The sequence below is a fragment of the Danio rerio genome, chromosome 23 (assembly GCF_052040795.2).
Source record: "Danio rerio strain M-AB ecotype USA chromosome 23, GRCz13ab, whole genome shotgun sequence".
Classification (NCBI taxonomy): domain Eukaryota; kingdom Metazoa; phylum Chordata; class Actinopteri; order Cypriniformes; family Danionidae; genus Danio; species Danio rerio.
Genome location: NC_141043.1, coordinates 7,739,202 through 7,811,290, shown reverse-complemented (window position 1 = coordinate 7,811,290; position 72,089 = coordinate 7,739,202). Strand labels below are relative to the sequence as shown.

The 72,089-nt window shown below is 36.9% G+C and overlaps 2 protein-coding genes across 7 annotated transcripts in view; one reads left to right on the top strand and one right to left on the bottom strand.

The window, feature by feature from the left end:
* plagl2 (pleiomorphic adenoma gene-like 2) overlaps nucleotides 1-32,491 on the top strand; it is a 91,288-nt gene extending 58,797 nt beyond the window's left edge. Inside the window, exons 1-4 of one of the 3 annotated variants that reach the window (XM_087305032.1) lie at nucleotides 22,436-23,505; nucleotides 24,075-25,493; nucleotides 25,590-26,007; nucleotides 26,622-30,568. In XM_087305032.1, coding sequence (XP_087161158.1) covers nucleotides 25,706-26,007; nucleotides 26,622-28,086 — 1,767 coding nt within the window. In that variant the 5' untranslated portion in view covers nucleotides 22,436-23,505; nucleotides 24,075-25,493; nucleotides 25,590-25,705 and the 3' untranslated portion in view covers nucleotides 28,087-30,568. 3 annotated transcript variants of the gene reach the window in all.
* Nucleotides 32,492-39,838: 7,347 nt separating this feature from the next.
* tm9sf4 (transmembrane 9 superfamily protein member 4) lies at nucleotides 39,839-71,757 on the bottom strand. 4 transcript variants are annotated; one of them, XR_015522724.1, is made up of 19 exons: nucleotides 71,701-71,757; nucleotides 68,606-68,713; nucleotides 66,239-66,338; nucleotides 65,953-66,121; nucleotides 63,670-63,814; nucleotides 63,308-63,431; nucleotides 58,199-58,317; nucleotides 58,003-58,114; nucleotides 55,549-55,619; nucleotides 55,325-55,457; nucleotides 53,572-53,653; nucleotides 53,404-53,479; nucleotides 53,230-53,313; nucleotides 49,229-49,404; nucleotides 46,279-46,342; nucleotides 45,861-45,980; nucleotides 43,429-43,518; nucleotides 40,741-41,804; nucleotides 39,839-40,675 (listed from the first exon to the last, which is right to left on the bottom strand). XR_015522724.1 is itself a non-coding variant. In NM_200510.2 (18 exon segments), coding segments are annotated over 18 exon segments (1,956 nt in total). In that variant the 5' UTR covers nucleotide 71,734; the 3' UTR covers nucleotides 41,259-41,654.
* Nucleotides 71,758-72,089: the final 332 nt, after the last annotated feature.

Genomic DNA, 72,089 nt, shown 5'->3' with positions numbered 1-72,089 from the left:
TCAAGATCTACCTGAGCTTAAACTCCCCTCTCGCCTTGCAAACAGGAGGGAGCCCTTGGCTCGAGGATCTTATGAGCTCAGGGCTCTCTCCCAGGACAGCATGCCAAACAAGCTTTATAATCAATCATCAGCTAAGTGTGAACTCTTGTACTTTTTATTCTTTACTTTAATAAGTCATAACAGTAAATTCTGTGAAGAAAACTCGCAACTGTAACAACAATTTCTAAATGCATCAACGTCACAATTGCGAGAAACAAATGCAGAAAAGTGAACATTTTAAATGCAAGTCATGAAGTGACCATTATTCTAAACGTTTATTACTCACAAATCTAAGAGGAGAAATTCAATAATGACAGTCAGCACTGTGAGAAAATTCCAGTCACCTTTTTGTTTTTGTATCATTCTCTGTGTAAAAAAAAAGACGCTTCCACACGTCTGTATCTCATCCCGTCTCCAGTTGTGTTTTCAGCCCTCAGAAGGGGAATCCCTGAGGAAATCAGAAAGGCATCTGGCAGTGATGTTTGAAACTCCGCACATGCCTTTTTCCTGTTGCACAGCGCTTGCAGCTTCTGATAGCCAGAATCAGAGCCAAAGCAAAACACCCCTTCAATTTAACATCAGCATGTTTGCTCTGTCATTGTGCGGCCGCAAATTAGATTAGGGAGGGAACCCGCTTTAATTGGCCTTTGTTTGTGAGGCCTGTTCATTTTCTTTTCCCTCCTTTTCTCCAGCTTGCTTAAGTGGGCTCCGTGTGTTGGCCAGATGTCTTCATGTTACGAGTATATTGAGGTTTTAGGGGTTTTTTTATCATTGTGAAAAATTGGTGAATGAGAAAACTAAGATTTACTGTTTACTCTATGCCGTTTATTCACTGACCGGTTTGTGATTATAAAACAACCAAACGGAAGCGTTTATTGCTGACTCTTGCTGATCTTTTTGAATGTGTTTGTCCTGAATAACAACGTGGATAGTTTTAGTTGTGCTAAAGTGTGCAATAATGATAAACCTAGCTTATTTATTGTGCATCACTGCTCATCACCAATTATTAATTCGGTGTGACCCACTTTTTGGTTAACCTGCTAGTGTTCTGCTGTTCTAACTGAAGGGTTGCTGTACATTTTGATGAATAATGTCAGCAAGACACTGCAGGTGAATAGGGGAAAAACATGAACTGAAGTGTACCACCAAACTTGCCCAATTCACTGTAGAAGATATCTGAAAATTAGCAGCTTTCAGTTTTTTTGATGCTTTTGAATAGCATTATGGGACTTTGGTCTTTCCTCTAACAGCTTTTGAGTTTGAAAAGTTTGCAAGCGGTGACTTTTGAATTGATATATTGTCTGTGGTGGTGTTATAAGTTACTGTTATTTTACAGACTTATTTCTTTATATATTTCTTCTTATACAATATATTGCACTATACAATACTATATATTTTATACAATAAACTGCAGAGTTTATTACGGTTTATAACAGTTAGGGGGCTAATAACTCTGACTTCAACTGTGTGTGTATATACAGTTGAAGTCAGAATTATTAGCCCCCCTTTGAATTTTTTTTGCTTTTTCAATGATTTCCCAAATGATGTTTAAAAGGGCAAGGAAACTTTCACAGTATGTCTGATAATATTTTTTCTTCTGGAGAAAGCCTTATTTGTTTTCTTTCATAATACAAGCAGTTATTAGTTTTTCAAACACTATTTTAAGGACAAAATAATTAGCCCCTTTAAGCTATATTTTTTTCGATAGTCTATAGAACAAACCATAATTATACAATAACTTGCCTAATTACCCAAGCCTGCCTAGTTAACCTAATTAACATAGTTAAGCCTTTAAATGTCACTTTATATATATATATATATATATATATATATATATATATATATATATATATATATATATATATATATATATATATATATATATATATATATATGTGTGTGTGTGTGTGTGTGTGTGTATACATACTTTAGAGTCAAAAGTTTTTGCAGATAATGTTTATTTCATCACTCATGGATTCAGAAAATTCTGTGAACAGCCAGAAAAAAAACATAAATGTTATACATAATCAGACAAATTATGTCTGAATAAATCCTTAATAAAGGAATAAAGCTAAAGAATGTAGACATGAATAAGCCAACAGTTTGGTGTATTCAAAGGCTGCTGAAGTGAAGTTTTTTGACTCGGTTCAATATGCTAAAAATACAGTTAAAGACAAAATTATTAGGTCTTCTGTAAAATTTAGTGAAAAACTTTTCCACAGTATTTCCTGCATTATTTCTCTAGATTTATACAGGTCTTGTTCCTTTTAGTTTGCCTGGAGTAAAACAAATATTTAAAAAATAAATAAGTAAAATTTGACATTATTATTAGTTCCTAAAATATTTAAACTTTTCTGATTAATTACAGAACAAACAACTGTTATCCGTGCCTAATTAACCTAAGTTCCTACTCAATTCATTTACCCTCTATAAGCCATTAAATTGCACTTTAAGCTGGCAAAATGGCTAGTAAAAAATATGTACTGTCATATTGCCAAAGACAAAATAATTCAGTCATTAGAAATTAAAACTAACATGTAAAAACAAATCAGTTAAACAGCACTTGGGAATTATTTGAAAAATAATAACAAATGATTTACTGCAGGACTAATAATTCAGTCTTTAACTGTATTGTAATTGAAATCTACAGACACAAACTGGTAACATGTAGCATCCATTTAATTATGCTTTATTCATAATCTATCATCACTTTGAGTGTTGTGTTATTGGGACATTTTTGGGATGAACTGTTAATTGGCATGCTGTTCACCTCAAGAGAGCTTTAAGCTGCATGATTATTTTTGTGTAAAAGTACACGTGTCTACTTTACCCACAGGAATGGCACATGAAGAGCCAAAGCAAAAAAAGCTGTGCCATGTGTTATTGTTGGCATCATAGATGGAGCTATTGTGGCATATTTTAGTGTTTTCAAGTTAGTCCTGAGATGTGGCAGATTTCTGCAACCAATCATCATTGTGTCTGTTTGTTAACTTTCTTGGGTTTATGATGTCATTTCCTATGTAATTTTACTAATACTCAAGCTATTGTAATTGAGCAGTTTGTCTCAGGGATTGTGATTTACTAAGTAGTTTAAAAAATGTGTACTTTTATTTTCCTTTTAGTACATTTTTAGTGCAGTATTGGTACTTTTACTCCACTACTTTCCTTCCAACCTGCAGTCACTACTTTATTTTTTCTTGCCAAGATGGCGGTTGTTTACTGTATGATGACCTTACATGGCCTTAAACTACAGAATGTTACGTTTATACACACATGCACAAATTACTTGTAAAAGCATCCACCTTTCCCAGCATAATACTCATTACTCACTACATTGAGTACTTTTAAAAGAGCTAGTTTTACTCATACTTTGAGTAATATTTACACCAGATACTTTTACTTGTGCTACATTTTTGGCCAAGTAATGGTACTTTTACTAGAGTATGATTTTTCAGTACTCTTTCCACCACTGCCTGTCATTTTCAGATTTGACTGAACTCAAGAAGTTGAAGTTAGTTTGGCAGACATGTTCACTGACAGCTGTTTAGAAGTAGCTTTGTGTGGTTTTGTTTTATTTTTATCTTTTATTTTTCTATGTGTTTTGCACACAAAGTACACTAACATTTAATTAATACCTTCATTTAGCAAAGATGCATTTATTTGCTGTGAAAATCATGAAAAATATATATTTTTTCATGATTTTCACGGCAAATAGATAATATATAGATATATATTATAGATAAATGGATAGATATATATAGATAGATATAAATAAATAAATGAATATATATATATATATATATATATATATATATATATATATATATATATATATATATATATATATATATAGAATGATTTTTGAAGGATCACGTGATGCTGAAGGCTATAAACATAGCAGCTTTGGTAAGACGATTTGGTCACACTTTATTTCAAGGTACAATTCTCATTATTAACCAAATATTAAGTGTGACTTTTGCCTCATTAAACTCCAAATATGCTGCTTATTAATAGTTATGAATGTAGGAAGTAGGTTTTGGGTATTGGTTAAGATTAGGGAAGTAGAATAAGATCATGCACAATATGTACTTCATAAGTACTAATAAACTTATAAAGTTCAGGTAATAAGCCACTTGTTAACAATGCGAATTGGTACTTAAACTAAAAAGATACTGAAGGTCTTTTAAAGGTGCAGTATGTAAATTTGACACCCAGTGGTTGAACTAGGTATTGCACTCCTGGATCAAAACAAACGAAAGCGCACAATTGAACAGTCTTTACAGTTGAAGGCATTATCTACACACAATATGATTACCAATTTGAAAAATAATACAAATTGTAAAATACTTTTCATGAAAATACTTAAATAACAGACAAATCTAAGCAGGCTGCGTTCCAGACCAGTTCAGCTTGATGACGGATAATGTCTCCGACACCGGCTGCAGTCCCATTTAGCAACTTGATAGCAACCGTCTTTTTAAAGAAGTGTAACCGATTAAAAAGAAGAGTGTGATGTTACTGATGTGTTTTATGTTGTAGAATAAAACGTGAAAGTATCTTGAGTTTGTGTTAGCCACAGATTTTATTTAAGTGATTTAACCGAAAAAAACATATTGGGCTCTATTTTGACGGTCCATGCGCAGAGCGCAAAACGCAGGGCGCAAACGCTTTCAGGGCGTGTCAGAACGTATTTTTGCTAATTTAAGGACGGGAAAATCGGCTTTGCGTCGTGGCGCATGGTCTAAAAGGGTTGAGTTTATTTTCTTAATGAGTTATAGGTGTGTTTTGAGAATAAACCAATTAGAGTCTCATCTCCCATTCCCTTTAAGAGCCAGCTGCGTCGTGCCATAAGCATATTTGCTATTTACAGGACGTAAAGTAAGTCTAAGTGGAAAAAATGAGCATTTCACAAGCAAACATTTAACAGTTAACAGTTTTTTTTTAACAGAAAACTGTTAAACAGAGCATCTACTGCGTGAGAATGAGAGATAATGGATCTACTTCCACATTCGCTCTTGGATAGGGAAACCTTTACGCACAGACATCAATTAGCCTATAAATAATTAATTGCGTTTGTTAAGGGCAAAGATTTGTTTCAAAACTATTTCTAAATTCAGTTCTAATTTCCAGCAAACGAATAAATGAACAATAATAACCAAGTGTGCTCAAAAACCAAGTTATATCCTAAAACACATGCTGTGCCCCATATGGTCTAAAACCTGACAGGTGGGCAAATCTAAGGTTGTTTTTAATAAAACAAATACAAATATGGATATAATAAATAATACTGCTAATAATAATAACATTATACAAAAGCAAATTGTCATTAATAAACTGAAAAAGCCTCCCGAGATGAAGAAGACATAAAAGCAGTGGTTTTTCATATTTATGTAGGCTAGAAAATAATATGTTTTGTAATATTTTAATCCTTTATATTTATATCCTATATCTATTCTTATTATATACTATATATATCCTTAATATTTATATTTTTTTCATATGTAAAGATATTTGCCTATTGCTCTCTTGTGCGCATTAAGCAGTGTGTAAGCGAGGCACAACTCTGTGCCGGAATTTAGACCGGGTTTGTTCTGGTCTAATGAAAAATCTATTTTAGTTTCTCTAAATCGCAACGCGGTAGCAATGCGCCTCAGAACGCCTTCCTTTTTAGACCAGAACGCACAAATGAGCGCTAATGCATTTGCTATTTAAACAGCGTTGCGCAAAACGACTCTTGCGCCAAGCTGAAACTTGCAAAAGACTATTGCGCCGCGCCTTGCGCCACATTGCGGGCCCATTGACTTTGAGACGAGGGAACTGGAATTGCTAAAATGCTAACTCACTGCCAGGTTTTTGCATACAAATTGACGTCATAGTTCCTGCCCTCTATTTAAAGTGAATGTATATTTGTAAAAAAGCTCATAAACACAAAAGCGTCATGCACACGGTACTCTAATAAATCGTTACACAGACTGATTGTAAGTTTTATCGTTATTATTATTTTAATAAGTCTAGATATTACATTTTTTGCGGGTAGAATTTTTACCGCCAATTGAAGTTGTGCAAATTCTAATCAATCGTGTTGTTTCCTCACCTAAAACTCTTTCAGTATATGATTACAAAACCCTTATGCTCATATGACCTACTTCTATTGTGCCTTTATTGTATGTTATTTTTTTTTTCTCATTTTTGTTGCTACTCCTCCTCATGCCTCTTGTGACGTTCTTCAAAAGAATCTCACATACACTTTACCACTTCCCTTTGCCATTGTGAAGAGCAAAAAAAGCACCAATCAGGTCTGTTATAATGAGCTGAGCACGAGGCAGATGAGGTGAACTGGCCTGCTGTAACGGTCAACCGCAGCGGGGCTAAGTTTAGCTGTGTTTCCCTGCGTTTGTGGATGTGTTTCATGTGGAGACGCTGCAGATTGTGGCCACATCCCGTGCTGGAGGCCTGGCCCAGTGCAGTGCAGGGTCTGTTGAGGGTTTGGCTGAGCTCTGGCTCTGTGTCAGTGGGGTATGAAGGGAGGGCAGCTTTCCGCTCTTTGCGACCCCGTGAACATTTCTGTATAATCCAAACGGACACAGCTAGAGGAAGTGAAACCTGCCGCCACAGTAAACACTATGAATGCTGCACAAGCACACAAGGCTGAAGTGCACTTGAAAGTAGCCTTATTATATTATATTACAACTTTAAATCAGAAAAAGTTGGGAAAGTGTGGAAATTCAAATAAAAAAGTAGGGCTTTCCTAAATTGCTTTGACTTATTTCATTGCAGACAATATGAACACGTTCATGTTTTGTCTGGTCAACTTCGTTTCTTTTGTAAATGCACATATTTTCCTGTCATTCAGACCGTCAACACATTCCACAAAAAGTTGGGACAGGAACAACTTAGTGCTAGTAATCAGGTAAACTGATTGAATAATGATGAAATTTGAAACAGGTGATGTCAACAGGTGATTGTAATTTAGTACAAAAGTACCATCCAAGAAAGGTCTAGTCCTTTAGGAGCAAAGATGGGCTGAGGATCGCCAGTTTGCCAACAAATACGGGGGGGGAAAATATTCAAATTTTTAAAAACACTCCCGTAGAGCAGAAGGGCAAAAGCTCGCTTGATCTGGATTTTCAGTATGAGTACGGACCGCGAAAGCGGGGCCTTACAATCCTTCCGGCTTGGGCGAGGCAGTGGCGAAGTAGGTAGTGCTGTTGCCTCACAGCAAGAAGTTGGTGTTTCTGTGTAGAGTTTGCATGTTCTCCCTGCTTTTGCGTGGGTTTCCTCCGGGTGCTCCGGTTTCCCCCACAGTCCAAAGACATGTGGTACAGGTGAATTGGGTAGGCTAAATTGTCCGTCAAGTGTGTGTGTGTGTGAATGTGTGTGTGGATGTTTCCCAGAGATGGGTTGCGGCTGGAAGGGCATCCGCTGCGGAAAAACTTGTTTTCTGATAAGTTTTGGATAAGTTGGCGGTTCATTCCGCTGTGGCGACCCTGGATTAAAAAAGGGACTAAGCCGACAAGAAAATAAATGAATGAATGTTTAAAAACGAAGTTCCTTAAAGAAAGATAGGAAGACATTTGGATATTTCACCTACAACAGTGCATAGCATAATTAAAAGATGCTAAGAATCTGCAGGAATTTCAATGCGTAAAGGACAAGGGCACAAGCTTAAGCTGAACAACCGTGATCTCCGATCCCTCAGACGGCACTGCATCAAGAATCACTCAGAACTACTCTAGCAAAACTTTGTCAAGTACTACAGCACGTAGTTACATCCACAAATGCTAGTTAAAACTGTACTGTACCAAAATGAAGCCCTATGTTAACAGAAGCGCTGTCAACTTCTCTGGGCTCGGAGGCATACGGGATGCACACAGTATTTCAGGTATTTTTTGAAAGAAATGGACACCATGTGTTCCAGACCAAAGATGTAGATCATCCAGACTGTTACTAGCAATAAGTACAGTACAAAACCAGGGTCTGTCATTACAAAGTTATGGCCGCAGAGGAAGAGAACGAAGGTACTTGACTGGCCTGTCTGCAGTCCCGACCTGTCTCCAATAGAGAATGTGTGGTACATTTTAAAGCAAAAAATGCAACAAAAAGACCTCGTATTGTTGCTCAACTTAAGACTTGTTTTGCAGGAAGAATAGGACAAATGTACACATTTTCATCACTTCATTAGTTGGTGTCTACATTCCTTAAACTTCTTTTAAGTTTTGTGAAAAGGGATGGTAACATTACAAAAGTGGTAAATGCTTTACTATTCCAACTTTTTTGAAATGTGTTGCAAGAATCAAAATTGGAATATGTGTCTTTAAAAAAAAATCATGAGGAACACATTAAATTTAAGTAAATTTAGAAATCACTACTTTAGAAGATTTATAAATCCTTTTTTTGTGTTTTCCATACTGTCCCAACATTTAGGGTTGATTTGGAGTTGTATATTATCATCATTTATTTGTTTTCTTGTCGGCTTAGTCCCTTTATTAATCCGGGGTCACCACAGCTGAATGAACCGCCAACTTATCCAGCAAGTTTTTACACAGCGGATGCCCTTCCAGCCGCAACCCATCTCTAGGAAACTAATAATTTTGTCCTTAAAAATTATGTTTAAAATTTTTTAAAATTGCTTTTATTCTAGCCAAAATAAAACAAATAAGACTTTCTCCAGAAGAAAAAAAAATATTATCAAACATACTGTGAAAATTTCTTTGCTCTGTTAAACATAATTTGGGAAATATTTAAAAAAGAGGGAAAAAAATTAAAGGGGGGCTAATAATTCTGACTTCAACTGGATGTAAATGGCACATATAAAGCAGGGATGTCAAACTCAATTCCTGGAGGACCGCAGCTCTGCACAGTTTAGTTCCAATCCTGCTCCAACACACTTACCTGCAGGTTTCAAACAAGCCTGAAGGACTCAATTAGTTTGATCAGGTGTGTTTAATTAGGGTTGGAACTAAACTGTGCAGGGCTGCGGCCCTCAAGGAATTGAGTTTGACATCCCTGATACAGGGCCTGTGTTTCCTTTACAAATATTATTGAGAATATGACATATCCTATTCTAAAACATTAAATCACTTACAAAAGCTAACACATATTCTAGTATCATATATAAATTATATAAGTAAATTAATAATGAGGCTATTTATTAATAAATGAAATGTAATATTTATAATTTATTATTAAATGAAAAAACTCTAATAAGAAGAATATTAATAATGATGATGATGATTATTATTAATATTATTATTATTAATATTAAGTAGGATATTGATATTTTAAATTTTTTTTAAAGTCTACTTTTACAATTTAACACATGCAAACCACTGCAGGAACGTTCCAACCAACAGGCCCATCTCATATACAGTACAGATACTATAAATTAAAACCATTAACGTGTACCGTTTTTTGTTTTCACAAGATTTGAGACGTAACATAAATTCCGCTTTTAAATAAGGTCACCTATAGCTTTTGTCATGAGCCATGGCTGTGTTCAAAATGTCATCAATGTTTTGAAAGTGCACTGCAAATGGAGCGCAATTGTAAACATGAAGATCGCTGAACTGCAAAAATACTTTGAAAGCAAAATACACCTAAGAGAGATGACTTTAATGCTTTTTTCATTCCATGTTTAAATGTTAGAATGTTCTAAATGAATAGGGCATAGGGGGATAGCTAGGAATAGCACACAGCCAGGAACTATGTTTCCAACTACAGCTCCAGAGGTGTAGTTGCAAGTATACAAGTTTGCAACGCAGTTTGTGAATGTGCGTTGGAACGACGGAGTTGGTAAACGTCAAATCAGCTATCAAATCAAACTATGTTTGTAACGACAGAACTTGCGACCTTATTCCATGGGCGTTAAAGAGATAGTACACCCAATATTATGTTATTTATGTAATCATTTACTCATACTCCACTTGATCATTCATTCATTCATTTTCTTTTTGGCTTAGTCCCTTTATTAATCTGGGGTCATCACAGCAGAATGAACCGCCAATTTATCCAGCATATGTTTTTCACAGTTGATGCCCTTCCAGCTGCAACTCATCACTGGGAAACATCCATACACACTCATTCACACTCATACACTATGGACAATTTAGCTAACCCAATTCACCTTTACCACATGTCTTTGTACTATGGGGGAAACCGGAGCACCTCGTAGAAACCAACGCGAACACAGGGAGAACATGCAAATTCACACAGAAACAGCAACTGAACCAACTGACCCTTCTTGCTGTGAGGCAATCCTGCCACCCTCTGTGGCACCGTGCTGCCCCCTCCACTTGTTCAAAATAATCATAGTTCTTTCTTTTTTTTTTTTTAACACAAAACAAAATGCAAACCAGCCGCCACTGGAATCAAACAAACAGGAATAATAATAGGAACAAACAAACCCTATGAAAGTTAATGCTTTCTGACATTCTTCAAAATATCTTCTTTTGTGCTCAACCGAAAGAAATCAACTCAAACAGGTTTGGAGCAAGTGGAGGATGAGTAAATGATGACAGAATGTGTTTTTGTTTTGGGGTGAACTATCACTTTGAAGAAAGAGCACTTTTAAAGTGAATTACACTCGTGTTGATTTGTAACTACATCTCCGAAATGACTCGTACAAAGTGCACATTGTGTTTTCTTTTACCGGGCCGCAGGTTAAAAGTTGTCTTTGTTTGTGTTTAAGCCCCTGAACGTGAAGATAACACACACACACACACACAGGTCTGATATCTAGCATCTCCTGTTGCAGTTGCTCCCCCTTCCTCTGCCTGTCATCCCTTGTCAATGTGGTCAGTAAAGCATGACTAGCCATCCTCCCCTCTGGAGTCTGCTTGACTATCACTGACCGAGAGCTCCTCCTCCCTCCGTCTCTTTCTCTTTTTTTTTCTCTCTCTCTCCTTCCTCTTTCCTTCCTCTCTAAAATTCTTTTCTCTCAGTCGCTCTCAGTGCCATCTGTTGCTTTGCTTAACTAGCACACGCTCTTGTAATCTCACTCGTCTCTCTCTCTCTCTCTCTCTCTCTCTCTCACTTGAGCGCCTGTTGTCACTTTAGCTCAGTACGGTGAACTCACAGGCTATTTTTGGTAACTGAACTTTTTTTTTCGGAACACGTTGAGAGTTGTGTGCCTCTGCGTTAATAAACCCCTCGCAGACCCTCAGTGGGTTCACAAAGCTGTGTGTTTATTATGAAAAGCCAATAAATGCATTGATTCTTCTGCTGCATGTGTGGTGAAGGTTAAATTAAAGCTCAAATAAGTATGTTTGATGTCATGAGTAAAGCTATATGTGCTGTTTTAAAAACAAAGCTTTTCGTTTTATTTTTGTAAAACATGATATGCCAATAAAAACGTTGATTAATGTACTTTATGTTCGAGTAGTAAGTTATGAAGCATGAGCAAGTGAAATTGGCATGTCAGATTGAGCATTTTGACTTGATTCCGAGTGTTGATTTTGCACGCTGATGATGAGTTCAGGACAGGTGATGTTGTTTATGTGCGCAGGTCAAATCCAATGATCTTTCTTGTTTGTAAGCCCCACCCACCTGGTGGAAGTTCAGCAGAGGTGCACCCGCTGACCTTTTGATGAGCTCTGTGATTGGCTGGATTTGTATTTTTTGCAAACATTTGCATTTTTAGCAGTGGTTTCTTGATGTTGTAGGCAGCCTTAATTTCTGCTGTAATCATCTTGGTGTGTGATGTAGTTCAGAAAAGCATTTTATTTAATCTTTTATTATTATTTATTATATGATTTAAAAAAAATAATTATTTGAAGGTTTTTATATTATATTTGGAGGTAATCTCCTCTATTTTTATCAGCAATACAAGGAACGGGTGAAGTCAGAATTATTAGCCCCCTTTGAATTGTTTTATCTTTTTAAAATATTTTCCAAGTTATGTTTGACAGAGCAAGGAAATTTTCACAGTATGTCTGATAATATTTTTTCTTCTGGAGAAAGTCCTATTTGTGTTATTTCAGCTCGAAGAAAAGCAGTTTTTAATTTTTTAAAAGCCATTTTAAGGTCGAAATTATTAGCCCCTTTAAGCTATATTTTTTTTCCGACAGTCTACAGAACAAATCATCGTTATACAATAACTTGCCTAATTACCTAATGTTAACCTGCCTAGTTAACCTAATTAACCCAGTTAAGCCTTTAAATGTCACTTTAAGCTGTATAGAAGTGTCTTGTAAAATATCTTGTAAAATATTATTTACTGTCATCATAGCAAAGATAAAATAAATCCGTGATTAGAAATTAGTTATTAAAAATATTATGTTTAGAAATGTGTTGAATTATTATTTTTTTCGCTCCATTAAACAGAAGTTGGGGAAAAAAATAAACAGGGGTAAATAATTCTGACTTCAACTGTATATTGCTGGAGTATGTGTTAAAAAAAAAAAAGTAGTTTAAATGAATGCTATGATTCTGCAACAAGTGGTTTTCTTAGCCTAAAGTTCTAAAGTCAAAATATAGATAGAATGGTTATCATGCAAACAGATAAGCCAGTTATCATTGTATGTTCATTTATTAAATGTTTAAAAGTTGTTTCGTGGATGTGATTGAAAAAGAATCTTTTCATGATGTTATTTATTTTTATTATTGTGTTTAGTGAAATGAGTGTTTGGAAAGTTTAAATTTCAGTGGAATGAACACAGAAAAGCATTTAAAGCATTTGTTTAACATTTAAAATAAGTTCATTCATTTTCATTTTGGCTTAGTCCCTTTATTAATCTTGATTTGCCACAGTGGAATGAACCACCAACTTATCCAGCATATGTTTTACGCAGCGGATGCCCTTCCAGCTGCAACCCATCACTGGGAAACATCCATACACACTCATTCACACTCATAAACTACGGACAATTTAGCTTACCTAATTACTCTGTACCACATGTTTTTGGACTTGTGGGGGAAACCAGAGCACCAGGAGGAAACTGAACATGGGGAGAACATGCAAACTCAGCCAGGGCTTGAACCAAGAACCTTTTTGCTGTAAGGCGATTGTGCTACCCACTACGCTACTGTGCTGCTCCATTTAAAGTTTATTTTTTTCATATTTTTTTAGTATACAAGTGTATTTTTTTCTTAGCTAGAAATCATGAATGTCATGACACATTTTTAACATGAGGATTACAAATAGATGTCCACTAAAAAGTTAATATTTACTTAATTTATTTACTAATGCAATCCTAAATCTAAAGTTATTCAAGCCACTTTGAGAATTAAAAATGAACTGCTGGATTTTGAATATATACTGGTAACATAAATCTGCGGTCAATTTTTTTTTGCTCATAAGGCCTGTAAGAAATGAGTAGAGAGTACATATCTGTCTATAATTGATTATGGTGATCATCTTTATATGCATGCAGTCGCTACTCTACTTAGAAAACTATATTCTGTTTATCATGCAGCAATACACTTCCACACAGGCGCAGACTCAAGGACGCATCATTGTATTTTGTATGATTCCTTAGACTGGTTATCTTTATATCAAAGGAGAAAACTACATCTGTACTTATTTATTTTACAGGCACTCTTAGGTAAATTACCAACCCATCTTTCTAATTTTTTAACATTTCTCATAAATAACCAACACACTAGATCTGGTTCCTGTATTCATCTAACAGTCACAGGGGTATTGTCAGAACTTGGCAAACATGCTTTTTACTTTTATGCTCCTAGGGCTTGGAATGACCAGCAAAGTCAGCTCAATCTTGACACACTTCCGACTCGGAGTACTTTTAAACATCGCTGCGTGTGTTGTGAAGGACAGATCTATTGATTCCCGAAATTATGATCAGCAATGCAACGATTGGCTGACGACACTACAGCGTAATGACATCATCTAATTAACATTCAATTTTTCATGTGAGCAAAATGACATAAAATAAGCAGTCAACGGTTTGTTAAATATGACACTTAAATAACTTTCTACATTTGTTATAAGCTCCAGGCTTTACACTTTCATAAGTCAGGAGTATTCATCAAGTAATTCAATGCATATCAATGTAAATTCAGTTCTACATCTAGAGATTTTCTTTATTATAGTAGCCTAGGCCTACTCAAGTTTTTTTAACCGCCATTAGGAATAAACTGTATAAATACATTTTGCATGAAAAAAGCATTTTTATATTGGTAAAGGCGTCTGCAACTTTTACGAAGCATCAAATCACTGCTAGTATTAGCCGTCAAAACACTGCTAAAATTATCCTTTAAAAAAAAAAAGTTGAATATTGTGCATGTATGCGTTCGTAACTAAGAAGTTCATATCAATAAATGTTCTCTTTGAACCACCATATATATGTATGTATATATATATATATATATATATATATATATATATATATATATATATATATATATATATATATATATATATATATATATATACATATATATACATATATATATATATATATATATATATATATATATATATATATATATATATATATATATATATATATAAAATTATATTTACCATTTACCATATTTTCCAAGTGTATATAACTGCTGTAAGAAAACATCAGCATTTGGTACATACTTTCAGTATTATCTTTGCTTGAACTGACCCAATCTAATCCAGTTTAAATGATTGAGCCTGCTCCCGACCAGGTTTGAGCTACCGGAACTGTTGCTATGACAACAACTCTTAGATGAGTTTTGAAGTGCTAAACGATCCTGGATCATGTCAAATCGTCAATATCCAAGCTAACTGAGTAATCCACCTACGAAGAACAGACCCCAGGTCTCACTGGAAGAAGAGACAGTACTGTCTCAATGTGACCTCTTGGCTAAATAAAGGAAATAATAATTATAATATTTATGATTATGATTATTTATGTAGCTCTGTCGTCCTACGAGACATGATATTTTGTTCCACTGTATGTCCACACATGAATGAAGCCCAACTTGACTTTACTTGAGTTCATTTAGCAACTTGTGTTTCTTGAGTTGTTATGAGCTCCCTATAGTCTCGAAGGCGATTTACTACTGATCATAGAACTGTAATCCCCTCTAACAAGTTCTGCTTTTGCACCTTTAGTTTTCATACTCTTTATTGCTTTTAAAAGTTTGAATAGTCAGGCACCTATTTACATCTCTGAGCTTCTTCACTGGCACACTTCATTGAGGCCAATCAGGTCCGAAAACACGTTTCAGCTAGTTGTGTCCCCAAAACACGGTTGCAATCAAGAGGTGACAGGGCTTTTTCTGCTGCAGCCCCCCGACTGTGGAATGGTCTGCCTTTACATATCAGGTCATGTTCTTCACTTGGTGCTTTTAAGTCTCATCTAAAAAATCACCTTCTGTCTCTTGCCTTTGATTGTAATTAATTAATTTTAATCTGTTTTATATATTGTGACTAATTTTTATATATAGGTATAGATTTTGTATGCTGGTCTTTTTGTAAAGCACTTTGGTCAACATCTGGGGCCTCATGTACTAAGACTTGCGTGGAAATCATACTAAAACATTGCGTACGCACAAAGCTGTAAATGTGCATACGCAGAAAAAAATTCAGATGTATGAAACACTGCGTACGCCGAATCTCACGCATAATCTTTTGTACATCCAAATGAACGTGAAACATGAGCGCAACATGCACGAGCACAAAACCCCTCCCTGCCTCCTCCCCCGTATGAATATGCAAATGACTCTACTTTGGCAAAACCCAACGAAAAAGGAATGGCAAAAGCAAGCAAGAAGAGAAACTTTGAACAGAATGTGAATTGAAGGTGCTGCTTTCGGAGGTAGACCGGAGGAAAACGGTGTTATTTACAAGTTTGTCTTCCGGAATTAACAACAAAAGAAAAAAATAGAGTGGGGAGAGTTTAGCTGATACGGTTAACACAGTTAGGTCTGAACATCGCACTGTGTGGATTAAAAAAAGAAATAGTGTGATTTATATCTGTAAAATGTTGTAGTGTCCTTAACAGTCTTAGTGGCGCATCTCGATAAACGCATGTTAACATGTTTTGACACTTTTAAGCATGAACTCGGTTCGAATCCAGCGTCGGATGAATTCATTCTTCTTTTTTTCCCCGCTACATATCAGATTTTGCCTACTATTTATCACGAGAAAGACAAGTAGGAATCATTAATAAGTCTGTGCATCATATTTTATTTGCACATTTATTGAATGGAAATGTTTCTGATTCACGCATGCAAACTCATCTTCATATGGTGCCTTTATAGCAATGTGCGTGTAGTAGATCACTCCCATTACATTGGAAAAAGAGGCGACCGCTGCAAATTGCGCTTTAATGTTTGGCTGGTCAACTGCATGGTATGGAAATCTTATATACCTGCTAAATGAACATGTCTCATACAGCTGCCATTACACGGCTCAAAGACACTTTGTAGAGTGCCATTTAACACAACTGCCTCTAGGAGTCGCCAATGGAATTAAAACAGGCACGCACAAAAAATGTGTGTACGCCAGCCATAAAGCTGGCGTGGAGCTGCGCACATTCTCACATTCAGTTCATCATTAGTAAATCCAAACGTGAGCGATTCTGAGCGTGAAACCTGGCGCACGCAAAGTTTTTGTGCGTACGCAGCGTTGATACATGAGGCCCCTGTTGTTTTTAAATGTGCTCTATAAATAAAGCAAACAAACAAACTATACGTTTAAGGTTCAAAAATGTAACCAACTTTTTAATAAACCAACATCAGAGGGCTGTACATGTATCCTTGATTTTGCCAATTCTGCAAATCAGCTGTAGTTTCATAGATTTGGGTTCTTCTATTGTGGTGATGGAAGTTTGCAAGTGCTTGTGTTGTTCGTAGATGGTACAATCCTTGATTAGACTGACAAGATAGATGACTCAACGGTGGACTAACGTAAAAAAAACTCACCAAAAACAAACCCCAAACAAAGGTGATCCTAGCCATACACTGTGATTGATCAAAACTCTGTCCCACTGCTTATATCTGACAGTGCATGTGACCTTGAATTAGCAGTTCTTTCCCTCTCTGCGTTTGGACAGAAGGGGTTAAACCTGCACACAGGAGGCAGCATTGGTGTACACGGTGACCTCTGACCCCCAGGCCAGAGGAATGTGAAAACCCTTTAATCTCAAAACAAAACCTCAGACACACTCACGCAGCCAATATGGATGGCCAGTTTCCCCCCTCTGCGGCAGCATTCAGCGTGGCCTACTGAGAGGACGGTCATATATAAACTCACCCACCCCCACTAACCCATGTGTCAAACGCTCATGAAAGACCGAAATACCTGGATACAATCGAAACCGAAACGTAACTGTTGTGCAGTGATGTTTGGAACGGATTGGGTTCAGCATCAGAAAGACACTAGTCAGCGCGTTTAATGTGTGTATTTGCTGATATGATGTGACGGATGGGATGTATATGTGTGTGCATGTGGAATGTTTGCGGCGGAGAAGCTGCACAATGGCGCAGGGCTCCCCGTAGCATCTGAATGGAGTTGTGTTGCTCCCTGCTGTGTGACCACTGCAGCAGCGCCACACAGCTGTCACTTCCTCTTCTACACATGCATATAGATAAACATGCTGCTTTTAAAGTCCTGTTGTTTACGTGCTGTTTTTTTCTGGAATGCAACAGATTTTCAGTAAAAGAAGATATTCAGCGAGGGGGAAATGTTATTTGAGGTTTGACTGGATGAAAAGTGAGCTCCTGTTTAAGTATTTTTTGGCAACATTTTACAATAGCAGTACACGAGTAGGGCGACGCAGTGGGTAGTGCTGTCACCTCACAGCAAGAAGGTTGCTAGTTCGAACCTTGGCTGGGTCAGTTGGCGTTTCTGTGTGGAGTTTGCATGTTCTCCCTGCGTTCGCGTGGTCCAAAGTCCAAAGACATGCGGTAAAAGTGAATTGGGTAAGCTAAATTGTCGGTATTGTATGAGTGTGTTTCCCAGAAATGGGTTGCAGCTGGAAGGGCATCCGCTGTGTAAAACATGTGCTGGATAAGTTGGCGGTTCATTCCGCTGTGGCGACCCTGGATTAATAAAGGGATTCAGCCGAAAAGAAAATGAATGAATAATCCTAGCAGGCACACAACATCATAAGACGTTAATATTAGGTTAGATTTAGGTCATGACGTCAGGTGACCAAAACTCAATGTCTAGCCAGCGTCTAAGGACAACGTTATTTTGACGTCCAATAATGACATCAAATTACGTTGATATTTGGTTGATTTTACTGTAGGTTGTGTTGGAAGGTGACCAAAACCCAATGTCTGATAGATGTCATAGTTGTAACGTCCACACCACGTCACGTTGTAACATGAATAGATGTAGATATTAGGTTGATTTTAGCTTGGAAATCAGACACTGACGTCGGCCCGACATTGAGTTTTGACGTCAACCCGATTTTTATTTCCAAACTAAATCCAACGTCCCCAAGACGTTGGGGTATGTTGGCGTACATTTATGTGTATGTTATATACAATAATAATGCTAAATAAATACCAAAGTTTTCCATTTCAATGTATTTAAAGAATGCAGTTTATTCCTGTGATGGCAAAACTAAACTAAAAAGATTTAGCATCATTAATCCAATCTTTAGTGTCACATGATGCTTCAGAAATCCTTATAACGGAAATCATGATCTTTAAGAAATCATTACCACTATCATAATTAAAATTTACTGATATGGTGCCTAATCAGGCACGGATTGGCTAATCGGGAGGACCGGGTGAATTCCCGATGGGCCAGTCTGTTTTTCTGGTGTGAGGGCCGGTGTCCCTAGCTGCTGGCACTCTCAGCAGTCACACTTTTTTCAATTATTTGACCATCGCCTCACTCTTTTTATTCGCTCTATTTATTTAATATCTCGTAGCCCCAAGAGCAAAATGCAGCCTGCAGGTTAATGATGATGTATCATTCGACCCCAAACAGCAGCAACTTAGTGAATATAAGAATTAAAATAATTAATATTAATAAATATTACACCTGCTCAATGAAAATCAGATGATTCACTACATTAATAAATCTGACATAACTTCCTCAGAAATCTAACATGGGAGAAAATTAAGTAATACGTTACTGTGCAGGTATCAGTATGACAGCGCCATTGTGGTCCAGTGGTCAGCACGTTGCGTTATGACGTTGCCGACCTGAGTTCTAACCTCATATATATATATATATATATATATATATATATATATATATATATATATATATATATATATATATATATATATATATATATATATATATATATATATATTTTTTTTTTTTTTTTTAAACACTATACTGTTAGTGTTACTTATGTAGGTGTAAATATTATTATTATTATTTTTTGTGACCACCGTTGAATATAGGAATTTCGCACAGAATATATATTGAGAAAAGGAAAGGACATTATGATGTTTTAAAGAATAGTGTTGGAGATTTAGCTATCCTTTAATGTTCCTATATATTTATGAAAAACATTTGAAGTTCTAAAGCAGCTGTTTCCTTGAAAAAGACAGGGTAGTGTCGTTAGAAACTGAATTGGAAATTACCTTATTTTAATATAGTCAGTTGTTAACTGAGGTGAGCCGGTCTAAGGCTTGAACTCCAGGGCTGAAAAGAAGTCCCACTCCGGCCCTGTGCCTAATGGACCCCATTCACAAGACTGTTATGACACGTTTAACAGTCATCATAATCTTAAATGCTTGAAAGTTTTGAATATTTTTAAAGTATGAACATTTATGAATGTATTATATCATCTTTGCATCAAATTACAAAAAACGAATATGCTATGTGTTTGTACTGCAGCATCTATGGGGCTAAGAGGAAATTTGACATTATTCTGTCCTCTGGCTGTCTCACACATTTTTTTTTTCTTTTTCTGAAAGTCTTGATAACACCATCAAGGAGTTTTTCTTTTATTATTTCAGCAAATAGGATTGTTAAAGATGCATTTGTTGTACTCTCTCATTCACTGCGCTCTAAGTTTACCCAACCATGACGTCTTCCGCTACTGAGAAACCCGGAAATGTAAAAAGAATTCATAAACATTTATTTATTTTACTATTATCAATGCTGAAAACATTTGTGTAGCTTTTATTTTACATTATTTTACAACCATGCTTCATTCTTTGTAAAAAGTTTAAAAGACCAGCAATGATCTACATAGAAATATTAAAAAAAAACAGTTTGTTTTCACTGGCAGCTTATGATCACTTTGATCAATTTAATACATCCATTCTGAATATACTTTTAGATTTTTTGTTACTATTATCATTCATGCTGACCTCAACTAATGAAATATTCAATATTTGATTGTTTATATATGAAAGTTGCTTAATGGAAGTAACTTATACAGTTGAAGTCAGAATTATTAGGCCCACCATTAATAAGACCGGTTGTTTATTTTTCCCCAATTTCAGTTTAACTGGGAGAAGATTTTTTCAACACATTTCTAAACACAATAGTTTTAATAACTCATTTCTAATAACTGATTTATTTTATCCTTGTCATGATAACAGTAAATAATATTTTACTAGATATTTTTAAGACACTTCTATAAAGCTTAAAGTGACATTTAAAGGTTTAACTAGGTTAATTAAGTTAACTAGGCAGGTTAGGGTAATTAGGCAAGTTATTGTATAATAGTAGATTGTTCTGTAGATTATCAAGACAACTAATAGCTTAAGGGGGCTAATAATTTTGTCCCTAAAATGGCTTTTAAAAAATTAAAAACTGCTTTTATTCTACCTGAAACAAAACAAATAAGACTTTTTCTAGAAGAAAAAATATTATCAGACATACTGTGAAAATACCTTGGTCTGTTAAACATCATTTGAAAAAATACTTAAAAAAGAAGAAAAAAAATTGAAGGGGGCTAATAATTCTGACTTCAACTGTATGTGTTTGTAAATGTTTAGATTGACACCGTCCTGTTGTTTTCACATTAGCAACAGTGTGGTCAACAACGGACAGGTGGATTTTGAACTCTGACCATAATGGTCAATGACTGGAGGTTTACACTTAAGAGAAACTTTAAAAACAACCATGAAACTAATATCAATGAACAATATACAAACTGATAATTTAAAGCAAAGTAATGCATCCATCAGAAAGGTGATTACTGAAATATATGTAATAATATAATTGTGTGTACTGTACTGTACCATCTAATGCTATTTAAGGGCAAATTTATTAGCCATCACTAAGGGTTGCTTTATGTCTGTGTTTGCTTTAGGATTACAGGAGCCTTACATTGTTTCATAAAACTGGAGTACATGTACACACATGCGTGACAGAACATGCACGGACACACAAAGCTTACTTTGTGCACCTCGATGGTTGATGTTGTATAGAAGACATGAAAGCATATTAAGTGTTATGTACATTACTGCCCTCTAGCTAGTTACTGTGAGATTGTGTTGGTTTGGTAAATGAAATAATAATCTAGCCTAAATAAAATTAAAGTTTAATATTCACAGTTTCAGAGAAGCCTATATTTAACTGTTATTATTAAAGACACATTTGAATAAACAGGGCAGGCTTTAATTACAACAAACTCTGCTGGAAAGCAGAGAGCAGTGTCGCCTGCACCCCTACGGCTGTACATTGTGCGTAACCAACCATGAGAGGACGCGAGTTAATGCCGCTTATTTATTTATTTATTTATTTATTTATTTATTTATTTATTTATTTATTTATTTATTTATTTTATTATTTTTTTAATACTGCAAATTGACTATCAAACAGTATACACTACGATATATTGACAAAGCAAGAAAAAATGAGAATAAATAAAGGGATGTGTTTGTGTGTTTTAAAGTGTGTATGTACTTGCATGGTGGGAGATTTATACTTACTTGATTAAACTAATTACATTGTAATTTACCGGCGCAACGAATGGTTTTGTCACTAAAAGTGACAAGCAGTTTAATATAGGCTTCTCTGAAACTGAATATTTCACTTAATTTGATTTAAGTTAGATTATATATTTAGGTTAGTTTATTTTTATTTTTAACAAAACAGTTTGTGTTTTGGCGCTGAAGCTTAGTCTGTAGCGGACGGGTTCTGCAGCACTTTGCCTCAGATGTTATTCTTGTTTATTTTGTAGATAACTGACCAACAAATATATATTAAAAGTAGCCTACACTGAAAAAAGAGCTGCATGCAGAACTGTTGTAAACAATTTATTTGTGTTGAATTTAAACAAACAAATGAAATTGAATAATGTTCAACTGAATTTGTTTGTTTAAATTCAACACAATTAAATTGTTTACAACTACTTAACGTAAACAAATTGAGTAAATCCAAGGAATCATCTTTGAATAATTTTTTTTCAGTGTAATTATGAATTTTTTTATATTGTATTATTATATTAATTATGGATTATTGTAATCAATAATTTCAATTATTAAAATAAAATTATGTGCTGTCATTTTCTCTGTCTCACTCGCGACAATGATTAAATGTAGCCTTTGACAGCATCAGTGTTTTTTGAGATTGAAATAAAAATAAGGGACGATGATGGGGCGAGGGGGTGCTCGATGTGCATAACTTTGATTAAAATCCTGCTGATGCCCCTGGAAGAGTGAACTCAGAATCTAGGTGTTGCCATATTTGTGCCAGTCTGTCAGATGAAATTGCTTAAAACACTTTAATATTTTAGAGAAAGTAGTTAAAGTTTGCATAGCCAATGACTGGTCATATCCATCCGTGACCAACCCATCTGTTAATATGCAGCCTGATTTTTGATTACCTGACCAGCTCATTAACAGCAGCACCCTCTAAAATAACTGCTAAATTATGTGCTCCTATTGGGCCGTGTCACCCACGTGGTGGAACTCATCGTAAAGGACGAGAAAAGATTAAACATGCTAGACTTTCTGCGATGGTGTCATGAGGCGTCGCAGGCATGGGATTGGTTGTCGTGAACTATGCCACATTACTTGAGAAGAAACGATTGAATCTTGTGTCTCGACGTCTATTTGCCGTTTTCGAATCTCTATGACACCCTACGTCAAGAAAATCGTGCCTAAATCGTGTAATCTGACCGGGGCTTAATTGGGGTTGAAACTAAAATATGCAGGACACTGGTCCTGCTGGACCAAGTTTGGGCGCCCCTAATTTAAAGCATCTGAGGACAAGAAATTGTAGCATTGGTAACTTTACAAAAACAAAATTTATTGGATTATTAATACAACGAAGACAATTCAGTGCTATTTGGTTTATTCAATATCTATACCCGAGTATTGTTAGTCTCTCTATAAAACCCTAAAACATTGTTTATTTCATTTTCTTTGCTTCATTGTATTTATCTAGACCTGTAATTTGTTTGATTTTTACACATGATTCACTCCACTACAGAATTATATTAATGATAATACTAGAATCCGAGACTTCCCAAACTACAGCCTGCGACCCCCAAAATAACAATGCCAGTGACTCGCGACCCACAACATCCTGTGAGGTTGTTATAAATACAGAAACCTTGCATGCAATGGCGCACACACACCAATAGACCCAAGTCTATTGTCATGTCATGTCATGTGTATTTATATAGCGCATTTATTGTGTATGGCCATACACCCAAAGCGCTTCACAATCATGAGGGTGGGTCTCTCCACACCACTACTAGTGTGCAGCATCCATTTGGATGATGCGACGGCAGCCACAGGACAACAGCGCCAGTGCGCTCACCACACACCAGCTATTGGTGGAGAGACAGTGATAGAGCCAATTTGGTGGATGGGGATGATTGGGAGGCCATGATCGTAAGGGCCGATAGAAGGACTTTGACCAGGACACCAGGGTTACACCCCTGCTCTTTCACGAGAAGTGCCATGAGATTTTTAATGACCACAGAGAGTCAGGACCTCGGTTTAACGTCTCATCCGAAAGACGGCGCCCACTGACAGTGTAGTGTCCCCTTCACTTTTACTGGGGCATTAGGTCTCACGCAGGCCATTGGTTGAGCACCCCCTGCTGGCCTCACTAACACCACTTCCAACAGCAACCTAGTGTTCCCTAGTGGTCTCCCATCCAGGTACTGACCAGGCTCAGCCCTGCTTAGCTTCAGTGAGTAACCGGTCTTGGGCTGCAGGGTGATATGGCTGTGGCAATGCTGTAAATGTGCAAGAAAGTTTAACCTGGTGATATAAAATCAATCTGCTGCATCTGACACTATTGCTTTGTCTTTTATATAATGTAATTACCCTAGCGGTTGCAATACAATAGTACTAGTAACAACCGTATGAGCTACTATAGTAACTAAATAGTAAATGGTAACTATAAACTTTTTCCTCTTCAGTAGGTTATGGATAAAATATGGTAATATTTATGGTTTAACAAAAATAAATAGATTTTTGGAAATCACTAGGCAACCCCCCTTCATTGTCCTGCAACCCCTCGGGGGGTCACGACCAGGGCCGGTGCGTCCATAGAGGCGACTTAGGCGGCAGAATAGAGAGGGCGGCAGAATAGAGAGGGCGGCATCCCCAAAACTACCCTCGCCACCCACGCCTTCATCCGCGTCTAGGGTGGCAGAACAGAGAGAGCGCCCACAGTTATATCCGGGTCTTGGGCGGCAGAATAAAGAGGGCGTCGTCCCCTAAACTACCCTTGCCACCCGCGCCTCAGGCGGCTTCCCCTAAACTACCCTCGCCACCCGCGCCTCAGTTATATCCGCGTCTAGGGCGGCAGAATAGAAAGAGCATCGTCCCTGAAACTACCCTCACCACCCGCGCCCTCAGTTATATCCGCGCCTGGGGCAGCATAATAGAGAGAGCGGCGTCCGCGACACTACCCTCACCACCCGCGCCTTCAGTTATAACCACATCTAGTGTGGCAGAATAGAGAATCCCCCCGTTTTAATTTTAGGTTTGAGGGCGGCGTGACCGTCCTTTGTCTAGAGCGGCAGTTCAGCTTGCTCCGGCCCTGGTCCCGACCACCACTTTGAGAATCACTGCTATAATCTATATTAATGTGTTCTTTACAGATATAGCTAATAAAGTCATCTGGAGAAATTGTATTCATATCACAATAAACATAATTGCAGGAAAAAAAATCGCAATGTCAAACTTTTCCAGTGTCATGCAGCTCTAGATTAAAGCTAACATTACAATATTTGATTTAGTAATATGATAGTAGTATAAATTGTTTAATGTTTACAAGGCGTTTAAATGTATTTAACTAATTTTAAAAATTTTACAAACTAGCATTCACCTATTTTAATAAATGCATTGTGTATTGTTGCTTGTTTTTGTCCATTAGTACATGTAATTAGCCTTAAACTCATTGTAAAGTGTAACCACTTAAAAAAAAAAGAAATTCGGAGTAAAACATTTGAAGACACACACTAATCGATGACATTTCTTTCATTTATATGAAAGGGTGAAGATGATGATGAGCACTATTGTCGCCTACTCAACCCCAGTCATGGCAGGTGGGACTGGATGAGAGTGTGGAGGTGAATAAAGAAGCCAGAAAAAGCACTTACATTTCTTTTGGGAGCACATTAAGGGTAAGCACTGTTCCCTTGTGTAAGAATGAATATACAGAGAACTGTGTAAAACAAAGGAAATGCCTGCTTCATCTTTTTTTTTTTTCCTTTTCACAGATATCAAACAGTTTAAGAGCCTGAATTCCCTAAACACCGCCGCGATATTGAACCAGAGCCTGGAAGGCAGGGCAGCCACGGCCGAGTTTCAATGGCAACGGCACCCTAGGGCTGCCATGGCAGCAGCTGCCGCCGATGCCCCACACCACATTGCCACACTGACGCTGGAGGACGAGGATCGACGAGGTGCCACCAAAGTGTTTGGAGGTCCCGCTGCTGGGAGGACGGAAAGAGAGACCGAGAACGAGAGGGAGAGGGAGAGGGAAGGCAGTGGGAGCGAGTGTTTGGTGTGCGGTGCCCTCTTCAGCTCACAGGACAAGCTTCGGCTCCACGCAATCTGTCACGCAGGAGAGAAACCTTTCCACTGTTCCCAGCCCCATTGCCCTAAGGCTTTCAGTTCCAAATACAAGCTTTTTAGGTAGGTTCTGTTTACATTTGAGTGCTCCAGTGTACTTCCAGCAGACTCAAGGACCAAACAATTGTGATGCATTTGAGTGCAAGCTTAATTAAGTAAATAAGTATAGTGCTGGGATATCCAATTCTGCCCCTGGACGGCCACTGTACTGGAGGGTTCTGCTAAATTAAACACATCTGAATCTAATCGAAGTCTTCAGAGTTCCTAGAAACCGCCAGGTACATGCATTAAAGCTAATCTCATAATTGGCCCTTCAGAATCAAGAATAAACAAAGAGCAGGGAAGTCAGACTGGAAGTCACTGGAAAGCCGGCATTTTGCTGAGTTTGGTTATAACCATAATTAAACACAGCTAAATTGGCTAATTAGGAACTGTAAAATTACTAAAAACTTCTAGGGAGGTGTGTTGGAACTGGTTGGAATATAAACAGCTGTGCTGAAAGGTGGGCTTCAAGTAGCAGCGGTAGACACACCTGGTTTAGGGAGTCCACCAGCAATCTGACACAACCTTGATTAAAAAATGTGCATGTTTGAAACAAAGTTTCATTTAGTTGCAGAAATTTCCAGTGCCTTTGTCCATCAGTCCTTAGCTAAACACTATCTGTTTCTCCTTTGTAGGCATATGGCCACACACTCCCCACAGAAGACTCATCAGTGTTCGTTTTGTGAAAAGATGTTTCACCGCAAAGATCACCTAAAAAACCACCTGCAGACTCACGACCCCAACAAAGAGGCCTTTAAGTGCGAAGAGTGTGGCAAACACTATAACACAAAGCTGGGCTACAAGCGCCACATGGCCATGCACTCAGCCACCGCTGGTGATCTTACCTGTAAGGTGTGCTTGCAAAGCTACGAGAGCACGCCAGCACTCTTGGAGCACCTCAAGAGCCACTCGGGCAAGTCTTCAGGTGGTGCCAAGGAGAAGAAACATCCTTGTGATCACTGTGATCGTCGGTTTTACACACGGAAGGATGTCCGCCGACACATGGTGGTACACACGGGTCGCAAAGACTTCCTGTGCCAGTACTGTGCCCAGCGTTTTGGGCGGAAGGACCATCTGACACGACATGTCAAGAAGAGCCACTCGCAAGAGCTGCTGAAAATCAAGACAGAACCTCCAGATATGTTGGGTATACTTGGGTCTGGTTCTCCACCGTGTGCTGTGAAAGAAGAAATAAGCCCTATGATGTGTAGCATGGGACCTACCAAGGACTCAATGATGGCAAAGCCTTTCCACGGTGCCACCCCTTTTCCCATGGGTATGTACAACCCTCATCATCTCCAGGCCATGTCCAATCCAGGTGTGGGTCACCATCATTCATTGGTCCCAGGGTCGTTACCTACTGCCATGGGGATGGGCTGCCATATGGAACCTCCATCATCACTGCACCACCATCACCCACACCATCATCACCATCACCACCCTCACCATCACCACCAGTCCCCACCTACACACCAGCAACAGCCTTCCCTGCAGAACCAGCAACAACAGCACCCTCAGCCACCGCCCAAGTACCAGCTCGGATCTACCTCATACCTGCTTGAGAAGCCCCTGAAGGTGGAGATGGAGAGTTTCCTGATGGATCTACAGAGTGGACTCCCAGTACCTCCGCCATCCTCTGCCGATCCCCACTCAGCAGCTTCCCCCATCAAGGAGGGTTTGGAACCTTCGACAGGACTGTCGGATGACCTTTGCGGGGACCCCCTCATGTCCAAGAGCCCCGCTGTCATTGCTGAGTCTTTGTGTGCTGCTAACATGGACTTTTCTCATCTGCTGAGCTTTATTCCACTCAATCTACAGCCCTACAGTGCCCCCATGAGTTCGGGAGGACTGGTAATGGGTTACTCCACCTCCTCCACAGTTTCTTCTTCCTCATCATCGTCAGCATCTTCGCATGCTGTCGAACCACACGCTGCCACAGCCACCGCCGCAGTGCCTCTTACCTCTTTGCAACCTCAACCTCAGGAGCAACCAGGCTCCGGTGGGGGTCTCGGTCTTGGGCCTCTGCACCCACTCCCACCAGTGTTCAGCTCTAGCCTCAGTACGACCACTTTGCCTCGCTTTCACCAGGCCTTTCAATGAGGGGGCTCAGTGTTAGTGCTCCCCCTAGGGGTGTGGAGATAGAAAACTTGAACACATAGAAGCCTTAACAAAAGCGCACAACAGCTTTTTTTTTATTGAGCCTGGAGGAAAATAAGCATATGAGCTTTTATTTAGGCTGTCTGAAATTTAGCTATGATTTTTTTGAATACCCTTTTGAACCTCTCCCATCATCCCCTCTCCTACATTTTCGTAGTTAGACAGCAGCATCAGTAGGCCTTAAGGCATGGTACTGCATACTTTATAAAGTAATACTATTAGTAGAAAAAAAAAGATTGATTTAGAGAAGATAATCTGTCTTTGAGACTCTGAAAGACTAGTTTGAAGTGATATATGGTTTTTATTTTCTTTTCCAAATGTGAGACCTGACTTTGCTATATTGTCTCTATTCTACTAAGCTTAAAGTCAGGTGATAGTTGTTCGCCCTAAAACTAAAACCGTCTTCATGGCCAGGAGTGGACAAATTTGTCAAGGAATGGAGAGAAATTGCTAATTTCAAAATGAGTTTTTCAATAGATTCGACTTGATTTAATCAAGAGATTATAAAAATTCACATCCCAGTTTTTTTTTTTTTTGTTGATGATGATACAAATTCACACACGTTGGAAAGTTCAGTAACCTTTTTTTAATGTGAGAGCAGCAGAGAGACTGAAAATGGAAAGGCAAAGAGGGTAAAAACTGCACAGTTTGTTCACTTGGTACAATGTGACCACTGACAGAACTAAAGCAAAATTTAACGTTAAATTCTTACAGGTTTACAATTTTTCTCAAAAGAAGCACTTTGTTTACAGCAAAAGGCACTTGACCTATGTGGGTTGCCAAGGTGGCCCACTGAAATCCCCCTTTCACTCCTCTACCTTCTACCTTTCTGAAAAGAGACTGCCATTACACACAAACAACCTCCAGATAACTCAGAGTCTCAGCGTGGTTTTCCTCTTTCCAGCACTAATTTTAAGTCTCCGTGGCAACAATATCTCACTTCCAGATCCTGCCCACCAGATAATAATCTATAAATATATATAAATATGTATTTTAAGAAGAAAAAGGTATTTTAGGCAGGTTTTATTTTAGAGAGACATACATTGTAATGATAACCCTGGTATATGTGAATGGAAAAAAAAAAAGACAAAACAAAAACAAGAATATTTTTTTGCAGTGTACGAAGTACCACATCAAAAATATATATTATAATTGCTTCTTTTTCAGTAAAATTTGTAATTTAGATAGTTGTATTACAATTGCTGATGGATTTTTGAAAAGCAGATACATAATAATGTATCTTGCATCATATTGAACAAAATGGATGAAGTATTAGCTTTTCCCTATAGCTTTTCCTGTTTATTGTTTCTCCATGTGAGTCATGAATAAGGTGGGATTTTACCTGCGTATAATAGACTAATAGTGGCATAATCCAGTAGAACGGACTAGTCTTTAATCTTTAGCGCATGTACTAGAGGCCCATAATGTGATCCAGGTTTCAGTTTGTTTTGTTTTGTTAATTCTCAGTATTCGACGGATGCTGTCTGTTGGTGTGTTTGGCTGTACAATTTTCCAACCTCCGTGATCATTTTGCACCGTCACACTGAAACGACTGAAACCACAATTCCAGTTGCTGTAGGTTCGGTTTTTATATTACAAGAATCTAAAGGGGTTTTGTCGTCTAAGTTGCCATTTCCCAGCAAGTGGACTGCACACATTCTTACCAAATAATCATTCATTACCAATGGCCATGTGAGGAAGAGTTCTGTGTAAAGAAACAGAAGATGGACGTACAAGTCATGTCTGATAAAAACAGATGTATTTCTCTCTCTCTCTCTTTCTTTCTTCACCTCATCCCTATTCTGTGTCCACATCTGCATCAATAGTGAATGTGAACAGGAAAGACAATAGAATGGTAAAAGGCCACACCACAAAACTAAGACAAAACAATATAATGCTGCTCTTGGTGCTGTGGTTGCCAGCAACCATAGACCACTCTGGAAACATATATTTTTTTTAAAACTGCAAATAATCTTTAGCAGAAAACATGCACATTAGTACACGTGAACTGTTTTCTCTGTTCTTCAGCTGCTTCAGTTCGAATGAACATTTTATGAAAAGGGTCTGAAAAGAGACACAAAGAAGTCACCAGCCTGGTCTTTGACATTCAAAGCATGGGACATTTGATTGGGATATTGCCTAGTCGTTTTTGTCATTATATTATTTTCTGTTTGTTGAAACAGGACCTCAAAACAACACAACGCATCACCTCATTTATTTGTTTTTCATACCAAAAACCTGGGGAGAAGAAACTTGTTTTTGCGCAATGGCGAACTAAAGAGCGTTGCTAATACTGTACGAAGAATTTCCTTCAAATGAGAGTTTCATCAGAAAGCCAAATATAGTATGTTCACATGCCTCATTCATTCATTTTCATTCGCTTTTTTCGGGGCCGGGTCTTAGGAGAGGACTTCAGACTTCCCTCTCCCCAGACACTTCCTCCAGCTCCTCCGGGGGGATCCCGAGGAGTTCCCAGGCCAGCCAAGAGGCATAGTCCCTCAAGCGAGTCCTGGGTCTTCCCCCGAGGCCCCCTCCAGGTGAGACATGCCTGGAACTCCTCCCTAGGCAGACATCCAGGAGTCATCTGAAACAGATGGTCAAGCCACCTCAGTTGACTTCTCTCAATGTGGAGGAGTAGTAGCTCTACTCCAAGCACCTCCTAGGTGACAGAGCTCATCACCCTATCTGGAAGGGTGTGCACCCAGCCACCCTGCGAAGGGAACCCATTTTGGCCGCTAGTATCCGAGATCTTGTCTTTTCGGTCATGACCCAAAACTCATGACCATAGGTGAGAGTAGGAACGTAGATTGACCAATACATCGAGAGCTTTGCCTTTCAGCTCAGCTACTTCTTTACCACAACGGACTGGTGCATGGACCGCATTACTGCTTCCTCTGCACCAATCCGCTTGTCAATCTCCTCATAATAATAACAATAAAGATATTATTTTTAGAAAATGTAAAAATTCAAAGCATGAAACATTGATTGAGTAGTGTACAGACGAAATTATATAAAATAAAAAAAGATTGAAATGAAACATTTGGCTTAAAGTACTATTTTGTTATATTTAAAAATCTATTTATTTTGAAGAAATATGAGGAGATGCATATGTAACCTAATAAAATAAAGGCTTTTGGCAATATTTAAGTTTGTCCTCCCCAGGTTTTCTGTGAGCTGATCTGAATCCTAGCACTTTTAAACCTTTAAAAAGAGTATTTTTCAGCCTTGTATGTTTGTATGTTTTTAATTTTGTATTTGATTTTGTATGTGCCATTAGTTTGATGTGTAGAGTTTATTCATCTTCGTGTAATTGCTGTTTTCCTCCTTTTTCCAAAAGAGTAACAGTATTTTAGATAGACGTTCACTAATACTCACCCTTCCCCCCCAAACTTTGTCTTGTCATACATTTGAGGAAGTCATTTAATTGTGAAATAGATCTTATTAGAGTAACACCTTCTCAGTGTCTGAAACCATCATTGCCGCAAACAAAAGAACATTTCCAGCTCCATCTATAGACTGAGGTGTTTTCAATCGACATAACACGCTGGCAGGTTCGACTGGTGTGAAATTTCTCTCAGCTTTCTGCCCCTCCAAAAAAAGCACTTTTGGTTTAAATGAAGTTTTATGTAATAACTGCCTGGATAGGTGGAGCTCAGCATCTTCAGTTTATTATTTCGCCGCAGAATAATTAACCAAGTTAAGTGGATCCTTTCCTCGTTTGTAACAATGCACTTGTATTTCTCCCCCCTGAGATACTAGTTGGTTCCTATAACAGAACAAAATGTTAAGGGAAATTGTAAGGTAACCAAACTAGGGTAAAAGAAACAATCTGACTTTTAAGAAAAGAAAAAAAAAAGACGATGCTCTTTCGGCTTCTAGTGAGAAAATGGGTACGTCCCATGAGGACAAAATCCACTTGTAGTTTGATATATTTTAGCTTAATGTAAGTCTTGCATTCCAAGCTTTTTATGTAACTCGTTTAGCAATATAGTCCTTTATTTTTAGTACTTGCTTATTACCACAACTTCTGAAAAAAAGGTGAAAACAACAAACGGAATACTCATTCTTACAATATCTGAAACAACTCGGAGACGATGATTGACAGGACGAATTGTACAATAGACGCGTAACGGAGACAAACAGTGTGCTTTTTGTTGTTGTAGTTGCTGTTGTTACACGGCTCACCTGCGGTCAGTTGCTGCATTGTAAAGTTGACAGATTTGTATATTGGTTGATCCAAAGAGATGACATTACAACAAACCTATTTACTTATTGTACAGTACATTGTACCATTTGACTTGTAATGTGTTATGTTAAAATGATTAAAAGACAAACCCACGGTTTCATATTTCTGGCGTCCCTTTTTTTTAAGCGTTTGATTTCCTGTCTGCCGCGGTGGGAGAGGGTGCGAGGAGAAAACAGGCTGAGAACTGCCATTCACATACCGGACAGCCAGAACAGGAAACCACACACAGCACACAAATGAAAAGACAAGAACGGCACAATTCCAAGTAATAAAAAACTGAGCTATAGCCAGGCTTAATTATAATGCGTATCTCAAACCTATACTTTCACATCTCAAAGAGTTGGTTCCGAAAATCCCACCGGCAATACATAATGCAACATCATTTCTCATGTGAAAATCATGTTAAATCTGGAGGAATTTGAGGTTTTACAGTTTTGTCTTGTTTTCCAAGAACAGCGAAAGCTTGGCCTTTCTGCTCTTCTCAGAAAACACTAAGCAGTGCCTTGTGATACAAATTACTTTCCAGAACCTTCTCGTTTACTGTTCCTTGCTGGTGGAATAACCAGCCGACCAGACAACTTTGGAGGGAGGGAGGTGGCAGAAAGAAACCGGGAGCGCTAGCATTTACATCGAGGGAATGACATCTGATGCGAATGAGTTTGTTGTTGTCTTAGAAATAAGATATATGGATTAAACGTATATATTATTTAAATCAGGGATTTTCAAAGTGTGAGGCGTGCCTCCCCTGGGGGGCGCCAGAGCATCAGGGGAGGCGCGGGAAAAATATTATATAATAAAAATATAATTATTAAGTTTAATTATTATATGTAGTTTTATATTATTTACACGTTTTAATTAAACAAAGCTAAAAAAAAATAATACGTCAAAAATAAGAAAACCTTTTTTACCCAGAAGGCCATAGCTGTGAATTCGCTTCTGTTTGGCAAGCCCGCCAATACAGGTAACGTTATATGCCTGCTAATACAATGGATCGGTTTCTGAGACCCCCCGATTCAAAGCCTTCAAGTTCAGGGCTTAAACCCAAAAGACGACGATATGATGATCAGTACTTGAGTTTAGGATTTACGTGGACAGGACCAGCTGATGAATGACGACCTTTAAGTGTGGTTTGTCAAGATATTTTGGCTAATGACAGCATGAGACCCGCTAAACTTCGACTGTTTTGACTAGGATGGACAGTTCTTGGATCTGTTCTATTCATATTGAACCATCATCCTAGTTTTAAAAACGTTATATTAAAATACTTGTTATTATAATAGTTGCACTTTCATGCAAATGATGATAAAAGTGAGTTAACAGTCTGACATCTGTCTGTGTCTTTATATATAGTGTATATGTATATGTATATATATATATATATATATATATATATATATATATATATATATATATATATATATATATATATATATATATATATGTGTGTATGTGTGTGTGTGCGTGTTTGGGAGGAGGGGGGCGCCAATGGATAAGTTGTGTCAAAAGGGAGGCCCACTGTCTTAGACTTTGAAAACCCCTGATTTAAATAATGCTTTCAGCATATTTTAACAGCTTGTCACCCCTTGATAAGCACAGTGATTCTGCAAAATTAACTTTAAGGTGAGCAGCGTTCATCTGACAGGTCCATTTGCAATAGCACCCTGCCAATGGATATTGGATAAGACGAAGTGACCAAGCAACCAGCCCAAAATAAACAATCTCATTGACGCTCCAAGAGAGAAGTTAAAGGTCTACAAGTCTTTGGATGCCAACAATGTTCTTTGTGGTCATGTGCACAAAATAATGTTCCATGATTACCAGATTCAACACTATGTAGTGCTAAAAACTGAGGTTCTGCCTAAGAATACAGAGCTGTACAAGGTCTGGGTAATCATCAGCAGGCAAAACAGCTTAATTCTGACAGCGAACTTTACCTGTACGGCAGGGTATGTGAACGTAAACATAGAGGTAAAGTTAGTTTTATATTCGCACATTCGGACTTTCTCCTTAATAATAATTTCATAATAGTATTATTTGCAAACTCTTAATAGCGAAAACATATTAGCAGCAGCCAATGACTATCAAAGTACAACATTGTTCACAGTCAAGTAAACAGTGTTAATGTTGTTTTCAAGTTACACTTGCATGTTATTTCAGACAATATTCAAAATTCCATGGTAAATTATATAGGGAGTGTGTCACAAGTTGTGACTGCATGAATGTGTAAATATAAAACCAACTTTACCTTAATAACTTACACTTTCACTTTCATTCTGAGCATTCAGTGTCCGCAGTTTAATTAACCATGTTTAACTGTTTATGCTGAAATCATTGCTGCAATAAAAAACGAGTAACGTGTATGATTCAGCATAGCGTGAACTTACCTGATATAACATGAGAACTGCAGAGTCCAGCATTTCTAATTAGGTTGTCGCTTCATTCAGCTCCCTTTTAGCCAAAGACACCTGCAGTTGGCATTAAAGCAGTGTGGTGTATAGTAAAAGTTACGTTTTTTATATTTGGAATTTCGAAAATAAAATTTCGAATTTGGCATCCTTTGCACAACACAACATCTTTACTTTTGCAGCCTGTCTTTTTTTGCAACCGGGGACCCATGTGATGTCATTTGTGATGTAGGTTGGTAATTGGTCTATTGAGATGTTCATCTTCCTACTGCCCCCTGTAGCCAGTTTTCAAACAAATGCATTGCCTTTAGCCTTTATTATAAACAGGTTTTACTGTAGGCTTTTATTTACACATAAACATTGATCTTTTACCTTTAGTCATTTCGCAGATGCTTTTAACCAAACTGACTTACAAGGAGGGGATAGAGCGATTCAATGAAATAAACAGGGCTCACATCAAGTACAAAGATTCAGTCATTCATTTTCCTTCGGCTTCATTCCTTTATTCATTATACTCATACACCACGGCCAATTAAGTTTATTCAATTCACCTATAACCGCATGTCTTTGGACTATGGGGAAACCAGAGCACCCAAAGACAACCCACGCGAACACAGAGAGAACAAACAAACACAGAAATGCCAAATGGAGCAGTTGGGATTGCCAGGGAGTTAGCCGTCCTAGGTGTTTGGGGATCATTCCACAAGCAAGGAAAGTCATTTAGAGCCTCTTGGTGTTGGTATCACAAGGTGACGCTTAATTTCTGACCAAAGGCTTCCAGAAGAGTGCAAAGCCTCATTCTCATTGCTCATTCTGTGCAAGAGTTCAGAATTTGATGCAGGCTTCAGTCAGGAGCCAGTGCAAGTAGATGTGTGATATGGGCTCTACTGTTACATTTTTTCTTTATTTGCCCAGCCTGTGTATGTATCTCTTTTCACAACTTTTTTTTGCAATTGCTTACAACACAGAGAAGCTTGATTTCAGAGATGATTTCAAACTGAAATGACTGTACAAAAAGACAAGTGCACTGTCAGTCAGGGGCTCTTGCAGGATTTTATTCCAAGGTTTGCACAAATCCAGCACCGCCCACCTTTCCCCCCCAGTCATGTCAAGAAACACGAATGCTTACTGTTAAAGACATTATTAAAGGGTATTGGTTATGACTAGGCCCACATGGAATCTGCGCGCGCAGAATTCCGCAGATTTTTACCCCATCGTTAATTCTGTTTATTTACTTGAGTAAATGTGTGTAAATCCAAATCTATTTCGTTTTTTAATCAATTACTGTAATATTATTGACTAATATGAAAATGTTCCTCTGATTTACGTACAATGCAGTTTGTAAAAGCAATATTTTCTGTCTTTTAGTAGAGATATTATTTGAGAGACTTGCTTTGTTTACCAAATAAAGTGAATCTAATTAGATTTGCAATTTAAACATTAAATAGACATTAAAAAGGTACTACTTTTTATTTCACACATATTAAGGATTTAGTTATGATACTCTCAAAATAATTCCGCAGAAATCTGCAGATTTTTACCAAACTTCTGTGCAGAAATAGCAAAAAACGTCCGCAGATTCTGTCTGGCCCTGGTTATGACGTAATTCGTTTCTCTTTTAATTTTTAATTTCGTTGAAATCTAAATGTAATTAAAGCACATCAGCATTAAGGAAAAATCAGACGCTCAAGACGTAATCTTTAAAATTATGACATATTAAAAAATTTGCAAATATATGAAAAAAGATTGTGATAGAATACAATTACTGAAGCATTAATTAAATCCTTAATTTCCACTGACTGAAAATCATCCACCCGCACAGTTGAGTGGTGGACGGGCTCAAGCAAAAATATAATTTGTATATATTTTTTGGGCTAAAATATATTCGTAAAAGATTTTTGTATGTTGTTTGTCTCTATGTTTACATATTTTTCTTGGTCAGTTACCTGCTAGCCAGATAAAATAGAAGAACAAATAGCAGTTGAGGTGAAGTGCTTCTAATACGCTATTCTTCAACTATGCCAAAACACAAACTGGATTGTCAAATAAAATAATATTCTAGCCTAAATAAAAAAAAAGTGAATTATTCAGTTTCAGAGACGCCTGTTTTTAACTATCCCATGTTGTGCCGGTCAATTACAATGTATTACAATGTAATTACAGTTTCAAGGTGGCGCTTACTTTCTGACCAAAGCTTCCAAAAGAGCGCAGAAGCCTGTGCTTATCATTCTGTGCAAGCATTATAGTTTTGAATTTGATGTGGCTTCAGCCAGTAGCAGTGCAAGAATATGTGTGAAATGGGATCTACTGTTACAGAAAGGTTCTGGAAAGTCATTTAGAGCCTCGGTGATGGTACCACAAGGTGGCGCTTACTTTCTAACTAACCAAAAGGTTCCGGAAGAGTGCAGAGCCTGTGCTCATTCCTGTGTTTTTTTTTTTTTTTTTTTTTTTGCCGAGCCTGTGTATTTCTCTTTTTACAACTTTTTTGCACTTGCTTACATCACAGAGAAGCTTGATTTCAGAGATGATTTCAAACTAAAATGATTGCACTAAAAAGACAAGTGCACTGTCAGTAATAAAATACCTCAATGGCTCCAATTCAATTGATGTTTTTGAAATATGACAATTGACAACAATGAATATTCAAGCAGTGATTTATGAGACATATATTTTTTTTATTTTGATAATTTTGATCTTGAAGAGAAATTCACCCAAAATGTTTAATTTACTTACCCTTAAGTGGTGCCAAAAACACGTCTCTTTATTCTGTTAAAAGCCCTAATTTTGATTAGTAATATGCATTGTGAAGGACTTCATTTATTCTACTTGAAGGGTGATTTTCCTCAAAATTTAAATTTGTATTAACCCATGGGTTTTCAAATAGTTATAGCTATATAGCTGCCAACAAGGCCGTCACATTCCAAATGGAGAGTAAAACCTTTAAATGTTTTTCATGTCCAACTCACAACTATTAAATTACACATACATATATATTCACATATACACACACACACATATATATATACATACACACACACACACACACACACATATATATATATATATATATATATATATATATATATATATATATATATATATATATATATATATATATATATATATACACACACACACACACACACACACACACACATATATATATATATATATATATATATATATATATATATATATATATATATATATATATATATATATATATATATATATATATATATATTTATATATGTATGTATGTATGTATGTATGTTCCACCCTACTCCAGGTGAAAGGAAGTGCTCATGTGCTGCTACTACAGGTCATTTGTACATATGGGTGAAAAACACGACCAGCCCCTTACATGTTGTCCAGTTAACGTACCTCTCATCATTAGGGCCAGATATCAGCCGAAGTGACTTGGTCATTTTACAGTCTTTAGCAGCTCTGCATCAGCAATGCTTGAGTCTTGATACAATGTTGTCAGAACTCCGAAGTGTAGATTGTGAGGACGAAGGTTGTACATGTTCAGTTCATTTCATCTTTATTACTTTAGCACTTTTACAAGGTAGATTGCATCAAAGCAGCTTAACATAGAAGTTCTAGTAAATTGAAACTGTGTCAGTCCAGAATTCAGTGATGAAGTTCAGTTTATTTCAGTTCAGTGTGGTTTAAATTTCACTGCTGCAAGTTCAAACTGAAGAGCAAATCCATTGATGCGCAGCTCCACATGTACCAAACCAAGCAAGCCAAAGGCGACGAAACAAACTTTACCAATTGACGAAAGTGAAGGAAATGATCTTAAGAGAAACCAGGCTCAGTTGGACACGACCATTTCTCCTCTGGCCAAACTTTTTGTGCAGAGCTGCAGTCGAGGCTGGAGAACACTGGACGTCCATCATGGAGAAGATGCAGGTGTGAGCGTTCCAAAAGATGAAGCTCACCCTTGCTTGAGGTCTTCTACTCTAAAATCCACTCACATGATGGACCTGTCTGTCAGGTTGTCTAATTGCCCTGGCATTGTTGATTTACCTCTTTGATCTTGTAGTTCTCCTTGTCTTAATCAACTGATGAGATCAAAGTTTTTTACAGTTTGATAGAAGTTTCCCATCCATGGACAGCCATCCCTGTTTGCACACATCCAATAATCTGTCAATGGCTAATCAGGTTGATGGCATGAGTACAACAGGTTCAGGCGAGTCTCCGAGTTAAAACTAGGAGCTTCATACCTTCTCCTGTCTGGATTTCTGGGTCGAATGGAAGTGTTTTTTTTTTTTTACAAACAGTGCCATATTCCATATTACCCTGCAACCCAAGGCTGGTTACTCACTGAAGGTAAGCAGGGCTGTGCCTGGTCTGTCCCTGGATGGGAGACCACATAGGAAAACAAGGTTGCTGTTGGAAGTGGTATTAGTGAGGCCAGCAGAGGGCACTCACCCTGTGGTCTGTGTGAGTCCTAATGCCCCAGTATAGTGAAGGGGACACTATACTGTCAGTTGATGCAGTCTTTCAGATGAGACGTTAAACCAAGGTCCTGACTCTCTGTGGTCATTAAAAATCCTATGACACTTCTTGTAAGAGTAGGGGTGTAATCCCAGTGTCCTGGCCAGATACCCTTCATCGACCCTTACCAATCATGGCCTCCCCATTCATCCACGTCCACTGAAATGCCTTTATCAATGTCTCTTTACATACAGCTAGTGTGTGGTGGTTTACTCTGTTGTCCTGTTGTGTCATCCAAGTGGATGCTGCACACTGGTGGTGGTGTGGAGAGACCGCCCTCATGATTGTGAAGCGCTCTGGTTGTATGGCCATACACCGTAAATGCACTATAGAAATACACATTACACTGCATATTGGACTTTTCTGAGAAAACTGAAATCAGCGGCAGGAAATCATTACTTTCCAGAACCTTCTCATTCAAAGCTCCATGCTGGTGGAATGAATTTTCCTGCCTGTTTGAGATTGTACTATATAAAACAATGTTTTCACAACAGTTAAATTGGACAATGCTATGTGCCGACTGAATGTTCTGAACGCGTTGTAAATGTCAACATATTGGCACTTTTATTGTTTTATACATTATAAATGGACATTCTTAGAGGAGGAAGGGAAAGACGGGTTCATAAAGAAAAAAAAATAAACATGCTAAACCAAAGACCTGGGACAGCTCCACAAAAATTGATAGAAAAAAAACAAACAAACTAAAAAAGCACCAACATAAAGCACTGTATTTACACCAGAAACATACACAGACCGATCTTCCCAACGCAACAGGCAGAATAAAGTACATCTGTAGAAAATATATTCTGTAGTTCTTGCATTTATTCATAACATCACCTGTGAACCCACCGACCCAGAAATATACTGCTGATCAATACATGTGAAGAAGAGGACAGATTAAAAACAAGCCGGAGAGAAACAGACTGATCCAAAGATGGAAGCAGATTTTACTTGGGTGTTTTAAAAGAAAATAGGGCAGAATTTGAACCTAAACATTGTAACTTGTGTATTGTGGAACCAAAAACAAAACTGCTGAACCATTTTGAAATAATCCTTAAGTACCATAAAACACAAGCTAATGTTCTGCTACCTGCCGTGCACTGCACAAATCTGTTGATGCTCTTGATGTTATAAGTAAATCCACCAACATACAACATCTCAAACATTCGACCAGACTCCAAATGATTCGGGTAAAATTATGAATTTTTACTATTGTTGTGTAGTAAAAAAAGAATAGAGAAATGATACTGCATCATTAATCTTTTAGGTCTAATGACTTATATGCAAATGGAAACAGTAGGAATCTTACCTCATCATGTCTTTACATCCCATAATTTCAGCCCATGCCAACAAAATGACTCACTCACTGACTCACTCACTGACTCACTCACTGACAGACTCACTCACTGACAGACTCACTCACTGACAGACTCACTCACTCACTGACTGACTCACTCACTCACTCTCACTGACTGACTGACTCACTCACTCACTCACTGACTGACTCACTCACTCACTCACTCACTGACTGACTCACTCACTGACTGACTCACTCACTCACTGACTGACTGACTGACTGACTCACTGACTGGCTGACTGACTGACTGACTGACTGACTGACTGACTCACTGACTGACTCACTCACTCACTCACTGACTGACTCACTCACTGACTCACTCACTGACTCACTCACTGACTCACTCACTGACTCACTCACTGACTCACTCACTGACTCACTCACTGACTCACTCACTGACTCACTCACTGACTCACTCACTGACTCACTCACTGACTCACTCACTCACTCACTCACTGACTCACTCACTCACTCACTCACTCACTCACTCACTCACTCACTCACTCACTCACTCACTCACTCACTCACTCACTCACTCACTCACTCACTCACTCACTCACTCACTCACTCAGCAAACAAGAACTCTGAATCAAAGACATAGGAACAAGTTGAAATCAAACATTATATTAAAAGGACACAGAGTTAGATTGTAAAATGATATAATATGCAACTATGTCTTCAAAAGCATGAGACCCAGCCCAAAAATCCAATCTCCCCACCTAAACAAACAAAAAGTCAAATCGACACACTTTGGCCCATGTTGTGTGTGCAAAAAGGATATACAGACAATAAAAATGGAACCGTTCATAATGTTTCTCTACATCTTTGCTGAGGCAGAGAGAGCAGGAGAGAAAGGTTTTGATAAGTGTACAAAACACATCTCTGTTCATTCCTCCAGTCCATAAGGGGGGCGCTGCTGCACCTCACGCCAGCAATTCACACGCATCAGTGCTTGCTTCACAAAACAGAAAAAAAGGAAACAAAAACTGAAAGACAGATCTCAGTCGATTTTGACTGCGGCGTAAATTTTCCGTATGAAGACGTAAGCAGCGTAGAAGCCAATCGTTCCCGTTAGCAGCCAGAAAGACAAAACCATCAGGGCCGTGTAACCAAAATACAGCAGAGAGGGGATGAACTCCACAATGTCCAGCTGAGAAAGAAAGAGAGACAACTACGTAAATGTTGAAATGGGACAAAACAGAAATGCCATCTGACCCAGCCAAGGCTCGAATTAGTGACCTTCTTGCTGTGAAGCGAACGTGCAACCCACTGCGCCAATAAATAGAAAGAAAGTTACATTTGTTGTCTCCTCTTTTTGGCTAATGCGAAAAATGGTCCGATCCGTGACTAAAGAAATCATTACATGATCCGAACTGACATTTGCGATAAATTACAACAGGGGTTCCCAAACTTTTCAGCCCACGACCCCCAAAATGACAATGCCAGTGACTCGCGACCCCCAATATCCTCTAAGGTGGTCATAAATACTTGCATGAAACCTTGCATGCAATGGCACACACACACCAATAGACCCAAGTCTATTCTTCGCTTAATTTTTTAAATGTATGTCAGTGCTGTAAATAGGCCTGAAAGTTTAACCTGGTATTATAAAATCAAACTGCTGCATCTGACGCTGTTGCTGGGTCTTTAATTTAAAGTAATTACCCCAGGGGTCACAATTCAATAGAACTAGTAACTATAAGCTACTATAGTAACTATATAGTATAAAGTAACTATAGACAACATTTTTTTTTCTTCAGTAGGTTATTGATAAAATATGGCAATTCTTATCGTTTAATAAAAATAAATAGATTTTTGTAAACCACCAGGCGACCCCCCTTCATTGGGGGGGTCCCGACCCCCACTTGGTGATCCACTGCATTACACCACTAATATACAGGGTGGGCCATTTATAAGGATACACCTTTAATAAAATGGGAATGATTGGTGATATTAACGTATTGTTTGTGGCACATTAATATATGTGAGGGCGTTTGTAAATAATTCGAAATAATAAAGTTACATTAAATCCAGGCACACCATTGTTTTTCTTGTGAAATTGCCAATAAGTTTTATTCAGGCGTATCCAAATAAATGCCCCACCTGTGGATGTAGATTTACTTAAGCATGCATTAAATTGATCTGGACTAACATTACAAAACATATGGAATTTAAGTCTCGGATAATTTTTTTCAACGCTAACAATAACAATTACGGTTTCTTTTAAGGCCAAAACAGGATTTCTGAACAGCTATATATAAAAAAAATAATAATAATCTTACACACTATATAAATTCTTACTATAACTGAATTTATGAGTTTATTGAACAGGATAGCCCCATCTAAATTTTGAGGGGGTCCCCAATAAGACATACAAGAAGTGAAATGGTCTCAAATATATTTGGACTTCCTTAAGAACCCCCCCCCCCCCCCCCCCCCCCCCCAAAAACGAATGCAAGTAACATGTGTGTGTTTTTATATATAAACAAGACATACAATTCAGACTGTCTGTTTAGCTCTGCTTCAGAAGATTCCAGAAAATGTAAATAAGTCCCACAAAGATACACAAACACCTCATTATTCATGCTTAAACTGGTTATTTTACGGCAGTTGGTGTGGGTTAGAAAGCAGCTGACTTTGTGTACACTGAGAATGATCTATTGTAGAATTCATGCCAGTTTGAGGCTAAAACACATTTTAAAGTGTTTTAACCAATAACAAAAACATAAGGTGTTGTATATGAACTTAAACCAGCAATAGTCACTGAAGGTTACCTTGTTGACGAAATAGAAAATGGCATAGATCAGGACGTAGAAGGCAGATCCTCCAGACACAAGGAACGTCCTCCACCACCACCGGTAGTCCTGCGGAGGGAGGAGCCACATTGATTGACAGCTGTCATATTCAACTTCTACTGACAGTAAGTGATTAAGTTTTACCAGACCGAGTGAACGGCATCGCCATTTCAAAGATGATTTTGCATTCAAATGAAGTGACCTTTGTTTTTGTTATCGTAGCTCTAAAATTTGCTTTTTATCTTCTGAGTGTATGAGTGGACAGAGCGTCAAAGATTATAACACTCAATCAACAACAAGAATGCAAAGCAGCACTTTAAGCACACAAAAAGGGTCAAAAAGTTCTTGGAACAGCATGTAAGTAGAGTTACAGAAATGCTACATTTACCAGTAACTAGGAATGACTAGATATCAGTAACAAAATCATAACTATCCATAAAATAACTTGCTAAAATAGTATTGTTGTTGGCCAAATGTCTGGTTTGAAATCCAACAATCCAATCATCCCTAGATATATTTTATTAATCACGAAAAATGACATTGTGAGTTTTTAAAATTGTTATTTTCTTTCAAAGAAAAAAAAAAATATATATATAATGGTTCGTCTAAACCGGGGCGCCCAAACTCGGACCTGGAGAGCCAGTGTCCTGCAAAGTTTAGTTCCAAGCCAAATCAGACACAACTGGGGCCTCATGTATCAACGCTGCGTACGCACAAAAACTTTGCGTGCTCCAGGTTTCACGCTACAAAAACGCTCCCGTTTGGATTTCCTAACGATGAACTGAACGTGGGAATGTGCGCAGCTTCACGCCAGCTTTATGGCTGGCGTCCGCACATTTTTTGTGCGTGTCTGTTTTATTTCCATTGGCGACTCCTAGAGGCAGTTGTGTTAAATTGCACTCAACAAAGTGTCTTTGAGCCTTGCAGCTGTATGAGACGGGTTCATCTAGCAGTATATAAGATTTCCATACCATACAGTTGACCAGCCAAACATTAAAGCACAATTTGCAGCGGTCACCTGTTTTCCCATTGTAATGGGAGCGATCTACCGCACACACATTACTATAAAGGCACTACCTGAAGATGAGTTTGCATGCGTGAATCAGAAACATTTCCATTCAATAAATGTGCAAATAAAATAAGATGCACAGACTTATTAATGATTCCTACTTGTCTTTCTCGTGATAAATAGTAGGCAAAATCTGATATGTAGCGGGGAAAAAAAGAAGAAGAATGAGTTCTAGATTCGATGCTGGATTCGAACCCAGTTCATGCTCGAACGTGTCAAAACATGTTAACATGCGCTTTACGAGCTGCGCCACTGAGACTGTTAAGGGTACTACATACAACATTTTACACCTATAAATCACACTATTTCTCTTACCTCCACAGTGCGATGTTCAGACCCAACTGTGTTAACCGCATCAGCTAAACTCTCCCCACTCTATTTTTTTCTTTTGTTGTCAATTCCGGAGGACAAACTTGCAAATAACACTGCTTTCCTCCGGTCTACCTCCGAAAGCAGCACCTTCAATTCACATTCTGTTCAAAGTTTCTCTTTTTGCTTGCTTTTGCCATTGCTTTTTCGTTGGGTTTTGCCAAAGTAGAGTCATTTGCATATTCATATGGGGGAGGAGGCAGGGAGGGGTTTTGCGCTCGTGCATGTTGCGCTCAGTTTCACGTTCATTCGGATGTACAAAAGAATATATTTCCACGCAAGTCTTCGTACATGAGGCCCCTGGGGTCTGTTCTTCGTAGGTGGATTACTCAGTTAGCTGGTTTTGGATATTGATGATTTGACATGATCCAGGATCGATTAGTTCTTCAAAACTCATCTAAGAGTTGTTGTCATAGCAACAATTCTGGTAGCTCAAAGCAGGGGTCCGTTCTTCGTACCTCGCTTAAATGATCTAAGATGATTTGGCAGATCCTGGATCTTTTCATCTTGATAACTGATCTCTGGCTAATTTGGTCCTTCAAAAAAAGTTTGTGAATAAGATTAAAATGTCTGGATGAACTGATCTGAGATCGCTGCATGTTTTGTGATCTATACATCCTCGAAATTATGATCAGCAATGCAACGATTGGCTGACGGCACAGCAGCGTAATGACATCATCTGATTAATATTCAATTATCCATGTGAGAAAAATTACATAAAATTAGCAGCAAACAGTTTGTCAAATAAGACACGCAATATCTTTCCACATTTGTTGAACCCAGTATAAAACTAATCAAATTGCAAAATGTAAAAATACAATAATGTTTAATCTACACAAACATAAAGTAATCATGTAAATATACAACGTTCTGAATAGTTAGACATTAAGAAAGTACACATCGTTTAAGCAAATACTTAAAGTTCCAAATATGAAACTAATCAGTTTTCTTTTGTCTGTGATCATATACCTACCTCTGCACATAGCTGGAAGTACACCATCACAATGCTGATTTGAGAGCAGGAAACCACAAGAATAATAAAGACGAGGAAGAGGAATCCAAACAGGTAATAAAACTGGTTCTCCCAGATAGCCTATAAATGAGCAGACCTCAATGTAAAGCATCAATATGTGTACAATTTTAGATAGAGTATGCAGTGTTTACCCATAAAACACAGGTATCAAACTCCCCAGGGATACAGCTCTGCATAGTTTAGCTTTACCCTAATTAAACACACCTGATCAAACTAATTGAGTCCTTCAGGCTTGTTTGAAACATACAGGTAAGTGTGTTAAAGCAGGGAATTAGAACTAAACTGTGCAAAGTGGCGGCCCTTAAAGAACTGGACTTGACGCCTGTGCTATAAACTATGTACATTTAGTGTTACTTACACTAAATATGAAGAAGAGCTCAATGAACATGGCGCCAAAAGGCAGGATTCCTGCCATCAGGATGCTGAAGAGAGAGAACAAATCAAATTTATTTGAGCATGAAGTCAATATTGTCAATCTTTTTTTATGTAATAGTGCAGTGTATATTAAAAATTATGCATCCATGCAAATCTCTTATTATTTCACATTCACATGCCTTTAGACTGTGACTGATGCCACGGTCACACTAGTTTTTCAGCATGCAAAATTCTGTTATACGTTGCTGCAAAAAGGTGTGGGATTTTTTAAAAAAAGCAGGCGATTGGTCCATATTTTAAATTTCTGTCCAAAGAGGTCATGTTTTGATCCTCAATTAGTCTCACGCAGTCATGTGATGCGATTTTGCAGGTCAGAGTTCACCAAGCTTAAACTTGCTACACAGCGAACTGTGAAATTTGTTGCACGAGCTTGCGTTTCTGGTCTGTTGCATTCACATGTGTATGAACAGAAGTCTATGGGGCGAAAAGTGTGATGGGTGCCGATGCCAATTATAGTCATGATTCTGCAAATTAATTGCTAATATTTGAAGCTGGTTTTTAGCATACTATTGATAAAAAATTCATACTTCATAACATACTAGATATTGAAAGATACAACTATTCCGCTTAAAGTGCATTTTAAAGGCTTAACTAGGTTAATGAGTTGTATGCACAGCTAGAGTTTTAAAGCCATCGATAAACGTCTGGAGAAAGCTTATGTGACTTTTCAAATTTCACAAGGTTGTTTTTACAGCATTGATTTTGTAATGTAATTACAATACATTCAGCTAAATAGACTTAAGCATTCATTTAGTTATTCAATCATAAAACGGGATGAAAGACCATTGTAACCGATTGCATCATCAGTAGCGACTAGGGATGGGAAGATTAATCGATATGTATCGATACGCGGTCATGCGCGTGCACGATGCGAGTGCATCGGTTGAGCAGCAGAGGATGAATGAAATTTTGGAAGCAAATCGAGATGCATCGGTTTTTGCGAGATGCATCGGTTTTTCCAAGATACAGCTTATATTTTTAATATAGAATGTATTTTTTATTTATTAACAAGTGTTGTCAACCTGTTTTTGGCGCATAATTTAATCGACCTACATAAAGTAAGCCTAACGGATTTGCGGATGTGTACACTTACACTACAACTCAGTGTATCAGGTGTGCGGATGAAGCTAGTGGTGCGCCCTCAGAAAGCGCGAGAAGCAAAACAAACATTTTATTCCCCACTGAGTTTTAAATCTAAAGTATGGCAACATTATGGATTTTAGGATGGACGATATGACAGGACAGATGCAATTTGCAAAAGAGTGCCGCGCATCTGTAAAATACGCGGGCAGTACGACTAATCTGAAATCTCACTTGAAGCGGCGCCACGGTGTTGTTGTGAAAGCTCCATCTTCCAGTGGACCTCTATTCTGCCGCCCTATGCGCGGATATAACTGAGGACGCGCGGGTGTCGCGGACCTCTATTCTTCCGCCCTATGCGCGGATATAACTGAGGACGCGCCGGTGTCGCGGACCTCTATTCTGCCGCCCTATGCGCGGATATAACTGAGGACAAGCGGGCGCTGATGGAGGTGTCACGGACATAACTGAGGATGCGGGTGTTGCGGACGCCGCCCTCTCTATACTGCCGCCCTAGGCGGCCGCCTAGGTCGCCTCTATGGACGTGCCGGCCCTGTTCATCTGCAAAGATATTTAGCCTAGTGTCACGGAGAACGAAGGTTTTGAACACCTCCTTCTGTTAATTTTTATTTAATTATAATAATAATAATAATAATAATGTTAATAATAATAATGATAAAAATAATGGGTGTCACGGTGGCACAGTGGGTAGTTTGACCACCTCACAGCAAGAAGATTGCTGGTTTGTTATATTTTTATTAGCCTGTTGTTTACAGTGACAGTGATGTTTCAAAGCAGCATAACACTGCTAGTTCACGACCTTAAGTTTTGAATATTCAGTGGCAAAATATATCTTTGTAAAACTTGTTTTCATAGTTAAAGTTAAATCACAATTCTTGTTGTGCAATGCTAAACCTTTATGTTGAAAGAGTGCAAATATATATATTTTAATATATATTGCACTTATACATTCTGTTTATCTTGAAAATACTTAAATAATATGTGCTATATGTTCTAAAATGGCTCTCTACTGTAAACTGACACTCTGGCTCTGTGAGAAAAGCCAGTTTGTAAAAAAAAGTCTTGGTTTTGCTTGGTTAATAAATAATCAAACTCATTCAATGGCACAGCATCCTCTTTCACATAATCTCATAAACTTGATCTAATAAGTTAGTGCTGAATTAACGCATTGTATCGTGATATGGGTGTAAATCGTATCGTGTTGCATCGCAATATGTCACAAATGTATCGCTAATATATCGGATCGTATTCTTTGTATCGAGATGCGTATCGGATCGGCATTATAGCTTAGATGCCCAACCCTAGTAGCGACAGACTAGCGCAGAAATTCCATAAAATATTCCATATTTTTAAGACTTTGTGGCGGAAATGGGATTTTTTTTTTTTTGTCCGAACTGAGACCCACTCCATATCGTATATCTAACAGGGAGTGAATATTGCTGTTTTTAAAGAAATTAGATCTTAAATTTGACAATTTTGTAATGGAAAGACAGTTCACTAGAAGCCCTTGGGCTGCCTGGCTGAAAATTAAAAGACAACAACAGTGGTTTGTTCTGTAGTGAATCAAAAAAAAAAAAATCTTAACAAAACCCAACACTACTAAAATGACAAAACAAAGACCTAACATACTTTTTTTCTTGTTTGAGAAGCCGCTTTACTAGATCAAGTCAAAAAAGAAAGACTATCAGAACTTTAAAAGTGCAATTAAGAAAGTACAGTTGGTGAATGTCACCTACTCGCATTCTAACAAACACAATAATGAGATGACCTACCCGACAAACTTGTTCATGTACCAGCGCTGCTCAGGGACCTGTCGGGGGATCTGATTGGTGCGAACTGGATTGTCATACGGCTGCTTGCGAAAACCAAAGTAATAGCCCAGATACACGAGAGGCAACGAGATACCAAACCACATGCATAACAGAGCCAGCATCGTAGTGAAAGGAACCTGAGATGTGAGAAAATGGCAGTCAGTGTACAAAAACATTCACTGCGAACAAAAGAAAGCTTCATGATAAAGAGTGAAGTGTTCTAGTCTAAAACAGATGGCTGCTTTTTTAAAGTATCACACAACTGCCTTATTATAGTTTTTTCAAAATTGCTAAAACATGCTTGGTGAAACCTGGATCCACTCGATCTTCATCATCACATTCTTAGCACAGCAGAAGTCTTTTCTTGCAAATGCTTCAACACTTTTTTTTCCCACACACATTTATAATGCCTTTTTTAAAACTCTCACACAACGTTGTGGTTTTTTAACCTGTGGTCAGCAACTATTGGGATGTTTAAGTGAAAAAAAAAAAAAGAAATTGTTATTAGGCGTTCACTAGTCTTATCTTTAATAAGAACTCGCTAATTTAAAACATTTCTTGCAGAATACAGGTCAACACGCATTATGGCTTCCAAAGTTGCTATAGTTACAATCAACAAGGTCACATTTGTATTTGCTCAAATCTAACACCGATTGTTTAGGAGTGGGACCAAACATAACTATATACTATGAAAAAAAATGTTGCCAGTTTTTTTCAGTGAAGATAATTAATTGTCCTTTGTCTGAGTAAGTTACCAACTCAACACTAATGATGGACTCATTTAAAAATCACAGGGAGGTCAAAGAAACATTGTTTGGTTTAGGGCAAAGGTCTTAAACTCAATTCCAGGAGGGCTGCAGCTTTGCATGGTTTAGCTGTAACTCACACCTGCTTAATAGTGTCTAGTGTTCTTGAACACCTTGATTAGTTCTATCAGCTGTGTTTGATTAGGGTTGGAGCAAAACTGTGCAGAGCTGCGGCCCTTCAGGAATAAAGTTTAAAACCTATGGTTTAGGGGGACATGGTATAAAAAAATTGAAACCACTGCAAAAGTAAAACATTTATTTACAGCTGATACAAAAGTACTTGCACTATAATGAATACTTAATGCAACTTGTTTGCACATCTTCTTTTCAATAAGCAATCAGTCCTCATTTATATACAGTTAAAAATAATAACAGAATTATTAGCCCCCCTTTGAATTACTTTTTCTTTTTTAAATATTTCCCAAATGATGTTGAACAGAGCAAGGAAATGTTCACAGTATGTCTGATAATATTTTTTCTTCTGGAGAAAGTCTTTTTTGTTTTATTTCGGCTAGAATAAAAGGAGCTTTTAATTTTTTTAAAGACATTTTATACATTATTTGCAACTTTAAGCTATATTTTTTCGATAGTCTACAGAACAAACCCATCGTTATACAATAACTTGCCTAATTACCCTAACCTGCCTAGTTAACCTGAAAAAACCTAGGTAAGCCTTTAAATGTCACTAAAAGCTATATAGAAGTAATTTTAAAAATATCTAGTCAAATGAGTTATTAAAACTATTAGGTTTAGCAATTTGTTGAAAAAAAAAATATATATATATATATTGAAAGGATTTCGGCTTTCCAATCCGTCTCATCATGGACCAACGTTTATCCTTTTCATCATCCTGTTTCTCATAGTTTGTTTTATTAAATATAGTTATTTTGATTATTTGAATGAATATTTACCTTTGAATTGATTTTAACTCATTAATAAGTTGACACATTGCTTAATATAAGAATGTTCAGTGCATTTGCCTGTCTCTTTATAACTACTTTCAGGAGCCACCAAACTGGTTAGAGGTCTCAGAGACCTTGAGAGGAACTGAGGGCTGAGGACTGGAATCAATTGTTTCTATTGTTATGTTAATACTATCTAAAATGCCTAAAGCGATTTTGCTATTTTTACAGGTAATTCTTTTAAAGTGATTCTACTTTTTATTTTTATTCAAGATAGACTTTGTGTATTAAGGATATTATAACTGCCTGAATGTAGATCATACCGGTTTTTAACCAGTTTTGATAAAGACGGCAGAGTACACTCAGTCTTGCATAAGAAACAGATTGTACTTGAGGTGTGTGTGTTCTATTTGATTGTGGATCCGTTTTACAGGTCTGGAGTCAGCTCTAAACAGTCTAGTGGATGTCTGACGTTTATGCTTTAGATATTGTTCAGAATTGTACGCACAAAGCCCACGTGGATATTTACTAGTCTATCTGTGTTTTAACCAATCAGGTTAGAACACCTATATGTATGACGCAGTTAATCACGTTATGTGAGAGTATAATTAGTATTGATTGGTGACTGTAAGTAGAGCGGCCTAGGAACTCATTGGAGCTGGCTTCTGCTGATGAAATTGCAAACTATCTTCAGTAAACTTTATTTATTTATTTGAATCTCTGACTCCAGCTCTTCTTCATCTGACAGACTGGTCATTCTTTGGGTTAAACTGTATGCCATCCCTACAATATATATATATCTCCATCACACTATAACAGTTCTGTCTGGTTCTCGAATCTGATTGGGTGTGATATTCTGCAATAACAGTACTCGTCGTACAGCTTCCTCACCCTTCTGTATTACCCCGTCAACATAAAGTGACGGAAGATCAATAAACCCACTAAAGTTTAACAAATATTGCAGCTGTTGGACAACATAACGTACTTATGAAGCTTTTTTTAAGCAAGAATGCAGTTGTTTAGATTACAACTATATAGTTTATTTAAGAGGATAGTGCGTATTTTAAGTATTTACAATTTCAAAGATAAAGCGCGTCTGCATTCATTAGTCTGTCATTGAGCAGAGCAAAGATGGTTGACGTTCCGCTACAAGATAGCAACAGAGACAGCATAATAAGCCCTTAGAGGAGAAAAACTCTGCGCAATTTCAAATTACAGCTGATCAAAACTTTAAAAAGCAGGTAAGTGACTTTCTAAGTCGATCTCTTTCTTTTGTATGTTGTTGTGCTGTATTTTACCATACTGGTAGTGTTTTACCATCACTGGTAGTGTTTCTGATATAGTGTTTGCTATGCTTTGGCTTTTTCAGGGTTAATTATTGTGATATCCCGATTGCAACAGAGAAATACTGGGATATGTCTGTAGACTGATGACACTTCAAGTTGTTCAGCCTTATAATCTTAATGTAAGCAAAATCACCTGCTTTGTCATCACTTTAGACATTATGCTAGAGAATCATTCAAATACTTGCTCTAAAGTGATGTTTGTGAAGTAGCAACGGTTTCTGCTGTTCTGACGTCAGCTGCAAATGTGAATGAATGGTGGAAGCAGTTCCTCATACAAAAGGATTTTCAGACTCAGTGTTTGATTTTCTTTTTTATACACACGATTATGCCGTTGAACTGTTGTATAAATGCAATATCACACTCGTAGCAACTTGATACGGCTGTATATCGTTACTGGTGGGACACTAACGCATGCCTCCCATTAGTTCCGATATACAGCTATATCGCACTTCTACTCGTGTGATGTTGCTCAAATATTTTGCAATATTTTTCCATTAATGAATTTGGATGTGACTAATATTTCCATGTTAACTATGCACTGGTAGGAGTGTCTGTGTTTTACAAAAACCAATAGAAGGGGTGGTGTTTTTTTCCTCCTAAGCATTTGAATTTAAAAATGATTTCTTATTGATTTTGTTGTTCATTGTGTAAAGACTAATAGAAAAAAAAATTAATTTCACCGCAAGTTTGTGGTGCTTGATAACAATGCAATCATGGTTGTAATGTTTTTGAATGTCGGACCATTTTGCAAATAAAACAAGCGATTTTGTCAATTTGAGCTTCATTTTCAGCCGATGAGTTTACAAATGTGATATTGGAGTAGACAAGGAAGCAATTAAATAAAACTATAACAAATGCAGCCTAAAGATTGCTTAAAATACAACATAAAGATGTGAATGAACACTTACTGCGCCAGAAGAATGCTCTCCCCAGATGAAACAGTTCAAAACAAAACAGATGCCAAAGACGACAGCTGGGTAAAGAGTTGCTGTCTAGAAGGACAAACATCCACAATGTCTTAGCACTTTCAAATCATTATTCTTTCAGCCTAAATGCAATACATTGAATGGAAGAATACTCACGCAGAAAGCCCCTTTCTTCCATCTGTGGCCTTTAAGAGTGCGGTAGAGTCTTCCGGCAAAATATCCTCCAAACAAACTGTAGGACCATATGATTGGATTGAGTGTGTAGAAATGAAATGCTTGAAAATCCTAAATCTATTACATGCACATCATGGTTTGATTGTTTACCCCATGAACATGAAGAGGAAGCAGGCTGTCGTCATCAGAGCTCCTCGGCTGGATGGTGACAACATTCCCAGCATCGCCACAACTGCAAAACAAACACAGTTTCAGCATATCAAGGAGTTAAAGAACAATACAAATCCAAAAAAATAAACACTCAAACAGTCGATAGTAAACGACTGGTAGACGTGTGTGAAATTTGTAATTGTTTTGATGACATCGATTATAATCACTCAAGTTTGAAAAAAGTACATAGAAAATCTTGAACATCCAGAAGACTGGCCTTTTCTTGCCATCTTCACAAGTTTGATTACAAGTGATATCGATTTTATCCAACAGTTAGGGTGGTAACACGAGTACACACAAGTAGTAAGGTAACACCAGGTACATAAAAATACATGGAGAGCAAATATTATTGTAAGGAAGATAATTAAACAAAATTATTAAATAAAAGTTGCTAAAAGATTTATTGTTTTTTGGTGACTGGATGAGTGTTGGCCCAATTGGGTGGCTTTTCATGGATATAGGAAAACCTATGACCCATTAAAAAAAAAAAAAGTAAGACCTACAACACAATATTTCAGTGAATCTTTTTATCAGATACCCTGATTATATTTCAGACACAATTTTGTCTATTTGTATATCTTACCAGTAAAAATAATCCCAAACAAAGCTAGATCGCAACATTTGCACTGCTGAGAGAAATAATGTGATATTCATGATTCAATCCATTTTAGAACAAATTGTTTAATTCAATTACTCATTCATAAAGGCTTCATTTATTTTTTTGACTTATTAAAACACTCTATTTAAGGAACACAGTTTAGCACTGCTAAAAACCAACAATTGTCTTTTTAGGTCTTAAATCAGTTGGGTCTGCCAAACACCCTGAAGTATAAATTGGGCTTAATGCACATCTGTGACACAGTTTTCACTTAATCACAATTTTGTTGTTTACATAAAGACACTAAAGGCTCGTACACATCAGGACGCTTTTCATTTGTGTTTATCGTCAGCGTTTTACGAGACGCTTTTCCGTATTCAAACCCAAGCGATTTTCGCTGGCGTTAAGCAGAAGAAAATCACTCATTGACGTTGGATGGCGCTACACAACTTTAAGCTTCTGACACCCGCTTACAACACAGAAGAAGAGGAGAGGAAGTTCACACGCTTCTTGTTAAAGTTGCTGGTGACTCGAACAAGCATGGATTGTTCAAGCAGCTCCAGCTCTGGCAATTAAGAAATGATTGTTGTTCACCAGAGCAATAAGCAGCTTCCCGTTCATATCGCCTCTGCACATCTTCAATGTGCCCTCTCACTGACAGTTTTGCGCTTGAGTGCTGTATACTGTAACATCAGCAGCTCCGTGCACATGTAAAAAAAGTGACCATCTGAATAGGTGCAGAAGGTTTTGACAGGGTACGTCAAAACAAAAAAAAACGAGCATTAGGCGTTTTTTTTTTTTAAATGATGCTTTTGTGCGTGGTGTTTTGCGCGTTGGTATGAACGATTACATTGACGCCCTTTATTTAGTCACGAGGCGTTAAACGTTAACGGAAAACCTGAGCAAAAAATGTCTCGGTGTGCATGGGCCTTAAGAGTATCCTTTTAAAAAAAAAATTAAAAGTTGTTAAAAGTTTTGAAAAATGTAAAATATAAATGTATTCAAATAAATGGCCACACCAAATAAGTTTTGCATTTTAATAAAAACTTTTTAATATAAAAATAAAATAAACAAATACATAAAAATAAGACTCACAGATAACAATGAGAACCATGGAGAACATCTGGATGCCAGAGCCCAACAGGGAGCTAAGTATCATGGGATACTGAGGTGGGCGGAACACATCGCCATGAACGTTCTTCCATCCAGACTCCTCCATTGTGTCCTCCTGTTAGCCAGATAGAGAAAGCAGTGAGATAACATCACAAAAAGAGATCAGTACCAGAAGGTGAACAACCAATCAGTATGGAGCATCTTACAATGTCATCTTCTCTGTTGTAGTTGGCAATGTCCTTCCTCAGGGTCCTGATGATGATCATACTCAGAATGCCTGTTCACAATCACATGCTTAGTTGCCAAACACCATCACAAAATAAAACTGCTTAGACCAGTCACTCGAGTATATTCTGCATTTTCTGTTTAACTAGTCACAACTGACTATGTCTCAATCATCACTTGTCAAAATATTATTTTTGAGACTGCATTAAGAACTAATGTTAATTAGGCTGCCGATAACCCCGAAATAGAATTAAATATAAACTGTGTTTCTGTGTCTGGCATCTAAATAATAAGTTTACAATTTTAATTTTGTGTACATAAACCTTCAAAGGAATTTAAGGCAATTGTTTCTCATGAGGACTTCTGTAACAAAAAATAAAAATCTTAACAGCTCCTTAGGGATTAAACACATTCTTTCAGATGAAGATAAATTTGCGGTAGATGTCTGACGTATGTTTGTAATCTTATGAACCCACAACTATGTCTCAAATGATCATAACATACTTAAATATGGCCCATGGGGTCCACCTTGCTTTGGATTTTTAGCTGTAACCCTGATCAAATTCGTGCTAGAGTTAAACGCATCAGCATTTACTTTGACACAACTGTCATGACAGCAGCCTGTTTTCACATCAGTTGTGGTAAGAAAAAAATACTCGATGACTCTGTTGGCTATAATGGCCCGTTTCCACTGAGTACTACGGTATGGTTTGGTACGCTTTTATGGTTGTTTCCAACGTCAAAAGGTACCAAAAAGCGAACAGTTTTGTACCACTTTTGGGGTACCCTTTTAAAAGGGTACCTAGCACAACAAAACGGTATAAAAAAGCGGAGCAAGAGGCAGAAATGAGCGCTTTTGATTTACAGAGATGCATAACTAGCTCAGGCACAAGACAGGAGAATGAAAATAAAGGAAGAACCATTTTTTAATACACAGCCAAGACATTATACTGTAATAATATTTACATATAATAACAAGCCATGGTCGACCCGAGCTTAAACAAACCTTGTTATCCTGATGAGCAGCCACAAAGCCAAGATTAAGAGCAGAATCTACCCTGTGTCCTGTAGTTGTTTACAAGACTATCTAAAAATCGCGATCGGTTTCGCTTTCTCCAAAGGGACTTGCCGCACGTCTATATTTAAAATAACAAACTTCTTGAGCTGATGAAAATAATGTGCGCATGATTATTGAAGTGCTTTTGACATTCAATCCTTTTAGAAACGAACAAACATGGGACTGAAGCATGAAAAAACCAATGAGCAAATGATTGTTTCAGCAACTTAAAATATGAACAAAAAGCCATGTTTAACTATTATCATCGCCTTTTGGACTATTATAAACTCTGAGTGACGGAATTACTGTCTAACAAGAGTTTACATGTGCTGGTGAAGCATAAAGACACAGATGAGACAAAAAACACTGACTGCAGGCAATATGTTGCACGTCGTTTTAAAACCCAAATAAGGACTAAATGTATGCTGTGTGTAGTTTTTCTGTAATTGGTAACATCAGATACTGTAATGGTCTGTATGTGTTCATATATGTTGCATTTATTTATTAATTTTATATAATTGTGGATGTTAGAGTGGGTTATTAATGTACATTTACACAAGTATTTATGTGTATAAGCATCTTTTTGGTGAGAAGTGCTTGTCATATGACTTGTGTATGACCCGTACAGCTTTACTTTACATTACTTTACTTACTGACATTTCCTTGAGTGAAAATGACGTCGGCTGCAACTTTCTGTCATACACCAAGCCCACCAAAGGGTGTCATTGGTACACTAATAAAGACGACCCGTACCACCACGTAGCATACCACTCAGTGTAAACAAGCTATAAAAATCACCCACTACTACCACCTGTAATTTTAAAATGGCAAAAGATCCCTACCCGAGAAACAATTACTCTCCAAATAGGAGTATAATATAGTATATTTGTACCAAAGTGTATATTTGGCATCAAATAACACATAAAACTAATGTCAGAAAAATGCAGAACCAATGTTTTAAACTGCAAAACTATCATTCAGAATAATGCATCAAATAAAAAGTCAAACATTTGCTTTCTTGTTAAAATAGTGTTGACTGCTATATTTAAAGCAGTAGATACTTATATTTTTGCCCAGGTAACTTTTGTCCTAAAAAAGAAGTTAGATTTTTGGGGAAAAAAAGTTAATTTTACAAATAAAAGTAATCAATTTTACAGATTAACATTTGTTGACATTAGTGGCCCTACAATATAAGCAGAACTCCAAGTTTTGCCAAATTCTCATCCAAAACACTGATTTGCAGTCTCAAAGTATAGATAACATTAACAGCTTATATTTTATATTTATATTTCAGATTAATGGGAATTTTTCAGCATTGACAAACTTGTTAAAACTTGATATTTATATATTTTTTCCAGAAAATACTAAATGAAAATACCTGACAGGAAAAACACCACGACTACAGAGTTGATGATGGAGAACCAATGGATCTGCACGTCGCTCATGGTGAGGTACGTGTCCCAACGAGACGCCCATTTCACTTCGCTCTCCTGCAAAGAAGAGAGGCGCTTTAATGAAACCAAGCAGAAAAATAAAGCACAAGTGGATGTTTTGATGAAGGAGTTGTGCCTCACCTGCCAGTGCACAGAGTATGTGAAGAGAATGTTGTTTTCTTTAGACGGGTCGATCTCCTGAGGAACAGGGGCAACTGTTTCAGGTAATGTGCATGTGCCTCGGTCGTCTGCTTTTATATCTACAACACATGACAGAAGCAATAAGGTGAAAGTAAGTACAAATAAAAAAAATGTACAGCGTTATAAGGTTTACAATGTACAATATACAGGGTTCATACACGTTTTAACTACTAAAATTCCAAGACTTTTACAGAACTTTCAAGTACATTTTCAAGACATAATGTTTCATGTAATGCCTACATATACATGGTAAATAATAAGAAAAACAATGACGTTCAAATTCATTACAGCATTTCATTTCACACACAACAATCTATTTAGTTTGAACTTGTTTTTATTTAGATTTTGATAATGCTTAAACAGCACTAACAAATGTGAGAGCAGGTTTTTGGGCAAGAACAGAAAAGAAGTAAAGACATTTAAACTATGTTGAAGTTCGGGTTGCACAATATATAGTTTCAGCAATGATATCGCAATATGTGCATCGGCAATAGTCACATTGCAGGATATGCAATGTTGGCATCATAGTTTAATCATAATGGAGTAAAAATGTATAATCTGCATGCATTTTAAATAGATAGTTTAGTCAAAAATTACAAAGATGTTTAATACACCCTTGTTTCAAACATTTATGAGTTTTTTTTTTTTAATGAATACAAAAAATATATAATTTAACAACTCCTATAGTATTGAAACAAGTCAAGTGTGAGTAAATAGGGAGTACATTTTAATCGTTGAATAGACTGCCTTTGAGTGTGAAAATTTCAATATTTCACATGTTAAAACATAAGGCCACAAGAAATTTACTGTAACTTTAATAAAGATTAAATAATATACAATGAAGATTATGCAGTGTTGATTATTCAATATCTGCACCTGAATAGTGAATACCTGAAAACTAGAATTCTATCTTTACTATATTGTATTTATCTATGCTTGTAATTTATTTGTTATATTTATTTGAGATGCACTCCTCTACAAAATCCCCTCAATCAATATATATCAATATATATCACAGAAATACAAAATACCGTAATGTCAGATTTTCTCAATATCGTGCAGCCCTAATTCTAGTATACAGATATTTGTTAAATGAATTTTCATGACTTTGAGGGTTTTTCTGTTTTTCCAAAACATTTCCAGGCCTGAAAAATGCCATGCCAAAATTCCATGACTTTTCCATTTTTTCCATGACTGTATAAACCCAGAACATATTAAACATAATAGATATAAATGAAGTGCACTGTAAAACGCAATGTATGTAAAACACAGCCATATCTCCCTGCAGCCCAAGACCGGTTACTCACTGAAGCTAAGCAGGGCTGAGCCTGGTTAGTACCTGGATGGGAGACCACTAGGGAACACTAGGTTGCTGATGGAAGTGGTGTTAGTGAGGCCAGCAGGGGGCGCTCAACCTGTGGTCTATGTGAGTCCTAATGCCCCAGTAAAAGTGAAGGGGAAACTACACTGTCAGTGGGTGCCGTCTTTCGGATGAGACGTTAAACCGATGTCCTGACTCTCTGTGGTCATTAAAAATCCCATGGCACTTCTCGTGAAAGAGCAGGGGTGTAACCGCAGTGTCCTGGCCAAAGTCCCTCTATCGGCCCATACGATCATGGCCTCCCAATCATCCCCTTCCACCGAATTGGCTCTATCATTGTCTCTCCTCTACACCAATAGCTGGTGTGTGGTGAGCGCACTGGCGCCGTTGTCCTGTGGCTGCCGTGGCATCATCCAAGTGGATGCTACACACTGGTGGTGGTGTGGAGAAACCCCCCCTCATGATTGTGAAGCGCTTTGGGTGTATGGCCATACACAATAAATGCGCTATTTAAATACACATTACATTACAATTACCTGCCTTTAGTTTTAAACCAGCAAACCAATTGCCTTAAAATTATTAAAGAAATGAACCATGTGTTTTAAATTATGATTACAATTAACAATGTAATCAAGAGTTCTGAGTTACACCGGGTTTAACTAACCACTTTATTGTATTGATTTGTACTCTCATATGCATATATGCTCTATATGTAATGTACATATGCAGATATTTGACTGGACTTGTGGATATGTGCAGGAATAGATTTCTCGTGGAGGAATATGATTAAGTATCTGTACAGTTGTGGATGTGCATGTGCATATGTATCTGCATTTCAAATATGTTTCTTTATTATTAATTGCTGGCATGGGAGGGGTTTTGGGGGTTTGTTCTTTAAAAAGTGAAAAACTTTAAATAAAAAATAAAATAACTAACAATTTTATTATATAGTGTATTAAAAGAAAATTTACTAAATGAATTGAATCATGTTATTCCAGGCTGCATTTATATGATCAAAAACACAGAAAATATTATTTTGTCATATTTCACCTTAAAATAATAATATTAAAATAATAATTTGAAGAAAATGACAAAAACACAACTTATTCCTGAAACAGAAAAGTTGTCACGTGATAACATTCATTACGGCCAGACTAAATTTCATATAAACATTATTATGTTGAAAAAAATATGAACTGGTGAATAGTGTATTGCAGAAACAATATATAAACACATTTTTTGACAAATTAAAAAACATTTTGTATGAAGAAAAGTGTTTACAGTGATTTGAGCATTTAAAAACAATTTATTTAAGAAAAATCATTCAATTAAAAAACGTAACTCAATTCATAAACAGAAAAAAAAATCCTTAAATACAGAAAAATAAAGAGATTTATGAAAGATATACATCAAAAATACGAAAGTGGCTTCACTCAGGACTGAGCAGCTATTACTTAAAGGGCACCTAGGTTACCCCTTTTTCCAGATTTAAGAAGTCTTTTGTGTCAAAAGATAGTGTCTGTATAGTTTCAGCTCAAAACATCCATCAGGATATTTATTAGGGCTGCTCGATTATGGGAAAAATCATAATCATGATTATTTTGGTCATAATTGTTATCACGATTATTCAAAACGATTAACAGTTGAAGTCAAAATTATTCGTCCTTCTGTGAATTTATTTTTATATATAAATATTTCCCAAATGATGTTTAACAGAGGGATTTTTTTTACAGTATTTCCTATAATATTTTTTTCTTCTGGAGAAAGGCTTATTTGTTTTGTTTCAGCTAGAATAAAAGCAGGTTTGAATAATTTGAAACCTATTTTAATAGCTCGATATTATTAGCCCCTTTAAGCAATATATATGTTTGATTGTCTGCAGAAGAAACTACTGTTATACAATGACTTATCTATTTACCCTTATTAAGCCTTTGAATGTCACTGTAAGCTGAATATCTTGAAAAACATCTAGTAAAATATAATGTACTGTCATCATAGCAAAGATAAAATAAATCAGTTATTAGAAATTAGTTATTAAATCTGTTATGTTTAAACTGTGCTTTAAGCATCTTCACTGCATTTTTGATTTTATTATTGATTAATAATAAAAACAGTCTGCAGCAGCAGGAATATCGCACGCTGTCACTTTAAGAATAGTGCGGCTCTGATATGGCTTCTCTTTCTCGTGTCTTTTGATTCTCAACTTGTTTGTTTATTACACAAATGAGGGTTAATATGAATAATCACTAAACACCGCGCTCTGACACAAATGTGCATGTATTTGACCATTAAAGCGCTCACATTAACATTGCGTTAGATGTGTGTGTGCGCTCTCCTGTCCGAGGCTAAGCGTGGCGCGCGCAAACACACATACTCTACCTGTCCGAGGCTAAGCACGGCGCGCGCACACACACACAACAGCATGTGCTCTTTTGCGCTTTTAAAAATATGAATGATGCGCATCCCGTGCTGCAAAAGTTACATTACAGCACATGCTTTTAGTCATTTTCACGTGGAATTGAGCTTTGCAGAGGCAAAGAGTTTTCACACGTGTACAACTGGAAAGGGGGCGGTACGTGATGGAATAATCGTTTATCTCGATTAATGGTTTTTCATAATCTTTAAAAGCCAAAATCGAAATCAGATTTTCGATTAATTGCACAGCCCTAATATTTATTATAGCTGTCTGAAGTTTCTGTTTTATAGCTGGTAAAAGCTTGTTGCTGTTTTTTTGGACTGCACCTTTAAGGCTAGTCCTCCCCGCCCACCGTTCCCACGTGCCTATCAGCAGCATGCCTCAATCGCCTCCCCCGGCTCAGGAAGCAGATCTCAGGTAACGCTTGTGGGAAATACTACAGTAAGAACTTAACCAATGAGTATTTGATGCATTTGTTGTGGAGTTGCGACGATGAGTCACACACAATGTCGTTACAAAGTACACACACAGTGAGGACACACACATAGCGGCAGACAAACACACAGACAGCGTGCGCGTTTAGCTTTGCACACTTTTTGCACACATATGTGACAGGATACAGGTTAATATCAACTGCTGTATGGATATCTGTTATGCTAGTGTACAAAATAAACCTGATTTAACATCCACAAACCGGGATTGAAGCGTCTTCCTTTATAATTGTTCTGACACGCGGCAGTGCTGATGAAGTAAAGTTGAGGTAAATTTCTGTAATTCATTACACACATGCTCTGTTTTAAAACATTTTAAACTTCTAAAACTCACGCTAGATCACATTTGATGATGATTCTAGCAAACTGAACAGACCTTATATTCCTGGTTGCTTTGCACACGTCCGGTCTTATTGATATGATTACATCCGTTACTAAGGAGACATGTAAATACGCAGCTGTCAATCAATATTGGTGGGCGTGGGAACCACACTCCTAGGTCAAGTTGCGGTTGGTCTGAAAACCATTCCAATTGGTCCACCATTTTTATTATGTTGTTATATTTAAATAAAAAAAAATAATAAAAAAATAAATAAATAAATAAAGGATTGGGTGTGTTTATATCACCTTAGTATGATGGTCTTTACACTATACCAGCACATATGTCTGTCCAAACAGCTTTAAAAGTAGATTTTTCACCTTAGGTGCCCTTACAACTGAACAGATAACAGAATTTGTGTTTTCTGATGTCTCTACCTATGGAAACGTTTTGCTTTTGTGCAATTTTCATTTGAAATTTCACAGCATTTCTAGAGGCTTACCTTCTAGCTTAACGCTCTTCGGCATAACCTCGAAACGTACAACTCTGTAATTGTGTTCCTCTGCGTCCTCCAACTTTTCTTTGTGGAAGTACAGGATGAATGACAGATGGTTGTGCAAATAGAACTGCAGAGATCACACAATTAGCACATGTCAACCAATCACGCAATACAAACAATAATATCAAACACTACATTACGTATTGAATTTTAAGCCACATATTTCCATACTAGATTAAAAGAAACAGTTTTAGGTTACTGAATCAATACTCCTAAACAAATAATAGACTATAAGTGGTTGAGAGGTTTCAGAAAGCTAGCTGTTCAATGTCTACATCTCTAGGATGGCATAAATCGATGCTAACCTTGTTGTTTTCAGTAAAGCCGAGCCGGTAGCCATGCTCAAACTGAACATCCTTCAACGTGTCCTTCTTCTGTTCTTCATCTATTGCCTCCTCTTTGTTTGGGTAGAGCTCCAGCCGTGTGGCCACAGGGAGATTATCTGCAATGCTGTGCATATGTATGACTTGTTAATGAAAGCATGACACAAACTACCAAATCAAAACTACACAGATATGAAGCGAAGATTAGTATTTATTAGGGATGCAACGATAAACCGATTTCACTATTAACTACGCTTTAATTTGTCACAGTTAATTAATCGTAAAGGCTTCTCAACACTGCGTTTCTGCCTGGAGCAAAACACAGATACACTACAGACAATTTTAGCCTACCCAGTTCACCTGTACCGCATGTCTTTGGACAGTGGGCGAAACCGGAGCACCCGGAGGAAACCCAAGCCAATACGGGGAGAACATGCAAAGTTGCAAACTTCACATAGAAATGCCAACTGACCCAGCCGAGGCTCGAACCAGCGACCTTCTTGCTGTAAAGCGATTGTGCTACCCACTGTGCCACTGCGACCCCCATTTTTTTATTTATATCTATGTAAAATTTATTTAAATAATGCTTACTTGTTAATAATGGAAGAGTGTATGATGAAAAGTATTAAAGACAACTAACCTATATTAGTATATAGAGATATCTGTTTTCTATGACTTTTTCAAAACTTTGTAGGTTTTCCTGTTTTTCCAAAAATCTTCCAAGCCTGGAAAATGCCATGTCAACATTCCACATTTTCCATGACCGTATGAACCCTGAAAGTGCTTTTCAATTAGAGGTTCTGCAGCCTTTGACTACATTTGTTCTCTTTAAAAGGGAAATAATCAGCTAATATGTAGCTTAGATTTACATAAGACAAATACAGTTTTTTTATTTAGTCATAATTTCATTCAATTATTAATTGTTCTGTCATTTATGTTCACTGTAAATTATTACTTATGTTAAAATGACAACATTTTTTAAGTCCAAAGAGAAATAGACTCTTGTTTGTGATAATTGTTTAATGTATTATTTAGTCAGTGGTAAATAACACTTTAAAATATACAAAGTTTTCATGTGATTTTCTAAATTAGTAGCGTTTTGAAATTATTGGATACATAATAATCATGATAACTGTGGTTATCATGTACAACCAAAATCTATATTCTTTGCATCCCTAGTAATTATAGATGCTTGCTTTTATGCATGAATATAAGTTTGTCATAAGTTTGTTTGTGGTTGGCCGCTTTTGCTATTTTTGTTTGGTCATTTACATTAGAAATGCATTACAAATGGACGATGCTAAACCAGGGGAGGTTCTAAAGGGTGGCAAAGATTTGTAAGATTAACGCTAAAGGCACAATCACTTTCCCAAACAGTCTGCAGCAACAAAGCAAATGCTAAAATAGAGCGTTCTGACACATTTGGAGTTTTAAGATGTAGTAGAATGCTAAACACCTGTTTGCATTGAATCCAAAAAAATGCTTTTCCGTAATAGTCTTTTACACACACACACACAAATACTACTTTGGTTTCACAACCCAAAAAAAAAATAAAATAAATAATAATAATATATATATATATATATATATATATATATATATATATATATATATATATATATATATATATTTTTTTTTTTTTTTTTTTTTTTTGGGGGGGTTGTGAAACCAAAGTAGTATTTAACTTATTAAGTCTTTCATAACAATAACAAAAAAGACAGCAGTAAATGAGTGAGTAGCTAAAATTATTTTGATAAATGTTTGTATTTCTATTTGATCAAAAAAACTTTGCATAATACATTTAGGGGCCATTCAATGAGAACGCACCCATAAATAGAAACTCGCAATGTTTGCACTGCCTTCACATTCTTCTGATTGGCCCAGTGCTTTGGAACGAACAGTGATGAGTGAAAATTTAAATGGCACCTAAAAACATGGTACTCATGTGCAGTGCTTCAAAAGACATGATTGTAATGTTCATGCACATCTGTCAAGCGATTTACACTGAAAAACAATGTAAAATTAGCACATTGGAATAGAAAAGTTCTGTGTGACATAAGGAAAAAAAAAGTCTATTAAAAAGATTGTGAAATGTCTAAAAACTTAATATTTCTAGTGTGTAAAAAAATAAAATAATAAAATAATAACAGTGCAGCACTTTGCTTAGGCCCTCATTCCTGACACAAGCAGATCAAAAGTGTATGAACGAATGCACTATACTGGATGTATTTATCTGTTTGATGAAGGGGCAGAGGAAGAACTCACAGGTGGATATAGTACTCTTCCTGGATGCGCTCCGCTAGCAGTTTACTCTCCTCCACTGAGAGTTTGATGGGACTTTCAGGTTTTTTACACAACACCTCACACTTCTTGTCCAGATTCATAAAAACAGTGTATAGTGTGTTTACGATACGATCTCCTCGCAACACCTCACCTGGAAACATATCAGCACCATTATTAAAATGTCCACTACTACATCAACAAATATTCACTTTATTTGTGTACATACTTCACAATATTTCAAATATATGCCTGCAGTGAATCAACTTACCGAGGTTTTCTGCCTTGTAGACAATATTTTCAGGCTTACAGAAGGGAAGTGAATAGTACTCGTAGGGCAGCTGGGTTCTGGAACTGGTCAATTTCACAGCCTGGCAATTAAATACAGGTAAACACTATAAATACCACAGCATAGATTTAGAAACCTGTTTGATGATAATTTTGGTTCTTGTGGAATATAATAATTAACTGCATTCACATGTGCATTCTTAAAAGTTTTATGGTTAATGCTTTGACTATGTGCGTAGTCATGTTAACACATTAACCTGGTTTCCTTTATCGGTGTAAAGCAAAAACTAATCAACAAAGCTAGAATTCCACATAATTATAACTCGCATATAAACACAATAAACTGCATTCTGACAGCTTACTAAAATGCAAATGTGTATGATTTATGTGTCGCTTTGTCAAAGGGCAACACTGCATAATTTTGTTGATGAATGAATCTATTTATGGTTGATGATTCAATAAAATGTTTATAAATACAATTTTAAGAGGCCATTTCCCAGATTTAGTTTTCAGCCAAAAACTGGAAAATAATTTGTCTTTGTGTGTACAACCAGTGTTTTGTGACTCAAAACAGGTAACAAAATGGAAGTTTTTGAAAATGTTGTCCATGTAAAAACCCAAAAATGAGAGTCTTTAAAAACTATGCAGTCATTCAAGTGTAGGGATGCAATGATTAACTGATTTCAGAATTAACTGCGCTTTAATTCGTCAGAGTTAATCGTAAAGGCTTCTCAACACCGCGTTTCTGCCGGAACAAAACTATTGCAATTTAAAAGTTATGCCAATTGTGCGCTAGTTTAAAATTCCGAGGCAAATACTCACGCACACTGGACTAAAGACTGATTCTATGGTTCAGACTATTAACTTAGGGCTGTTCACATATTCTGTCATTTGTATGCACAAGTTTGACATTTCCAATGAAGGCAGCTGGCTTGCGCAGGCATATTGGCAGCGGAGTGCATGCAGCAGCTTTCCAGGCGCACCTACGAGCTAAAAGTGCAACGAGTGCAGCACAAGTCACATGACAAGAACTGACCGGTCAGCTTCATAGTTTGTATACACGTTTCTAATCCAAAGATAAAAATACAAAATGAAAAATATCAAACAAGTTTTTTATATTATTAAAAAGTGCCTTTCAGATAGAGGTTCAGCAGACTTTGCCTACATTCGTTTTCTTTAAAAGTGAAATACTTAGCTATTATGTATTTATCTTTTATTTATTTATTACTTCACTCATCTACTTATTGTTCTGTCATTTATTTTAAGTGTAAAATTATAACCTTTGTTTAAATGTCAAAAACATTTTTAACTTATTTTTTTAAGTTCAAAGGGAAATGGGCTATTATTTGTTTTTTATTATTATTTTGTGCTGTATTATTTAGTTACCGAGCAGCAATAAATAACATTTTAAAATATAAGTGTCATGTGATTTTCTAAACTACTAGTGTTTTGAAATTGATGAATTCATACTAATCTTGATATCCATGAAATCGAAATTATTCCTCAGATTATAATTGTACAACTAAACCTTGCTCAAGTGCTTGCTAATGTTGATCAACAAAGTGTGGGTTTAGTTTATATAACAACCAAAGGCAGAGACGCATCATACTAGGGCTAAACGATAAGTCACATTATTAAACAAACCCAAAAATCAATTGTTTTGAAAACTTTGTTGTGCAAACATTTTTTTTTTTTTTTAATTGCAAGGAAATTTTTTCATTTATGGCTACATCACTGCACTGCACGTAATAAAAAATAAATCAACCATTTTGATTGAATCATTCAAAAGATTTTTTAAAACGGGGTTTATTCCACAGATGCCAAAATTGAAAGTCTTTGGAAAATCAGATTCTTGTTTCACACAAAAAACATTTAGATACAGTTGTAAAAACTTTAAACACAAGCGAATAAAGTAATGAACCTGTAAACTGCAAGCTTTCTATTGACATTTTAAATATACTATGCTTTTATATATATTTCTCAAAATAAATTGATCACTTTAATGAGTATAAATAGATCATCACCATTCTTGCACATATTGTACATTTACGTTGCGTCATTAATGATCATTACATAAATGGATAAAATAGGTTATTTCAATGAACTATATTGTTTTCTACAATAAATAGAAGTAAATAGTCTAATTGTATTAAAGTCTGTCAAAGCAAGATGTGTCTGTGGTTAATAACAAGTGGTCAATACATAAGTAGGACCACATAGGACCAAATTCTAAAAGTTGCACAAAACAATAAACCAATAATGTGTCTGGGTGCAATTAAGTCTCAGAGTGAAATAGGCAAATCCCTCTTTTGCAAAACAAATTTGAAAAACAAAGACTCTGAGGCCTCACCTTTATTTCAACGGGGCTGTTCTGGTGGAAATTCATGGGCGCAACCCCTGGTACATAAAAGGGTGCTACGCAAGGCAGCGTGGACACCAATAACAGTGCCCACATCTCCTGTAAACGCAGAGAACACAAACACAGAAAGATTCCTGTCAAATCAACAGATGCTAATACACACAAATGAATATGTGAGGAGGTTAAAACATATCTGCAACTCTCTTGTTCCCATTCCCCCTGCAGGCCTACGCTCACATTTCACTTTAACATTCCAAACCAAAGCCCAATTATGTCATCTACAATGCAACTTTCTGTTTTGAAGATAACAGGAACAAATCTATTTCACTAATAGTGTGTCTAATTGATTCAACAGTAGCGCCTCATAGCAGTTTTAGCAGATTATTACGCACGTAGCTGACATTGATGAAAATATTTGCTGCTGACAAAGGAGGATTTTCCATTGATTGGACTCGGTGCAGTTCATTTTTAGGGGGTTTCCACAATGTACTTTTTTTTTTTATATCATATTTTGAGGTTCCATGTAAGCCATGCGGTGGGACGTAAACATTGCAGATCACAAATTGACATCTTAAAAAATTCTTCATTTCATCCAAGCACCTTTCAGTACTATTATTTTGCTGTTCTAGTTTGAGCCAGCGCAGGCCAGCACAATCCCAATCTAATTTGAAAACAGAATCGATTCAGAACCGCTACAGACAGAATTGCAATGGAACCATTTATCTTTTTTTCTCCCACCCCAACTTCTTCATTCTGTGATTCTGTGAAAATGAGTTAAAAACTTCACAGCTAGATTCACATAAATCTTGGATGACGTGAGGAAGAGTAAACTAACAGAAAATCCTCACTTTCTGGGTGAACTATCGCTTTGAGGTGACTAGATATGTCACCAAAGGGTATTCTGTCATTTCACTGGAGGAATAGCCTCGACAAATAGGAATATAAAAAGAGTTAACAATTTACTTGAAGGGGTGTTCATAATACTGTCATGAACGCTTTATAATAATGACATGATTGATGTCATGACTGAATGAGATTGTATGCAAGCTTTTTGACAATTTCACAAGGGCAAAAATGCACAGATGCCATTGTTTGTTATGACAACTTGACAAAACAAATTCATCTCAACCAGTCTTCATCTTTGTTATGACAACTTAGAATTGTCAAGAAAACATGACTTGTAATAAATCTGTCATAAACATGATGGTCATGAGGCCATTTATTAGTATCATGAATATTATTCTGATGTTGTTTTCAGTGAAACAAACTGAATGTCATTAAAAGCTCTAATTAATAGTGTCAGTATGTTCAAATAATTTTGAACAGTATCATCATTAATATTTAATGATAAATTCAGCTTGTAGCACTGTAGTTAAGGTAAAACACACACGTGTATATATGTATGTGCTTGTGTATATATATATATATATATATATATATATATATATATATATATATATATATATATATATATATATACATATATATATATATATATAGATGATGCTGTTATAAAATTCATGACATTTTTAATGGATTCAGGACAATCATGTTTATGACAGATTTATGACGAGTTGTTGTCATATGCCATGTTGTCATGACAAAGACAAAAGCAGGTACTGCTGTATTTGTTTGTCAAGCTGTCATAACAAACAATGTCAACTTAGCATTTAAAATGTTATAACCGAGTGAATCGCACTTAATGACAGTTGTTACAATCATGTATAAAATCTCACTCACATTAATGACAGTCTTATGAACACCACGTCAAGTGAAGTGTTACCAAAAATGATTTAGGAAACTAAACTTGTATAGAAAAATCTAACAATTAAAGATAGAGGTAAAGTTGGTTTTATATCCGCACATTCGTTCATTTAGCAGTCTCTATATTGTTTACCATGTTACTTTGAATATGCGATCGGAATCAGCATGCAAGTATGGCATCTAAACAACATTAACACTATCGAATTGAATGTAAACAATGTTGTACTTTGATAGTCATTTGTTGCTAATATGATTTCCCTATTTAGAATTTGCAAAGAATACTATTCCGACATTGTATAATAAAGGAGAATGTCTCAATATCCCAATATAAAATCAACTTTACCTCTATCAATTAAAGGGACAATTAACCCAAAACTGAAAATACTGTCATCCTTTTCTCAGCCCTGTTGCAAATCTGTGTTTCTTACTTTTGTAGAAAACTTCAACCGCAATTGTTTTCCCTACTATTGATGTCTGGTTGCTGGTATTCAGCTTTCTTCAAAATATCTTATTTGGTGTTTAATTGACTAAAGAAACCCATAAAGGTTCGGAACCAGCTGAGGGTGGCAAATTTTATTTGTACCTTTGGGTTAACTAAACTATCCCTTTAAGTAAATTTGGAACATTGGTTTATTTACTTTATCAGTTCCAGAGTAACAGGGGAGATAACGTGCAGTTTCGTGTAGGGGTCCTGATCAACCAGTCGGGGTCATTTCACAATAACGACCCATTATTTGTTATGAACTGACAAAAACACTTCATTATAAGTCGTAGCTCAATTCAACTGTCCACAAGTGCCAGTGAACACAATTACAAACACTGCCAACCGGAAAAGGCAACGCGTATAAATAAATCCCGAAGAAAAGCGAGGCAAAAACTCTGATTTAATCACTTTATCAATTTGATCGCATCACAATCAGCACTGGTTTGATTGCGAGAGACACTGAATGCTAAAGCAATAAAATGCATTAGCCTTACAAACAGAGCAGATTCACTTTCCGTCATGTGATGCTGCTTACCATCAAACCCTACCAGTTTATTAAGTTAAGAAACCTGTCAGCTTCATATTGTTTAGTTTCTTATTAGATCCGGGCAATATCCCTTAGCAAACACTCGGTAATTAGCTGCCTGCTAAGTGTTCAGGCTTAACCGGTTGCTTTTAAGTCGGCATCTACTATGAGGAAATAACAAATCACAACATATAGCACACTAGCTGGCAGCACCGCGAAACAACTTGCGTTAAATGAAATGATCTATTATCATGAGGAATGAAACGTTTGGTGAAATGGAAAAACAGAAGAGACTTTAGCATCGGTACTCACCATCGCCGCCGCCATCTTGAATACACGTGTCATTGCGGACGTCACAGGAAGGATGTCAATGCGTCATAATTCCGCTGTCATTTCACTTTCAAAGCTCACAAGGAAGTCCAACCTTATGAATATTGACACAGCAGGGAGGTAACAGCTCGTTTGTGCTCAAGATTTTACCCTCTATTTTATTCCCTTGTTATGTTGCTCGCGTTTCATTTGATTATCATTAGAAATTAAAGAAACTTAACGAATTTCCTGCCACAACAACGCAAGTTGTGTTGATTCTGATAATCATTCATTCATTCATTTATAATGTGTAAAGCTTTGAAAAAAGTCACAGCAGGCGTTTAAAATATTTGCACAAATGTTTGTCTTTGTGAGTGGACAACATATGTTCA